A 70114-nucleotide genomic window follows, 5' to 3' on the forward strand; every position below is an offset into this window, starting at 1 on the left:
AAAATTTCAACAAAATTTGTAAAGGAGAACGCCTTTTAGAATATGGTTGCTTTTTTTAATGGTAGGTTATTATCTTTTTTTTTTTTAATATTGTCAATTTATCTCATTCTATTTTAATATTATAAAATAAAATTTATTAAAGAAAAATATAAAATAATACTTTCTCAACTATGTATGAAATGATCACATCGAACTATTAATTAAAGTTATCTTGATTAAAAATTTATTATCTACATCAAGTATTAATAATGAAACCTACAATGATTTTAGACATTTATAAATTGGTTCAATGTATACACGTGAATGTGGAAAAACTTCTCAATTTAATTTCGTAATCGGCATACTCGCAGATTGAGAGTGTTGTAGATTTTAACTCTCCAATCTTCCTTTTTCTTTATAATTTAGAAGAAAAAATCCGCCGGCCAGACACTTTATTTTTCATACATATGAAATAAAGATGTCTTAAGAAGTAGGTAAGTGACATTAAAGAAGAAGAAGAGCTGAAATGCAATGGATACAACCCAAAGAAACGTGGTTCAAGGCATGGGATTTGGGCGGTACAAGCGGTTGTACTTTTTGATTCATGAATATCCAATGAGGGGCCAATCAGATACACTAGATACTCACTCCTACCATGTGCATCATGTACCTCTCTTGCATTTTGCCTCTGCCCCTCATAATTTCGGACACCTTTTTGACCCAATCCATAAAACAAAAATCGGTTAATCCCCCCCTTTTTTTTTAATCTTTTTTTTAACAATGTAAATATTAGTGCATTTTAACAAGAATCAACGGTTAAGAATAGAGTTTGGAGAAAAATGAAATGCAAGAAGCTGTGAAAACTCAATTACTGCAAGTTTAGAAAATAGTAAAGTTAAAGAAAACGCCACACAAAAAGGACATGTAACACACTTAGACGACCCAGAACCAAAATGAAAATCAAACAATAAAGGGTTGGTGGAGGACCCAGTGCATAAGGATTGCTGTGGTTGATGTCCCCTAAAGCAGGATTGTTTGCCCCGAGCCAAGGGGCAAGAATAGTGCCAAAGAGAGATCTGTTTTTGTTGCAAGATTTTTGCTTATCCTATAAAAACATCACCCACATGTCTGTGCATGTGAGTTTGGACCCTCTCTGCTCTGCTTGTTCCCATGGTCAAATAACAGTCATCATTAAAGGGAATACTTTATTTCAATATGCCTTCAATCTCACATGCCTAAAAGCTACTCAATGATTAAACAAATGGGTTTTTATTTCTTTGGATGTGCGAGGAAGAAGGGGGCTATAGATATACTCAAACTGATTGAATCTAACGGATCGAGTGCGCTCCACAGCAGTTAGACTCAGCTGGATTTCTCTGAGTATATCTTTATTTATTGATGCTTGCAGTATAAATCGGCAATTTTAATGATTCCCCTGCACCCTTTTGCACTTCCAAAGCAAAAGAATTTGCACCCTTGTGCATATCCTTTTCTTTTTTCTTTTTTTAAAAAAAAAAGCTTGCTGCTATAATACTTTCACTTTCTTAGAGTTGTATTCTCTTATCAACTTGAAAATAAAGATATATCAACTTTTTGTTACAGGAAAAACTGATTTAAAACTCAATTCATAATGGTTAAAATATATAAATATGATAAAATCCGCTTAAAATTTAAACAAAGTTTACTTATTTATATCCTAATTTCACTATAAATTGATTTTTAAATAAAAATTGCACTTCATTATAATTTACTATATTTGAAAATCAGATATTTTAAACTCATATTAAAAGATAAAATATTCTTGATAAATATTATTTTATCTATGAAAATAAATAAATTTTTAATTTCATTTAAACAAAAATAGTATTCAACCATTCATCTCAACGTTAATAATTTTAAAAATTTTTTAATTATAAAAAGAATAAATAAATTTTAATTTCAAACTAATTAAAATCAACTGTATTAATATTTTGTTTCTATTTAGCTTTGTTAAGCACCAGTTTACAGCCGTTGACATCGTAATTCCAAAGGCACATAGATGCTAAGAACTATAGAGATCAAGAATCATTTTGAGGAACGCATCTTTCGTCACTATCGGGAGTAGAGGTGCTGGTGTTCGGTCATGTGGCGTGCTCAGCTTTAGAAGCTACTAGCATTCATTCTTACGACCCAAAAATTTCAGAACTTTTCCGGATAAAAGTAGGTTCAATAAGGCCCGCAGTTACAATATTAAGGACACGTGTAAGAACCTCAAGACATTTTTAATCCTTGATTTTTTCTTTTTTTAATAAATTGAAGGGACTAGAATTACCCGTTACTCGAGCCACAGAAACGGACACCACACATCGCTAGACATGGGCGCAAAAAAATCTTGAATTTGACAGGAATTCGACTGGTCCAATTTTGATTAGCTCGATCTCCTTTAAAAAAATTAAAACTGGAGATATATCCAGCCGAACTTGGATCGCAACCATGACTACTGATGGGGTAGTCGTGGCGAAAGGTTAAAATGATGCATCTGTGATTCTGTGGCTAGTATCTGCCTGTTGCAGAAAAGTCAGGATTTCAAAATCCGATTCCAACAGTCTAAACTCCCCTGGTGAAAATTTTTTATGCACCCAGATTTAAAAAGAACATCTGCACTGCATACAAAAAACTGAGATAGTAAGAGTTTCTTTTATTTTGACTAAGAACAATGGCGGGAGATGTGAGGCGTAGGCCCCAGCAAACTGAATGTTACTTCGAGGATTACCACATGCTGATAGAGATCTTCGCTAGCATAACTGGCTTCCTAATTACATCAAAGCAAGTGAATATGAGATGGGAAGAGAAGATTAATGGAAAAGAAAAATAATTCAAACCACAAGTGAATATGAGATGGAAAGAGAAGATTAATGGAAAAGAAAAATAATTCAAAGCACAAAGAATCGCTACAAATTCATATCAACATACCTATCTAAAATGTTAATTTTTCAGTTTCCGTAAAGGTTACAGTGGTTGTTGTAAATGCAAAAATCATAATTGTCAGAAGAAGAAAAACTAAAAAGGCAATTAACTGAAAAGGTGATAGACCTTTAATGGGACTTCAGGATTCAACAAACAAAGAGTGTAATTCCTCAAGAAAACTAGAAATTTTGTGTGCCTCAACAGCCATGACTAATCCCATTAACCTGTAATCGCTTACCTGCAAAAGCAATCAAATAAAAAAGACTAACATCCTACCGCAGCAACCATCAGTGGCATAAAGAACCTGGCAAACCATAATGAAACAGTAATCTATTATTTTGTCAATCTAAATGCGTGAACAAAATCATATTGGCATCTAAAAAGTAACTAAGGGAGATAGACAATGGGAGACGCATGTCCTTGGTTATGTGAAGGCTGTTTATATATACTGAAACGTAGTCGGAGTTCATGGATCTTGTGGTTTACCAGAAATATGATGTTAAAAGACACAAAAATGTTTATAAGTAGAAGACCCATTGATTTGCAATACCTTCATCTGATCACTGGCATTCAGTTTGAAATTAATTTCCAAATCCCCTACACTGCCTTCTAAATCACCAGCACAGCCACAGTAGTACAACAGCAATGTTACTTACCTCATGAGTTGTTACATCCTCCGAGTGCAGAGGAAAACAGAAGGACCACAGGCAGAGCTGAACATTAATTGGAAAACAATCAGTAAATTGCACAAGCAGAAGCAGCAGCTGCAGCATAATGCATTATACAGATAATATCAAAGGATTTCCACCTTGTGAAAAATTTCATCTTCAGGCTTAATATATATTATGAATTCCTCATTTTGACAGCTTTCCCCCTTTTCATAGTCTGCATTCTTGTGCTGCAGTTTCCAGACCACAGAGAGAGACCATTAATTTCGTGTTAGATCCTAAAGAAATGACTCATAAAGGGATGATGACCAGCAGTAGATTCTAGAATGGATATACCTTGTAAATTTTACTAACTATCAAATAAGACTTGAAGCACAAAGCCTTCCTGAGCTCCTCTGTCGGCTTCGACAATGAAACATGCAAATTTAGTAAGCAAATGAATTTCAATCTTGCAGGATGAAAAAATACACTTGTTATGCTCACCCATCCCATACAACATTCTCATCTAACCTCATCTTCTGCAGCCAATAAAACTTCATAGAAGAGAGCACTATAAAGAAGTGGAAGAAGTTGTAGTGGAAGATTTGTGACACGTTGAGAGACCAAAAGACCTACATCATGTGCTTGCTCTGTCCAGAGTAATCTCAGATCATCTATTACATTTCTGTCCTGACAAACTTCAATGAGAAACTCCCTGATCTCCATGATACATTTATGATCCTGCTAGGTGAAAACGCATTACCAGTAAATAAATCACAATTAGCATGGCTATCATTCACAGTAGAGGATTGACAAGAAAAGCAATTGTTATAACTAATAAGTAGAGTAGTAAGTGACCAAAGAGTAGCTTAGTTAGTTTAGATGGTAGTTTCCACAGTTAGTAATGGAGGGGAAATAAGTATTGCAGTTGCAACTATCTTAGAAGGAATAGTTACAGCTGTTAGAAGTAGTTACTAGCTAGTGCAAGTATAAAAATAGAATCAGTACCTGTAATCATTCAGTCCAAGAATCAATGCAAAGAATTATCTTTCTTTCTTCTCTAATTCTCTCTAAAACCTCTCCCCTTTCTATTTCTTCCCTCAACCTAGTCTATTTCTAACTCTTCTTTCTCGTCATTTCTCTGTTTCAGTAATCAGTGCAGGTCTGATACATAACAGCAATCCTCCACATGCCCTTGCAATATAGGGTAGTGAAAGTAGAAAAAGTTCTATAGGATTCAGCTTTAGGGATCCTGCATAGGTATATATTCTCCACATAAAATGTTCATGCGAAAAATTTCTTCATTGATTAATATACTGAAATGGTTATATTCTCATTCAGCTAGTTAGAAAACTGGCATGCCATGCACCAAAAAGATTTAGTTAGAAAACATACAGCTAGTCCTCGACAAAGTCTAGGATTTAAATATTTATTATAGAAAAGTTAAGTTAAAAGCAGAATCAGGGTGGAGAACCTTTCTGTTACTTAGAGGCAGATCAGACCCCTTGCTGGAACAACTTTTCAGATCAAAATTAGGTCCCATACTATATTCACCCTCAAAATTAGAGGAGATGAGGAACCATTAAAGCAACAGACTGCACCTTATACTTCCATCCCAACATTTCATAGTATAATTGCAGAAACTAGCCAGCACGACAATATCGAACTCACTAGAAAAAGAATATTAACAAACAAAAACTTGCCAAAAGAAAGAAAAAGAAAAGTGTGCTGCAAGTATAATGGCTTGCCTTATATCTCCCCAAGTTAAGGGCGGTAACAACAGAAAACAGTCCATCGTCTTCATCATCTTCTTTCTTAACAACAGTCCCCACTGTGCTCTGTCCCAATATCAAGTCTACAAAACCGCTCAAGTCCCACTGCTTATTATCAAGGTAATTTTGCAGCAACATCTTCACTCCATGAAAATCATCAGACTTAGGATCAAAGAAGACAAAATCAGCTCGGCTAGCACCCTACATAAACGTCAAATCTCATAAAATACAGACTAGTGACGTAAAGAAACTAGCTAAAACTTAAGCTAGTTTTTCCATGCCTTCCACCAATATGAATTGCTTACTTTGGACTCTTCTTCCTCAGAAGACTCGGACAGTTCACTCTTCTCTTCCAAGGATAGCTTAGCAAAGCTATCTCCTAGAAGAAACAATATCAAACTATATGAAGCAGAAAAGCAAATCCTATATTGATGAGAAGACAACATTAATATAATAATACCTGGTGCATCGGGGGAATATCTTTGCAGCTTCACGTCAAGCTTTTGATGCTTGGTCATGTAAGCAGTGGCAAGATTTGAGACAAATCGGATACAGGAGGAGAAAGTCACTGGCCGAACCATGGTTGATCGCCTTTGCATCCTTGTTCTGCGTGGCATCATTCGGATAAACAAAACCGCAATATTTACCGTCAATCAAGCTAACAGCACCAACAACAGAAAAAAAAATCACAAAATTCTCAGTTCTGTTCAAATTCCAGAAGCCAGAAACAAAAATAAACAAGAGATAATATCAAGAAACAGATGAAACAGTGATTACATACCGAAATTGAATGCGAGAAATCGAGGATCAAATAAACAACAAGAATCTATGAATGAATATGAATTGAAGGAGGAGGTGCGCGGGATAACATTGTATATTGTGTTGGGGTTTATCAGAGGTTCTCCGCCGGAGCTTCTATATTGGGCTCAATAAGATCTCATTTATATATGGTATATGGATTACGCATCTTACCATATAACAGCCCAATCAAATCCGGTTGACTGAGTAGCCGGTGGACCTGGACATGCCAATAGAGCTTGAAAAGGTATCATTTTAAATATTATTGAAAAAAATAGTTAAAAAATATTTTATTTTTTTAATATTGTTATGAATTATATTAAGAAATTTAGATCACCTTTTAATATATTATAACTAATTTTTTAAGCTAGTGTTTTTCTCATGCTAGATTTATTGAACGAAGACTTTGTTCGTTTGCGTCTTGTATTTAGAAAAATATTTGCCATGAAAATTATAGGTTAGGACGTATAGAAAAAAAATATTTTTCTTAAAATAATTTAATTTTTTTTATTATAAAAGTATTTCCGTTGATTAAATATAAAAAATATGAAAAATATTTTTTTAAAAAAATATTTTCAGAAAAATAAATTTAAGATAAAATTTTAAAAATTAATAAAAGCAATATAGTAACTTGTTTGATTAAACCAAATTATAGTTTAGCTTTTTTTGTTTTAACTTATGATAAGCTAATGAAATGTTTTAAACAAACAAATCAGTTAAGTTTTAGAGCTCACAGGTTAGTTTTGACCAGTATATATTAGACAAACACCTCATGAGAAGGTTATATTCATTAGGGAAGGCACATAGGTCTACAAGATACAACAAAAGGTTCAAAACTTTCAAACACCACAAATAAGAAGGGGTCTTCCAAACAAGAAAGGAAGCCCATGTTACAATAGAAACCCTAAGACCAATGCAAATCAATTTGATATGAAATCTTGGCCCGGTAAGCACCACTGATACGTGCCGCTTTCCATCTCTAGGACCTTAATTCCTCTTATTGAAGGAGGTTGAAACACAAACACTCTATTAACAATAATTTTAGCATAAAATGTATAGGAGATTGATCCAAGCAAACAACAAACAATTCAAAATATGCATGATCATCCGTGATGATAACAAAAGAGAAGCGTCCAATAAAATCATTTACACTTTAAAGAATTTGAGACCAAAGTGAGGCAAGGGAGCTATATGCCTCATAGAACAATTAAAAAAAAAGGACAGAAAAATTCTTTCTAAAAAGTTTTTAAAATGCGATTTATTTAGCTTTGTTAAGCTTTCACTTAACATGTTGAACTCAAACTATGCATATAAAAGAATAAGATTTATTTTAACATGGAAACTCATTATTTTTATTTTATTTAAAAATTGTATTTATTTTCCTTGTTCAATATTATTGTTCAAAATATCAATCTTAAAAATATAAAACATAAACTTATTTCAATTTTCAAATAATCAAAATTATATGTATATATAATTAATTACTTAATTAAGACACATATTTTACAATATTAAAACACCCAAAAAATAATACTAAGACCTCTCATTTTTTCAATGCCACGGTTGCCCCTGTCCTATTCAAGCAAGGGTGGCTCCTCTTCCCGTACTCAAAAGTGAGTTTGCTTCTTCCATTTCTGAATGAGAGTTGTATATAGTTATTTTGTTTTATAGCAAGTTATGCTTCTTTTAAGGGAGATTCTGTAATTCTGCCTTACTGGTTTGATGTTTGGTTATTTTTTTTCTCCTTCATATTCGATCTCAAAGTTTGAAGATTGTCAATAGTGACCAATGGTAGGTCCTGAGATCCCTTCACTTCACTCTTTATTGGTGTGTTTAGTTTTAGAGAGGTGTTTTCTGACCTAGCGAGAGAACTTGTTGGGATCGTGGAAGTTTTCCTCTTCCTTCGAATTGTTCATCCCTGTATTCTTGGTGATGTATGTATTCTATATAGCTCATAGTTTTTTATTGCTTTTTGAAAAATCTCTAGTTTAGATTCTATAGCGATTTTTAGATTTTGTATCTCTGAATCTTTATAGAATTTGAGATTTTACGTCTCGAATTTTTATTGAATTTTAGCCTCTAAAATTATTTTTATGTTTGATAAAAAAATTTTTAATTTATATTCACTCTTTCATCTTCAACCACGTCCAATATGGGATTTCAACATTAAAAAAATGAAGAGTAAAGACCAAATTCTCAATAAAAAGAGGAAAAATATTAAAGGCTTTTTTTTTTTTTTCTTATTATTGATATATACGTTTATCTAATTCAATATGGTGGGTATTGTTGCAAACAATCGCTAGTTTTGATATAATTTTAAATTTTAAATTTTAAATTTTTTTTGGTAAAATTAAAAAGTATAATTTTACTTCATAGTTTGAAAGACTTTAGATCAGATTATATATATTGAATTCAAGATATATTTTGAATTAGCCGTTTAGAGATGATTGTGAATTTGAATAGTATTTTTATTCAATATTTTTAGTTAGGAAACAGATAAATCATATATTTAAATTATTTAAAATATCAAGTTCAATTTTATTTAAAATTTTTAAATTATGATATTAAATTTAATTGGACCTACTCCGATCCGAGTCTATTGATTTTAACTGTATTTATTTCAATTTAATTCTTAGATCAATGTAGTTGGTGGGAGCTGAACAATCGAATAAAAACAAACAACTATGATGTGTGGTTTTTAGTTTTATTTTTTTCCTTTTTAAAAAATATATATATTATGAGATGTAATTTGATTTTTTTAAATTTGGATGATATCAAAACGATTTTTAGAATAATGAAACTTTTAATTTAAATTTTGATCAAAATTAATTTCCTAAAGTCTATCATTCACCTCTCTATTTTTTTTTTCTGTTAAGTTTCTTTCTGCCCTCATTTTTTTTCGTTTGCTATAGTTCATTTCGAAAATAAAATTTAATAAATTTTTACAAAATTATATATAATTTTATTTTATTTAAAAATAAAAATTTTATAAATTAATAAATAAATAAATTAAATTAAATTTTATAAAATTTTGAGTTTTAAATAAAGGGTTTGGGTGGCTATTTATGGCTGTTTTTCCCAATGATTAGCCTTCCATTTTTAGTTTGATGCCTTTTTAACATTTTAAACGTCCATAATTTTTGTTTTTATTTTTTTATTATTTCAAAATTATTATTTATAATATGTAAATTGCCCATTATAATTTTATTTTATTTTCAATAAATTTTTTAAAATATCTCTTATTATTTAATATATTTAAAATGACTATAATTAAAAAATTATATTTTTTAATATGTATAAAAAAATAGATAAAAATTATAAGATAGAGAGAATATTTATTTTAATTATGTATTTTTTTAATAATTTATTTTGATTTTCTATTATTTTCAATTAGATATTTGTTTGTAGGCTATGCTTTTGTTAATACATATTGAGTTTTTGTTTTATTTTTCTTTAACAATTAAGACAGAAGTGCAAAATAATATGATTCGTATGTTTCATCCCTTTAACAATTTGTTGTTTCATCAATTGTTTTATTTATTCAGCCCATACTCACAACACCTTTTTTTAATGATTTTAATATTACACTCAATAGGATAATGCTAAATAATGTGATATGTAAAATCTGAAACATGAGAAATACAACTAATGCATTTAAGAACGCAAACTGTAAATATTATACAAAGACCTAACAAAAAATACAAGAAATTAAGTGAATGAGTTTATTCATCGACTGAGAATTTTTGAAATGTAAACTTTATATATTTATGATGAATGAATATGAACAAATCTTTGCAAAGCTCTTCTAAATCAGTCTGATTATTTTGTTTTCTTATCTAGAATTTATAATGTTTTGGCTGTGGGGTTGTAGTTTCTTATTTGAGTGCTCGTGGTTGTGTTTTCTTTATTTAAAGGTTTGTCTTCTTTTTCTTTTAGTTTTGTTTTTTTGGCCATTATTCTCTATATTTATTCTTATCAAGATGACTTATTAGTGACTCATTTGTTTTTGTTATTTTGTCTTATTTTCTTTTAGTTTTTTAGATTTCAGTGCTGAAATCAACGAGAGATAATATTGAATCTGTAATTGACGAATTTCAATTTTAATTTTCTATAAAAAAGATTTACTCATGACATTAATAATTTGAAACTGCAATGTTATATCTGATAGTTATTGTTGTTATTTTTAGTTGGACTCTACAACGTCTTCTTCCTCTATTTGTTGTCGCGGGTTATCGATTTTCATTTTTAATTATTTTTTTATATATTTATTTATTTATACTGATTTAAAATTTTTATTTTCTATATTTAGCTTGATTATTTTCTCATTTTATTTTTAATTTTAACTTTATATTTTATCATCCGTTTAGTAATTAATGCATAATTGGAGATAAGCGTTTAGTAATTAATGCATAATTGAAGATAAGCGGTAGTATGGTTGTTTGTTTAGTTGTTTTAGCGGTTATTTTATTTAATTTATTTGATTGTTATTGATTTAGTTGGATTTATTTAGCATTTTGATTTAGTTTGGCTGACTTTAGTCTTATTTTTATTTTTATATCTTATTTAAATTTTGCTTTTAATGTTGGGTCTTTGATGATTTTGTGTACCCCTATGGGCATTGAGCCTCGGAGATGTGGTAAAAACAATTGTAAAATTTAATTAAAATTTTAATAATTTGTTCAATAAAATAAATATTTGATCACCGAGTAATAACATGATGATAAATTGCAAAAACCAAATTTAGCCATTGCAATGAATGATAACAAGAGCATTAATTTTTGTCATCCCCACATCACACCCATGTCAACAAACTTATGGCAATCCCGTAATTCCGCACCCAACCTGAGGTCAAAATTGAACTAACTCAACTTCTTAAAAATCTTCTCCAGGCCTAAGGTTTCTTTCCTTCTCCCATCTCTCCCTCCCTCTCTCTCGTTCTATATCTATCCTCGGAAGTGAGAGAGAGAGAACTAAAATCTAAATCAAAATACCAAAAACGCAGAGGAAAAATGGAGTCTTTTGAATCCAACTTGATCAGCGAAGATCACCAAATTAACAACACTCAAATCGCCAATAACCCAGATCACGGCTGGCAAAAGGTCACCTACCCCAAGCGCCAACGGAAGCAGAAGCCCGCTGATTCTGCCTCCGCGAATGCCGGTAAAGTCAATGGAACCGCCATCCCCAACGACAAGCCTAATGTCTTCCGCTCCTTGGAGCAGCAATCTGAGGAGCGCCGCCGCCGCATCATCGAGTCTCAGAGAGCTGCAATTGCCGCCGTTGAGGCTCCGGTGAGATCAAAGCACCGATCTGACGATGAGGACGAAGATGATGATGATAGTGATGATGCTGCGGGTTCCAAAGGAAATGAGAAGATGGAAGAGAAGAAGGTGAAGCAGAAGAAGCCGAAGAAACCGAAGGTGACTGTGGCAGAAGCTGCCGCGAAGATTGATTCGTCTGATCTCGCCGCTTTTCTTGCTGATATATCGGTCAGTAATATGATTTAATTTTTGCATGTGATGTGGTGAATTGGGAGGATTGACAATTGATCTTGTGATGGATTCTTATTTATTTAGGCATCGTATGAGGGTCAGCAGGAGATACAGCTAATGAGGTTTGCGGATTATTTTGGGAGAGCGTTTTCTGCCGTGGGTTCAGCTCAGTTTCCATGGGTGAAGATGCTTAGGGAGAATACGGTGGCGAAAATGACCGATGTAAGTTAGAGAGATTTTTTGCTTTGATTGTTTGTCCATTTTCTTTTCAATTTCGAAGCAATGAGATGAGAATTTGTGACATTGATATGAATCACGACAAGAAATTTGAAAGCTTTTATTTTGATTGCAGTGAAACTGTGAAGCTTTTATTGTCTATATACATTATCTTTATTCTTACCTGTAGCAATGATGTTGAACTTTTTCTCATCAAATATGTGCTTATGCCTTATCTGTGCTGTAATGGATCTGGTCTTTTTTCTTTTGGCCTGTGTCTTTTGGAAACAAAAGAACAATGTTCTTTGCCTGCTGGCATTTGCTTTTGGTTCTTGTATAATTTCATATCCTCCTGTGAAGCTTCTGATGAGTTTCTTCTTGGACGCATATCCTGTTTAGCTGATAGGCATGTCTTAAGAATTTCACATCTCTAATGAATTTTGCATCCTTGTGTTCCTTGTTTGCTCAGTTGGTTTAATAACATATTTGATTTACGTGCTAATATATAATTGATTAGTGAGATGATGATATTTTGGTAATCACTGATTATGAATTCTATTACATTGCCTTTGCTTAAGCATCCTGTTGGTTCATATGGTATGCTACAATTTTGAGATAGGTTACATGTTATGGTCAATGTTACGTTGTTACTTCTGTTCTTTCAACATCATGCTATATGTGATTGGTTGTTAAATGTTAATGCAAAATCAAAAAGTTTTACTTGGCATTTGGACTTGTTGCACTTTTTACCTTTTGCTGTTGCAATTTCAGAGTAACTAATTGCTAGTTTATTTTCCAACAGATTCCCCTGTCTCACATCTCTGATGCTGTTTATAAAACATCAGCTGAGTGGATTAACCAACGCTCTATTGAGGCACTTGGTTCCTTCGTATTGTGGTCTTTGGATAGCATCCTTGCAGATTTAGTAAGCCAGCAAGCTGGTTCAAAATCTGCTAAAAAGGTTGTGCAACATGCATCATCAAAATCCCAGGTACTTTGTTGAGAAAATAACACTACTTTTACCTCTTAAGGAAAAAAAAATTAGCATCATAAAAGCTTAATCGTCGTTATTTGTTGGGATTTAGACCGAGTTGTTTCTGTTGAGTGTGGGTGTCTATGTGTGTACTGTGTTCGTTTTGTACTTGTTGAATGGCTTTGATGAAATGGTGTTTGAATCTTTAATCAGTAATTTGATTTCACTTCGTAGTCTGCTTCTAATTATTGCTTCAAACATTCTGGATTGGGATTCCTGCTCCTAGAAGATTGATGGTTGCACCAATTAGATTTTAGGAGAACATCCTCCTAAATGAAAATAAATTTAATATTATGTAAAACTAGGGGGTATACTTCAACACTATCATGTTGATTCTTGACAAAATAAGCCTTCAGTTTCTTCAGCGACAATGATATTAGCTGCACTGCTTAAAGTAGTTAAACAATGGTTGCAATTGTTCTTAAGCATGTGAAAAAGTGAAATTGAACTTTTTGAGTTATGCTTGGCAGTAACCAGTGTAAAAGGAGAACTAACAAATAAACAACTTGATCAATTGGGGGACAATTTTGTTTGCTCTCCTGTATTGACAAAAAGGAGAACTAACAAAATTGTGATTGGTGTTAGAGTATTTCTGGAAAACGAAGGCTTATGATTAGATTCACAGGATTCATTGTTAAGACTTGTGATATCATCACTTTGACAAAGCAAATGGATTTGCTTTTACACTAGATACTTGTTTTTCTATAATTTAATTCAGCTTATTTGCATGTCTGTTGTACAGATTTTTATTTTAATATATCATATATTTTAATGTAAACATTTATTTCCTTCATATGGATACTAGATTAATGAAGACAAATACTTGGTATACTGTTGATGCTTTGGTAAAATGACAGGTTGCTATCTTTGTGGTCCTAGCAATGGTGTTGCGACGCAAGCCTGATGCTCTAGTTCATGTATTGCCAACGTTGAGGGAGAGTTCAAAGTATCAAGGACAAGACAAGCTTCCTGTTGTTGCATGGATGATAGCCCAGGTAAACAAATGATAATGTAAAGTTATCACCTTGCAAATCAACTCTTTTTGTGCACTTCTTTTTTAAAAAATATTTATGCTTTAAATATGAAAATTATGTTTATAGGTATCCCAAGGAGATTTGGCTGTGGGGTTATACTCATGGGCACATAACCTCTTGCCTATAGTGAGCGGCAAAAGTTCTAATCCACAATCCAGGGATATAATTTTGCAGCTAGTAGAAAAGTATGCCAGCTTTGTATTTTACTTTTCTTTTCCTCCTTTGTTTCTTTGCTTTTCAATTTTTCAAAATGTGAATTTTGTACTTTGTTTGCAGAATTTTGTCTTCCCAGAAGGCTCGTACAATTTTAGTGAGTGGTGCTGTTAGGAAGGGGGAGCGCTTGGTTCCACCTTTTGCACTTGAGATACTATTGCGAGTAACCTTCCCTGCATCTTCAGCTAGAGTAAAGGTGGTCAATGTTTTGGTTTAAAATTAGCTGTGCTCGGAGATACTGTAGATTCATTGGTCTTACTTCTTTTGCATGTGATTTTTTGTGCAGGCTACTGAGAGGTTTGAGGCAGTATATCCTACCTTAAGAGCAGTGGCTTTGGCTGGTTCCACTGGAAGCAAAGCAATGAAACAAGTATCATTGCAGATACTAAGTTTTGCTATTAAAGCTGCTGGAGAAAGTATAGGACTTAATTGTTTCAGTTATGTGTTTTTTTCCTGGAGCTATTTATGTATGGAAATTGATATTGAGGGTGGTTTCAATTGTTTTGAACAGGCAACCCAGAGTTATCCAAGGAAGCAGCTGGTATTTGTATCTGGTGTTTGACCCAAAATGCTGAATGCTACAAGCACTGGGTGAGCTGTTTCTAGCTCTTATTATGAATTTTTAATTTGTAGAACGTGGTTATTTTCACTTTTATTTGTCTATTTTTTTATGTTTTATGTCGCTTTTATGTGAATTTATTGACTCTCTCGTAATCTGGAGCAACAGGACAAGGTTTACCAGGAGAATCCAGAAGCTAGCATTGCAATTCTTAAAAAACTTTATGATGATTGGAAAGAGGTCTCTGTGAAACTGGCTCCTCTTGACCCTCTGAGGGAAACTCTGAAGAATTTTAGGCAGAAGGTAGACACTTAATTCTTTTTGGCATTTTTCATATTATTCGATGGCCATAATCAAGATTCAAGTCCCCATGTAAAAGTGGTCAACTCACCATAACAGTTGCTTGCTAAACAGAATGGTTAATCCTGTAAAGTTGATCAGTTAATTTTTATTTGAGGTGTGATAATTTTCTAATTCTGATTTTATTTTTGCCTATAGAATGAGAAAGCATTGGCTGAAGGAGAAGATTCTGCTCACCAAGCATTCTTCAGGGATGCTGACAAGTACTGCAAGTTGATATTGCGGAAGTTATCCCACGGTCATTGTTGTGCAAAAACTATGGCCTTTGCTGTAGTTGCATTGGCTGTTGGTGCTGCCTTCCTTGCCCCAAATATGGAGTCGTTGGATTGGGAGAAACTCGTTATGGATGTCAACTCCCAATTATCCCAATTCGCATCGCGAGTGGGAAGTACCTACTGATAATCATCTTGCCGTTGGTGCAAAGCATCAAGTTGTCTTTTAGGATACTAGTTTTTCTTCAATTTTATACTTCTGATTCTGACTAAGAAAAAAAGGAGAAACTTTCGGCATGATATTTAGAGTTTCACTTGGTGATTCACATACAGTACGAGGAACTTAGGCTGTTATATTATTGAGAAAAGTATGCAGTGTCCGGGAAAAAATAAGGAGGGAAAACTGTTTCATGGGGGTATTATTTATTTTTACTAAGAATATCAAAAAGAGTTTGATTTGAGCTTTCTGAGGTTATTTATGGTTTGGTATCTTTTTAAATAGATAATTAGCAGGCATCGATTTCTTTCATTTCTGATAATGCGTCTGGATAAAAGAACCCTAAAACGAATAACTGTCGAGCATTTTATTTTTAAATTACTGTTTGCTTGCCATTTCATGATAAACGATGAGTGCAAATACAAACATGTCTAACTGGGGAAGCAATCAAATTCCTCTAGCCTCTGATCATCCCACAAGAGGGTTTTACTACTACCAATGCAAAATTATCGATAGAATTAATGTCAACAGAAGATGCATCCACACAAATTTCCAGTTCTCTCATCATCTGAGACATGACTAGAGAAATGTAAGAGAAGAAATGATGCGGTTTGCAAGAATTCAGAATTCAAATCAAACAATTGTATGAAAATTTCACGAAAGATATATGATACAAGGGAGTTTTCCTAGGACTCCAAGGCCCTAAATCGTAAAAGAAGTGTCAGCAATTTTCAGTCATAATCCTCCGGCGTAGCATAAGGATACTTGCTATACGCATTTTTTATTTGTGACGGATTTTCAGGTGTAGACCATGGGTACTTCAAGGATGGATCTCTTGGAAATTTCCTGAAGTTCAGAAATGGTGCCCAAAGTAGTATCCTGCACAAGATGGATAATATTTCAATATTCTTTACACTGATGACTGAACGAATTAGCGATTCTTGAAAAGAGAGGCAAACTTACCCTGGAAAGAAAATGAAGATAAACATGAACTGCAAGTACATCTCAAAAAGCTTTCTCCTGTACCATCTCACCCTAAGCCAGTTCATGATTATTGGCTGTCAATACAATCATATAATCGCATTAGGTTCAGGATCAACAAAAGGAGATTTTTTACAATAGAAAGTGTAGGTATTTTAACTCACTGGCATAACGAGGAAATAGAAAAAGGCAACAATTGCCCATTGGATCAAAACCCATGTCAAATCCTCCTCATTATTCACTCCAGTCACTGCTAATGCTGGCTGCTCAACCTGATCAAATTATTCTTATAAAATTCAATCTCACGAACTGGGATTCATTTCCAAGACAAAGAGTATTAGGGGATTAAGGATAAATCAATTTCCATTTCTTACAGCGGCAAAAAGTGCACCAAGTTGAACTGCCAAGCTGAACTTCTTCTCATCATTGTAGTCTTCAGGCTTTCCACTGATGCATGCAACTTTCTGCTATAAACAAAATTTTAAAATTTTTCATGGAATTTTGTATTGCAAAGAAGGAAAAAGGGGGAAAAAGAAAACTGTTACCTTATCAAGCTTGGCTGATTGGATCGGTTTGTATTTAGATTGAATACAGAGAGGGGATTTTCTGCACTGAGGCTGAGGGAGACAAGGCAAAGCCTTGGTGATTTGGAAGCTGAAAGAGCAGCTCATGTTAGAGCTCTATACTTGTTTCCTAATCCTTTTTTATTTTAGTGCTCAGTTTCATCTTTCATGGCCACCCAAAGGAAGGGGACACAAACTCCAAATATATCTGTAGTGCATTCAGGGCCACAAAATGTAATATGATCCTCTTTCTTAGTTCCTTTGCCCATCAAAAAAAGAAAAATTAAAATTCTGAAAAATTGCTCCTAAGAGGATACGACATGTCGTCAACAAGTAATACGCGTATATACTGAGATATTTGATAAGATATTTTCACTTCACTGGTTCGCCATGGCTTGCTTATCCTGCCACTGCATGAGCAGAGCTTTGGTTTTTGCTTCTCTTTCCAGCAATATTGACGACTCTCCACTTCCGCAGTCCAACACCACACGTCCTCATAATGACAAAGACAAGGCTCCAATTCCCACTATTAAATCAAAAACCAGAACCAAACGCCGCCATTCCAAACTCCAACAGCAGCTTGCTCTTATCCAGATGGAACGTGCCGTTGGCGCCGGCAGCTATCGCGATTCTGAACCCACGTTTGTTCTTCTTTCTCGCTCCATTTTCGTCATTCAAGTTGCAAATACCCATTAGTTCTTCGTATTGTGTTCATTCCATGGATGCTTTCAAAGATTTTGTATAATATTATGCGATTATGCTTTTGATTGTTTTGTGGGTTCTTATTACTTTCCCTTTAATGATAATTAGGGGCTCGGACCAGAGAACAAAGGACTCTATTTTGACGGGTCTGTCGCCGAATTCTGGTGATGCATTGGAGGGACCGGTGGAGAAGCAGCTACGAGAAACAGGAGAGTGGATTGTCGATACAACGGAGGGACAATTTCGTTCTTCTGGTACTACTCTTATTTCTTTCCCTCCTGTTTGTGGTTCTTTGAATAGATAGATAACGATTTTTTTTTTCTCCTGTTTTTATTTGTGCACAAATTGAATCTTGTTTACAGTCCATTTTACTGGGTGCTCCAAAAATTTTCGCTTCCATGCATTCCATCTAAGAAAGTCTTTCTATTATAACTTTCCTTTTTGCTAGAAACAGCCGGCAAATTAGGTGTAGAAAATCCAGTGTTGTAATTTCAAATCATAATTACAGTATGCTGAGAAACAATGGTATATTTTGGTCCTCACTTCCTTGCAGAACTTATTACAGAATTGGTAATTTGGTATGGAAGCCAAGGCTCTCCTTCTACTTCTAGAGTCTAGATTGTTATTGAATCAAAATTGGACTTCTAATTAGAGACTTTAGGATGACATTACCAGCAAGTTTCAATGTTGTATTTCTGATGTGTAACTTCATCTATTGTTTGGTAGTTTTTGCCACTTTATCATAGCTTTTTTGAGGTATTAGATTGGCCTAATTTTGGGTTTTTTTGTCCTTTTACAGGTAAAAGAATTTTGATGTTTTTCTTTCAGTGGGTTCTGCCGATTTACATTTTCATGTTCCTAGTGACTTCAGGAATTGTGAAGCTACCCTTCAGCACACCCCAACTTGATGATCTTCTCATGTGAAAATATTAAATATCTGTTGAAATCTAAAATCAGATTATAGTTGCTTCCTCCCAGATGATGCTAGTGAACTAGAACAGCCCATTTACCTTATAAGCATCATCCTCTGTGTTTAATCAATTTGAAATGCAAGAACAGCAGAGCACATAGCATCTCAGGAAAATGGGAGCATCAACCACCAAAATTCTGTACCAGAATGACATTGTAAGTTTAGATAATTGAGCTAAGCATTTAATGTTATACAGCTTAATAGTATATCTGTATGGATACCACATTTACATGTCTATGCTGCAAATAAACAAGAGATTATGCCTTCTCCTGCTTATGCTACTTCCTGCTGTCTCCTTCACATTCTCATCTTGCTGCTGGTACAAAATTACAGACTGAGACCTTGTAGTTCCAAACCATTCAATTTTTTTAGTGGAAACTATAATCTTTAGCCTTGAGTGTAATGCAAATCTTTGGCCATTCTTAGGTGGGAGGCAAACATAACTATACTTTTCAGCATATTTAACTTGGAAAATAATTACAAAAAAGAAAAGAGAAGTTTAAGAGCACATCATAAAATAGCGATCTGATTGCTGGTTTAGAGCAGTTACGTGTAGTTCTCCTTTTGTAACTCTTTATGTGTTGGTGGAATCATTTTCTTCGATCAATCATTTGTTTTTGGAGTAAAAGGAGACTTTCTCCATGTTAAAAGCTATAATGAAGAAATGGAAATGATGTTCATTTGCTTTTATTTTTTCTTGTTCCCCCTTTACTTCCAATCTTTCTTTGAATTATGGTTGATGGCTTTTATGTCTGGATATTAAAATATTAAGAGTAAACTACTACATAGTCCCTATAATTTAGTAAAACTTACACATGGGTCCTTGTATTTTTAAAAGTTATCTAAGTCTTTGTAATTCCAATTATTTACAAACACATTATAATAATAATCTATTATTCATTTCAAAAAAAAAAAAAACGATTATTATAATGATAAGAAAAATGACGCACCAAAAATGGAGGGCTACCGAATGCCAACCAAGTCGACAGGTGGAAAAACCGCCACCAGGAGAAAAGCACGTCATAGTTGGATTCAAAATTTTTTAAATATAAAAAACTTCCAAAATTTTATTTTATTTTTAGCCAGATTACAAGTTAATCCTTTAGATTTGCTAAAAAATAACATATTAATAATTTTATTTTTAATTTTAAACAAGTAAGTCATTCCCTTAATATCTCTTTCCACTCATCCATATACTTTACCGTCCTCTCTTTCCATCCGTTCATCCCATGTATTGACAATGGCAAACAAAACTCAAATTTATTTTACACAATGTGCTTAACATTGCATATATAATTCATAAATTTCAAAATTTCTCAAATTAATTGACAAACTACCAATTAGGATTGCTTTCCACAAAATAATTCTCTTCGTAAATCCCATCAAAATTGTAGAATACACCACTATATTCACAAGCATTGGCATTTGAAACACTTCTTCTGAGGGAATTTTGAGAGGCTCCATCACAACCTACAACATTGTACTGCAGCAAGAAACATCCCACCACTTCTTATCTAGAAATCAAAATCTTATTTAAATTTAGCTACTATAATTTTACATGTACCGCCGTTTATATTAAAAAAATCCCATAATAAAATTTTTTAATTTAAATTTAAATATAAAACTGAAATTATTTACGAAGTTAGAGAAATTTCGAATTGGAAGCCATTAGAGTCAATTGTAAGAGAAATTTATATCTAATTTGGACTAAAATAGTCTATTAGTATAATAAAAATGAGGGATGTAATTGTTTTAAATTGAAAACAAGGGGATTGATATGTGATTTGATATGAGGACTAAATTGTAAATGAACATTTACTTTTTTGTCAAAAAAAACCGAACTAGAGCATCTGTAGGCTCCCGTCTCTTCCCGTTTTGATCAATTCCACACACAGATTCTCTCCTCGCAAGAAACAAATTCCGGGAAGAAGGCCAGAGAGAGAGAGGAGGCGTGATCATATCACGTAGATTCAGAGAGAGAGAATCACGATGATAATCTTTTTTTAGCCTCAGAAAGAGAAGCCGATCTGATCGCTCTTTATAAAGAATAAAACTCTGCGACAATTAATATAAAGAAATGGGAACGCTTCAGACTTGGAGAAAAGCCTATGGCGCTCTCAAAGACACCACCAAAGTCGGACTAGCTCATGTCAATAGCGATTATGCGGTATTCCCCCCCCCCCCCCACACCCCCAACCATTTATAGATATTCATATGTCTTCCCCCTTTCTTCCCTTTTTCATGGATTTAAGATTTTTGGGTTCTATTTTTAGGAATTGGATGTCGCCATAGTCAAAGCTACCAACCACGTTGAGTGTCCACCCAAAGAGAGGCACCTTAGAAGTGAGATTATTTCTTTATTTATTTTTTTTTTTTGCCTTCTTAAATTTGATGGGCAGATCCAATTTTATGTTATTCTTTGATTGGGGATGTATGTGTTGTGTTCTTAGAGAATTTTTTATTGCCTGTTGCAGAAATCTTGGTTGCCACGTCAGCCATTCGGCCTCGTGCTGATGTTGCTTATTGCATTCATGCTCTTTCCCGCCGATTGGCCAAGACCCATAATTGGACGGTACTTGTTTAATCGATTCTCACTTTTAGATTTTGGCCTTGAATTTGGGTAATTTTAGTGGCATGTATTACTTTACCTTCTCTTTATTTTTGGTGCATTTTTGTTGAATTGATTTCTGCTGCTTTTGCTGATGTTCGAAATTGGTTTCTTGTTGATTATGTTGATTTACTGAGTGTTCTTTGGATGGAGCGAATAGTAAAGCAAAGTAAAGTGAACTAAAGTTGGCCTGAAAGGATGAAGTTTTGAACTTGCTTAAAAAACTTTTCTCCCAACGGAAGTATTATTTTAAAAACTCTTAATAACCTTAAAAACTTTGTCAGAAGCAGTTATGTATGCTAAGATCATGTACACTTGGTGGAGTGGTGTGTGAAGTCTTCAGTGTGCTTTGCTATATGAATGCTTTCTTTATGATTCAAATGCTTCAGTGATATTATAAGCTTTTACAGTAATATACTGGAGCTGAATCTTAAAATTATTAAATAAATTTTATACGTTGCTTAGATGTTCATTTGCGCTGACACATAACACCTTGGATACTGTAATTTAGAGAACACGATTAGAACTTAGAAGTAGGATTGCTATCATGACAGAAAGCTTATGCTATTATTTAAAAGTTTAATCTGTATTAGGCTTTATTGGCATTTGAAGCTCTGTTTCACTAACCTTCCAAGTTCGGTTTTGTTTACAATTTTGCAGTTTTTCCTTTACTTCCTTCATCTTTTATTCTATTTCTGGTGGATGGTTCTATAGGCTTCATGGCTAATGTTTGTATATTTTCAAGTTTTAAGTGCTACTGAATCCTATTTGATTAAATCTCCACATTTTCCAATATATTTTTGTCTAATGTTAGTGTAAAGTATTTTAATTTCATCCAAACATTAAGTTCTTATTGCTTGGAATTTTCTTATTCCCATAGCAAAAATGATCATTATTCAATTTTTTAAAATTGCCCTTAAGTGTTTCATTGAGGCTTGCACCTGAGTCTCTTTTACCTCTAACGCTTCTTGCCAATAGTTATCAAATCAACCTAGGTTATAACTTAGATATATATACAAGCATGAAATTGTGCTTATATAAAAATTGATGCTGCCTCTTTTCAAGTTAACATGTGTGGTAACCAGTAACCACTCCTTGCTTGGTATGCATGCTTTTGTGGCTGTTCTAACATTTCTAGCTCACATGATTAGATAAAAGCTTTTGAGCAAAATGTAATAGGCAGAATTGCTAAGATTTTGATGATAAGAAAAGCTTAATCTTGAAACCTTGTTCTCTCTTTCTGTCTCTCTCTCTCTACACAGACACACGCAAAAAAAAATTGTCATTGCATCAAAGCTGTATTATTTATACCTGCTTTTTGTTTAACAGGTTGCATTGAAAACATTGATTGTCATCCATAGATTATTAAGAGAGGGTGATCCTACTTTCAGAGAAGAACTACTTAATTTCTCACAGAGGGGACGCATTCTCCAACTTTCCAATTTCAAGGATGATTCAAGCCCTATTGGTAGGTTTATGCTTCTTTTCCTTTGTGTTAAACTTCTTTATTAGCTTCTGGTCTCCATAATCCGGATTTGAACCTGAGCATATTATTTTGGCCCTTTCAAGAAAAAAAAAGTTTGTTGAAAGAATTTTAATGCTTTATTTTATTATTTCATCGTTCTCCTGCCTTCACTTTTAGCTTGGGATTGCTCTGCCTGGGTACGTACATATGCTCTATTTTTGGAGGAGCGGCTTGAATGCTTTAGAATTCTGAAGTATGACATTGAAGCTGAGCGTATTCCAAGACCTGCCCAAGGGCAGGATAAGGTACTTGCCTTAATTCATAATTTTACACCTCTAAATAATCATTGGTTTAGCTCTTTGATATATATATATATATATTTTTTTTTCTTACTCTCTCCTTCTCCCTCCCTCTCTAGTTAAGAAAAACGTGGATGACTTGTTGAAATGATTTAATGGTTCTGGAGGTGAAGCCCTTTCTTTGACACTTTTCTTTGAAAAAATAAAATATACAAAAGGGGTACTGTACTGTTGATTTATGGTATTTATTAGTTTTTCCATCTTATATTTCCCACTTTTTGCCTGAGATCAAGTGTCAAGTGCTTGGTATGTAATTGTGGTAGTTGCTTTTCTGGAGCATATATCTTTTGCCCTTGCAAGAGTAAAACTAATTGCGAATTCGCCCACCTTCTTAACATGAGTTTTATTCATTACATTTGCTCTCTTAGGGATGCAATTTGCGAACAACTGACATGATCTTCAGAATGAGACAAAATTGGAATTAAAATGCGCTAATATAATGATTGTATTGATTACTCTGATGATCCTTAACAATAATGTATTATGTGACAAAATCCAGGAATTAAGATTATGCCTAAGATTCTTAAAATACAAGAAAGCACAGCATTGCAGAACTCATTGTGTAACTTGAACCATTATGACATAGATTAACCCAAGAGCTGTGCCACCTTTGTAGGTAGTGCACATTATGCGGCTGAAGGATCACACAATTTTTGTTCATTGCATATCTACTCTTCCTGATTAAAAAATTTCTTTTTGGGGTTAATTGTACTTTAGTTTGGTGATCTTAGTTAAGCTGTTTTTGAGATACTAAGACTTCCTTTTTTCCGAATTTTTATTGTATTTATTTTATATGAAAGGAAATATTTGTAAGGTCCTTATAAGACTAAATTATAGAAAATTTATGAGAGGAGTAGGTCTTATATAATTATTTGGAGTAAAGCTTGATTTGTTTTTGGTAGTACATCTTCATCCTTTTGCAAAAAAACTTTTGACTATTGGATATGTCTCCTTTTATTTCTGTCAAAATAATGATCCAGACATCTTCAGTTTTGTAATTTGATGAGATGTGGGAACAGTCTATCTGATGTATGAAAACTTGTGAATTCTTTTCTGTTCGTTGTCTGGAATATATTTTGGAATGTTATCTTTTAGTCCCATCTCATTTTGAGACACAAGGTGTTAAAGCTATATTGTTTTTTCTTAATTTGGATATCGTCTACTTTGGTATTTAGGCTGTAAAAGACTTTTTCTGCCTTGCTTTGTTTTATGGTATGGTATCCCTTTAAGCAGGGCTACAGCAGAACCAGGGAATTGGATAGTGAAGAACTGTTGGAACAGTTGCCTGCATTGCAGCAGCTGTTGTATCGTCTTGTTGGTTGCAGGGTATCTTTTTTGAAACTCATGGATGTTTGTTCCTTTTCATTGTTTTCTACGTTGTTTTATCATATTGCTTTAGTATAGGGAAAATAAAATGGTGTTGAATTTGTCTTTACAGCCAGAAGGTGCAGCTGTTGCCAATTATGTTATACAGTACGCTCTGGCTCTGGTATGTTGCTATCGCTAATGTAATTCCTGTCTTGAAAAATTCCAACTTCTACTATTGACTTTTCCATGTTTTTACTTCTGTGCGTAAATTTTCTTTGTTTGAGGGGAGTCAGGTGTGAAATTCCACATAAATTTAAAATATCAAGTATCATAGTAATGTGTTTCTCCATTATAAGTCTTAATATCAAGTTAGTTGGGTTGCCTATATTATGATGATATTTTTCCTTAGACCTTTATTAAGCAAATGGAGTAGGTTGTGGGTTTGGGTAAACAAACTAATTGGTTTATTCAAAAGAAAGAAGAAATAGGTGAAGCCTGAATTTTTTTCCTGTTTATGTATTATAAATAATTTGATGAACATGCAATTTTCAGGTGTTGAAAGAGAGCTTTAAAATATACTGTGCTATTAATGATGGAATTATCAATCTTGTGGATAAGGTATTTATTTTTATTTTTAAATCATATGATGCAAGAGTTGCCTTGTTTTAAGGGATGCTACTTTTACTCTTTGTATTGATGTTAAAACTTTCGTATGTTTTCAGTTCTTTGAGATGCCAAGACATGAAGCTTTCACTGCCCTTGATGTCTACAAACGAGCTGGCCAGCAGGTCATGTTGTGAAATGAATTTTCTTACATCAGCATCTGCTTAAATGTTATTGGTTAACATCTTTATCTGTTAGGATGTTCTTTGTATTGTAGCAGATAATATTATGAAACTGAGGTCTCAGCAATTGGAATCATATTGAGGGTCTTTTTTTTCCTGCAGGCTATTAGTCTTTCCGATTTCTATGACGTCTGCAAAGGATTGGAACTTGCTAGGAACTTCCAATTTCCTGTTCTGAGAGAAGTATTTGCTGCTATGACATGGAATTGTTTTAATATTCTTATTTTGGCAGTCGGTTTAATTGGTATCATTGTTTTTCATTTGCAGCCTCCGCAATCCTTTCTTTCTACCATGGAAGAGTATATAAGAGAGGCACCTAGAGTTGTCTCTGTTCCAAGTGAGCCACTGGTCAGTACAATTGTTTTCAACCATGCAATCACATAGTTGTTGCCTTGTGAAGATATGTTGTCGGTGCTCCTTTATATATATAGGTTCTCAACAAGAGAGGAGCAGTTAGATCCCTCGACTCTGTAGATAGTTGGATGGATCTGCATTAGATCCCATTTAAATCACTCCATGTATTCTAAAGACAGAATATTTGGTTTAATAATTCAAAAGGCAGGGCCTTTGGCTGTTAGTGAGCCGATGGTAAATTGTCATGACTAGTTGAGCTTCCATACAGGATAATGTTATGGTAATTTCAGTAGAATTAAGATGGATACATCATCATTAACACACACCAGTAATGATGTTGTATCCTTCATGCAGAAAGGGATCCTTGTTATCTTATATGTTGTTTTTGCTCTGATTTTTATATCCTTGTCACTAACATCAATTAATTTATTTTGCCTTGTGAATAAATATTACTTTTTAGGACTGATATGTGCCCTTTTAAACAGCTCCAATTAACGTACAGACCAGAAGAGGGTCCTGATGAATCTGAAGACGCCAAATTACCAAGTGATGAACCTGAGCCAGTGCCTTCAGATGAAGTTGCTGTCTCCAGCATTGACAATGCTTCTCCAGCTCCTCCCAGACCTCCTCAGAACAACATGGACACTGGAGACTTGCTGGTAATCTTATTAAGTTTTGAATTGGCTTAAATTGTCTGATGGATCCTGTGAACTTACCCTTTTCCTTTTTTCTTCTGTTTCTTCTCTCCTACACCTTTTTGGTTTCAGGGATTGAGTTATGAAGCACCTGATGCATCAGACATTGAAGAAAGAAATGCTTTGGCTCTGGCTATAGTTCCAACTGAACAAGGTAACCTTGTTGTTTCTATTTTGTTTTCTGATCTTTATCATTTGTGTTACATCTATGGAATTTTTTTCTCCCCATTTTAACCTGGCAGATGCGACATGTTGTTTTGCAGATGCTGCACCAACATTTAATTCTGGGGCTGGTCAAGCAAAAGATTTTGACCCTACTGGATGGGAACTTGCCCTGGTTAGCACTCCGAGCAGTGACATCTCTGCAGCTAACGAGCGGCAGTTGGTAGTTCTTAATGACTTCTATATCCTTCTTTTACAACTCATCAGTGATAGTATCATTTTGACATGTTTAATATGCCACGTTTAGATTTGTAATTGTCTAATCCTGTTTGTTGGTAATAAATGTTAGGCTGGTGGATTGGACTCGCTCACTTTGAACAGTTTGTATGACGAAGCAGCATATAGAGCTGCACAGCGGCCTGTTTATGGGGCACCAGCTCCAAATCCATTTGAGGTACAAGATCCATTCGCCATGTCAAACAGCATTGCTCCTCCTTCTGCGGTTCAGATGGCAGCAATGGGTCAACAGCCTCCCAATCCGTTTGGTCCATTCCAACCTACCTATCCACAGCCAATGCAGCAGCAACATTTGATGATGAGCCCTGCAAATCCTTTTGGTGATACTGGGTTGGGGACATTTCCTGTGAATCCTGTTACTCATCCTACCAATCCATTTGGAGGCTCAGGCATTTTGTAATTACATGCTTAAACATTTAAGAAGTCATTAGCTGATGAAGTTGGTTTTTGCGCAATGGAAATGAGTAAAGCAGCATGGGATAGTTGTTGACCTACTAGATTTGATGGTTTGCGGCATGAATCGTGTTTGTTTTGGTTGTAAAAAATAGCAAATAGTGTATCATGGACAACTAGATACGGATGATAATAATAGCGAGTGATTTTTGAAAGTTGCTTACAATGCATTGAATTTTTGGGAATTGGATACCTAATGCTTCATTGAAATTATGCACAATTTGGTGTGGCATGGCTGTGCTGACCAATAAGGAAGAAGAACTTCCAAGCCATGAAATGGAGCACATGCCTGATGTGAAATTGCTTTATGATGTAATTTTCGGGCCCTACCGCCAACTAACTTCGAACGCCCAACTCCAATGTTAAGTTGGTCTATGATCTAAATTCGGGCAAATCACAGTTCAAAATCATTATCTTGCTATACAGGTAATATAATTGGCAAGATTGCATGCCTTTGAGCATACAACTAGGCTTGTTCATCCCCCATCTTCATCTTTTTGGGGCAACTTTGCTCATGAGTTGTCGCTTTACATTATGCACGTATTTATATGATTAGTCTAACATGATAAGAATGAGACTCTCATTTCTTATCAACAATGGATTGCTTCTAATGGAAAGCATTCTGATTATTTACTCTAAATGCAAAGAGGCAATCCACCCTTAAAATTATGTAACCAGTGGAGGGGGAAAGCTCGAAGCTTTCTACGCAGTGTGAAAAGCTTAGCCCCCAGAAGCAATGGCGGATTCCTAGGGAAGGGGGAGCCCGCCCTCAATTAATTTTATAAGTGGACCTTATTAAGACAAATAAAAATGGGATATTTTCTCAGTGGCACAGAGGTAGTGGGGCAAGCAAAAAGCAAAAGTAGAGCAAGGGAAGAAGAATAAAGCAAAAGAAATGGGAGAAGGGAATGGCAAAAGGCAAATGTCCCACCTCTTCAATGTCTCTCAAAACACCATCATTACAAAGATAATGGAGTTGATTCATTTCTTTAATTAATTTCTTCAACTTCTTAATGGCATCTATTAATATTTTTTTTAATTGAAAATAAGATCGTTACCTTTAGGAGAATTGCAAGTACATATTACTGGCATGAATAACTCTACACGAGAAGATATATGAATTATATTGTGAACTAAAAAACTTTTAAATTATTGGGTGATTTAGAGATTCATCCTGATGACAGATTCACAATTGCTTCTCATTACATTGTATTAATCTCCATAATGACAGATTCACAGCTGCTTCTCATTACATTAATTCTCCTTTTTATTTTTTTCTTTTATCTTTCTAAGAATCATAGGATTCTTGATTTTGGAAAAGAAAAATATTTTCAATACTATTCCTTTTGTTGCTGAAAGAGGGATAATTGTATAAACCTATGCTTTTCTTTGGTGGAAGAAACTGGAAAAAGGAAATGTATTGTTTCAGAGAAAAGAGATGAATAGATTAGGTGCCAGATAAAAAGCCTTATAGAACGGAAAACCACAAAGCAGGCTGAGCTTTGCTTTCCACGGCCATGGGTGAAATTATTAGCTTAGATGTTAATTGTCATGTGTTGGTCCCCAAATTCAGACGCTACCATTTCCTGTGTGATAGTCATCATTAATCATTGTCCTAACAAAATTTATGTCAATAATTTTTTACTTTATTTATTTTTATTGTCTAACAAAAATTGTTCAGTAACTGATCCGAGAAGAGAAATTACAGATGAGAGAGTCATTCACTTCTCAGATTGACAACCCAGAACCTCAACCAAGCCAGAAACAATGCCCCTTGAGCCCCTCAAGTCAAACCACAACTCAACCTTCAAGAAGCTTCCAAAGGAGAAGAGGTAGAAGCATCTAGTTAAAAAACCCAATAAGCCTTCGATCCGTTTGGCATTTCTATTAGAACCAAATAGTATTTGAAAATATTACAAAATAATTTAAAACATTTTTAATATAATTTAATCATAACAATACTAAAATAATAAAATAGATTTTCCAAACTGATTTTTAAGTGGCTTGGCTTGCATGATTTTGGAAAATGGCATTTCTTTCAAGCTACCAGAGGAGGTCGGTGATTTTAGCTTGGTCTTGTCAGTGATTCGCAGATAGTGGTTATCGGCGATAGCGAGAACGAACTTCTTCATCGACTAGGCAGTTTTTAGAGTGCATGTAATTTTGCAGTTTAAAAAAAATTAATTCGCTGAAAAATATGTGATGTTTGCGTCATTTTACATTTAATTTAAATATTTAAATTTTAAATGAATTATCCTAACATTATATATAATTTTAATTAATTTTTAAAATTAAAATATAAAAATTTTAAAAATATATTATATGTAATATTTTATTATTTTTTAAGAGCAAAATGCATATTTATATACTCTTACTTTAATATTTTTACATATTAAACATTTTAAACCTAACTTTAAAAGAATATATACTAACTTTAAAATCATGACATTGACAAATTTAAAATTATACATTTAGCTATAAATTTAAAAAATTAGTTTTGAAAATAACTTTAAAATTACGAATTTAATAAAATTATATTTAAAAGTAATTTTTTATAAATTTAAGTATTTATCGTGTTTATAGTCAAGAGTATTAAAATATAAATATATATATATATATATTTAATATTTTTTAAATATAAATTAATTCAAAATATAAAAAAATATTTTCACTTAATTTTAATTAATTAATTTTTAAAATTAAAACAAATAATTTAATTATTAAATATATCATATGATATTCAATAGATGAATTTTATTTATAATACTAATTATGAAGATTTTATTGAGATTATAGGAAGAAATTGAGATTATAAGAAGAAAATTGCTTCTATTTTCTTACTTCTTGTGTAGTAAGTTACAGAGTTTATATAGTACATAATATGAACAATTAGACCTTTGATTGTGCCCTTAATTATGTCCTAGAATCGTGCCATGCTAAACATGGTAAGATTTGATCACTGATTGATTTACAATCATGGCAGAGGATTCTTTCCAACACTGATTGATTTACAATCATAGCAGAGGATTCTTTCCAACACTCCCCCTTAAGTTGGTTCATGTGGATCTAGCATACCCAACTTGCCCAAAACCTCATGGAATATTCGTCCAGCTACTACTTTGGTTAGGATGTCCGCCCATTGATCCTTTGATTGAACAAACGGTAAAGATATCAGACCACTGTCCAACTTTTCTTTGATGAAATATTGGTCTATTTCAACATGTTTTGTTCGATCATGTTGAACTGGATTTTCAGAAATGCTTATTGCCGCCTTGTTGTCACAACGGAGTTCAGCTGCATCCTTTTGTATCCATTCTGAGCAAATGTTTTTCTGTAGGTTGACCAACTTGTAATACCCGGCTAGACCCCGGTATCGGAATTCCTACGTTCCGGCGGATTTTCCGTTGGAAGTCGGGATTCGAGGATGTCGGAGCTTGCCCTAAGGGTATAAGAAAGGTTTTTAAGATGTGTTTAAGTGTTTTTATCATGTTTGCATGTTTTGAGTTAAGAAAATTGAGTTTTGAAATGAAAAGGCCAAGGGGACAAAAGCCAGGTTCGGCCGCCGAAGGTGAAGTTCGGCCGCCGAAAGTTGCATGGTTTCGCATGCACGTTAGGCCGCCGAAGGAAGAGTCGGTTGGCCACTACAAAAGCCCCTTTGCCCGAGACTTGAGTGTTAAACACTCTGTTTTTGGGTCAAAGGTAGGTTCAAGCTCTCCTTGGTGTGATTTCTCATGTTTTCCTCAAATCTTGCATGTTTTAACTTGAATTGAGCTTTGTTTTAGAGATTTGAGCAAAAGGAAGCAAAGTTGAGCACTTGGAGAGTTTGATTGAGTTTTCTCCTATCTCCAAGCTTGGATCATCAATCCTCTAGTTCTTCAAGAGGTAAGCATGGATCCTCACCTCCCCTTATGTTTAAAGTATGTTTTTAGAAGTTTTAAGAGAGTTTTATGGTATGTTTTGGGGTATAAGCATGAGTTTGAGCATATGTTGATCATATGAGTTTCTATGAGTTTTGTTGTTGTTTTTGAGGCTTGAGCTAGTTTTTAGGCCTCTCTATGCATGAGTTATGTTCTTTGTGAGTTGAGAAGTGTTGGTATGCATGTTATGGGTGTTTGATAGGAGTGTGGAGGCTGAGAGCATGAGTTGTGCTCGGATTCTGCCTTTCTGGAGAATCCAGGTTCGGCCGCCGAACCCCTTGTGGAGGCAGTTTCGGCTGCCAAACCTTGCCCCCGAAAGCTAGGCTTTTGGGTGAGAAAGGGGCTTTCGGCCGCCGAAAGAAGGAGTTCGGCCGCCGAAAGTGCATGAGTTTCGTCTCTGGACGAGACTTTCGGCCACCGAAGGTGCCGCCGAACATGCATGAGTTTCGTCTCTGGAGGGAGGTTTCGGCCGCCGAACCAGCCGCCGAAAGTGCCCAGTCTAGCCTTCTTTTGCCCATTTTTCCATGCATGCCTATGATGTTTTAAGGGGGTTTAGGGGAGATATTAAGAGTTATGTTTAAGTAAGTTTGGTCCTCATTTGAGTCCACCTGTGTAGGTACAGACCCGAGAGACCAAGGAGGCCCACAGAGTTAGAGTTACACAAAGACTGCTCAGCAGTTGACAGAGGTGAGTGGAACAGAACTTTATTTTAAAAGTTAAGAACTGTTTTAGCATAATTCATGCATCATTAATGCCATGTTTATGTAGGATGCTTTGCATTAGTATTCACCAAGTTGATGCATTGCATTATTACTTGTATATGTGGATTGGACCGAGGCGATCTCAATAGCCCATAAGTCTGTCATTATTGTATGTCCTGTGTGAGCTCCTTTGGGGCCGGGCATTTACCTTGGATGAGTCCTGTGAGAGCCCTTATAGGGTCGGGCACCATGAGTAGTTAGTGAAAGACCTGTGTGAGCTCCTTTGGGGGCCGGGCACTGACAGAGGGAGTTTTGGGATCATGTCCAATCCGAGATGTGAAATGTTTGTGCAGTGATGCATCATATGATAGCATGTTTTAAATGTGATGTTTTTATAGATTCTGCTCACTGGGCTTTAGCAGCTCATCCCTCTCCCTAACCCCATTTTTCAGGGCCTCAGAGAAGAGAAAGAGAAAGAGAAAGCAAGGGTAAAGGCATATGTAATAGTATAGAATAGTGGACATGATAATGATGTACAGTACAGTGTTTATGTAATGTATAGAAATGATGTAATAACCAGTTATGTATTGAGTTATAGAATTGTGCTTGGCCCTAGTGTATGTTTATCCCTTTGCACATGATCATTTTATGATTGAGATAATGTTGTTATGATGCGCTAGGCTTGGTGCATGGTAGTCTTTCTATCTCTGTAGTGACTGTATGGTACCATAGCAGGTATCACTCTTCGAGTGCATACAGACAGAGCATGCATAGTCCAGGCTTAGTTGATGAGAAAAGTTTCAAGAAAAGAAAAGATAGTCAAGCAAAGAAAATAAAAAAAAGAAGAGTAAGTAACAGTTTTAAGCTTAAGTATGATCATGTATGGGTTTTATCAGGTACACAGAGTTGACAGTAGGCTTACTACGGGTCCCGGCGGCCTTAAGCCGATCTGGATCCTAGTGCCGGTGATGGTCCGGTAAGCGGGCTGTTACAGATTGGTATCAGAGCATAGGGCCTCTAGAGTACGGTGTGCTGAGCGAAGATGCTCAGGGATTAGAGATATCTCACATCGGAAAGAGGTTGTTTTAGAGGGCAAGCACAATAGGAAGATCATGTCCACTAGGATAGGATGTTGAGTCCTGTCTTGATGTGTAATGCCATGATTTTATGCATGTGCATTTAATGATATGCTATGATATGCTATGCTATGCTATGATATGCTATGCTATGAGTTGAGGGTTCATGTTGTTCCATGGATCCTATGATGCTAAAGTTCATGTTATGTTTCAGAAGCTAAGATGAGAGGAACCCGTCGATCAACTAGATTGACTGGAGCTCCGCCCGAGAATGAGGGTATGGAAGGGCGTCCCCCTGCTTTGCCAAGAGCTATGGCCCAAAGGGCAGGCAGAGAAAGATCATCAAGGGACCCTAGAAGGTCTTTTGATGAAAGCAGGAGGGAGACAGAACAGAGAAGAAGATCTAGTGATACAAGGGAAGAGATGGAAGTGGATCCCAGAAGGGATGGAGGGTTAGGTGTTGGCATGACAGAGGAGGATGTGGGATCATCACAGGGAGGCGGTCAGGCCTCGGGGTATGGTTATCCACCCCACTATCAGCCCTACCCACAGGGCCCAGGATATTCGATGGGAGGTACATCGGATTATCCTAGTTTTCACCCATATCCCACATATATGCCTTATCCACCGTATTACCCCCCATATCCACCATATCCCATGTATCCACCCTCACCTTTTTACCCCAGTCCAGCATACTCTACACCAGAAAGTTCTGCACCTCCTCCACCACCACCAGTGGTACAACCAGAAGCCCCAGTTATCCAAACACCTCAACCTGGCCCATCTGTGAGGAGCAAGGTAAAGATGACTGATTACCTAAAGTTAGATGCTCCTAAGTATCAATCAGGAGATGATCCGTTTGAGTACATTAAAGCAGTCAAGATGATAGCAGATGAGCTAGGGGCAGATGATACCAGAGCCATTCAGATGGCAGGGTTCACTTTAAAATGTAAGAAGGCGAAGGAATGGTTTGGCGTCTATGTGGACCCTAGGTTGGATAACATGTCTTGGGAGGAGTTTGCTAATGAGTTTGCCGGATGGGCATTCCCAGATAGTTCGAAAGAGCTAAAGATGATAGAGTTTGAGCAGCTCAAGCAGACAGAGGATATGAGTATTGATGAGTTTACTGACAGGTTTCTGGAGTTGCTGCGGTATGCAGGACAGGCCTATGATACGGAACAGAAAAAGGCTAGGAGGTATGCTATGAAACTGCATTCCAGATATTCCTCTTTGATCCATGCAGCCGAGAGGGAGAGTTTCCACACCGTGGTGGATTTAGCACGGAGGATGGAGGCTAGTGCCATTATACAGGGTACAGTGAAACAGCAGCCGGCACAGTCTTCTGGTTCTAAGACCCCAGGTAGGGGTAAGTCAGATCCCTCTTCACAGGGTGCAGCAACGTCCAGTGGTAAGAAGTGGAGTAGTTCCACTCAGAAGTCGAGGAAGAATAAGTTCTGGAATAAGATTAAAGCAGGTCTGGGCTTAGGCAGTGGCATGAGTTCAGGCTCAGAGGTTCCAGTGTGTGGTCGGTGCGGTAAAGCGCACAGAGGAGTTTGTTGCTTTGGGATTACAGGATGTTACAGGTGCGGCCAGGAGGGACACATGGCTCGTGAGTGCCCTCAGGCAGCTTTCACGGCACCATCCCAGCAGACAGCTCCAGCTAGCATGCCACAGCCACCAGTTTCAGTTATGACACAGGGCAGAGGCAGAGGAAGAGGGTCAGCCTCTTCATCTGCGGGTCCCCGAGGTGGAGGTCCGTCAGCTCCGGCGCGGATTTTCACGATGACACAGCAGGAGGCAAACACTTCTAACACCGTGGTGTCAGGTAATCTCCTCATTGGGTGTTCTGAGGTGTATGCTTTGTTAGACCCTGGTGCTTCACATGCCTTTGTTGCTCCCAGAGCCATAGAGAGAGTGGGTTTGATGACGTCTGGGTTAGAGTGTCCCCTATGGGTCAGTGGCCCTAAGTGTGATCCATCGTTGGCAGAGACAGTCTGTCGACATAGTCCAGTGTTTATAGATGGTAGATGCCTTCCAGCTGACCTTGTGGTTCTAGAGTTGACAGATTTTGACGTCATTCTAGGGATGGATTGGCTATCTGCATATGGTGCTACCTTGGACTGTAGAGACAAGGTAGTTAAGTTCAGAGATGAGGATGGATCTGAGTTTGTCTTCAGAGGAGACAGGAGGGGCACGCCTAGAGGTCTGATATCAGCCTTACAGGCTCGTAGGTTGCTCAGGAGGGGATGTCAGGGGTATCTAGCTCATGTGAGAGAGCTAGACAGTCAGGTTAGGGACCCCAGTTCAGTGCCCGTAGTCAGAGAATTCCCAGATGTGTTTCCAGATGAGCTTCCAGGACTACCACCTGATAGGGAAATAGAGTTCGAGATCGAGTTAGTGCCTGGTACCAGACCGATCTCTATTCCTCCCTACAGGATGGCGCCAGCAGAGCTAAAAGAGTTGAAAGAGCAGCTACAGGAGTTGGTAGATAAGGGTTTCATCCGTCCAAGTACCTCACCCTGGGGTGCTCCAGTGTTGTTTGTCAAGAAAAAGGATGGATCCCTTAGACTTTGTATCGACTACAGGCAGTTGAACAAAGTCACTACCAAGAATAAGTATCCTCTACCCAGGATCGATGATCTATTCGACCAGCTAGCAGGAGCAGGTTGTTTTTCTAAGATAGATCTGGGATCGGGCTATCATCAGCTGAGAATCAGGGAAGAGGATGTACCTAAGACAGCTTTCAGGACCAGATATGGGCATTATGAGTTCTTAGTGATGCCGTTCGGGTTGACTAACGCCCCTGCAGCATTCATGGATCTCATGAACCGAGTTTTCAGAGAGTACCTGGATCACTTTGTTATTGTCTTCATAGATGATATCTTGGTGTATTCCAGGAATGCAGAGGAGCATGCCCATCATCTGAGGATAGTCCTGCAGACCTTGAGAGAGCATGGTTTATATGCCAAGTTCTCCAAGTGTGAGTTCTGGCTAAGGAGCATTTCATTCTTGGGGCATGTAGTGTCAGATCAAGGTATAGCAGTGGACCCCAAGAAGATAGAAGCTGTAGCCAATTGGCCTAGACCCACCACAGTGACAGAGGTCAAGAGTTTTTTGGGTTTGGCAGGCTACTACAGGAGGTTCGTTCAGGACTTCTCTAAGATAGCGGCTCCTATGACCAGATTAACCAGAAAGAACCAGAGATTCACATGGTCTGACCCATGTGAAGAGAGCTTTGAAGAGTTAAAGAGAAGATTAACTTCAGCACCGGTGTTAGCTCTGCCTACGAGTGATGAAGACTTCACAGTGTTCTGTGATGCGTCCCGAGTGGGATTAGGTTGTGTGTTAATGCAGAATGACAGAGTAATAGCTTATGCTTCTAGACAGCTGAAGAAGCACGAGCTGAACTATCCAACACACGATCTTGAGATGGCAGCTGTTATCTTTGCACTCAAGATGTGGAGGCATTACCTCTATGGGGTGAAATGTGAGATCTTTACAGATCATAAGAGCCTACAGCACATCCTGAGTCAGAGAGAGTTAAACTTGAGGCAGAGACGGTGGGTGGAATTGCTTAGTGATTATGATTGCAGAATCCAGTATCATCCGGGAAAGGTAAATGTTGTAGCCGACGCCTTGAGCCGGAAATCATTAGGCAGTTTATCCCACATTACAGCAGAAAGGAGGCCGGTGGTGAAGGACTTCTACAGATTAGTTGAGGAAGGGCTACAGTTAGAGTTAACTGGTACAGGTGCTTTGATTGCACAGATGAAAGTTACACCCGTGTTTCTGGAGCAGGTGGCTCAGAAACAACATGAGGATCCAGAGTTGATCAAGATTGCCAGGACTGTTCAGTCAGGCAAGAGCGAAGAGTTCAGATTCGATGACCAAGGGATTCTCCGCTACGGGCATAGACTATGTGTACCAGACGATATTAGTTTGAAAGGAGACATTATGAGAGAAGCTCATAATGCGAGATATAGCATTCACCCTGGAGCCACCAAGATGTATCAAGATCTGAAGAGAGTGTATTGGTGGCCAGCAATGAAGAGAGAAGTGGCACAGTTTGTGTCAGCCTGCGAGATATGTCAAAGGGTGAAGCTAGAGCATCAGAAGCCGGCTGGAATGCTTAACCCACTGCCGATTCCAGAATGGAAATGGGAGAACATAGCCATGGATTTTGTAGTGGGGTTACCGGCGACGTCCAACAGACTAGACTCCATATGGGTGATTGTGGATAGACTGACTAAATCTGCTCACTTCATTCCTGTCAGGAGTGGCTACTCTGTGGACAAGCTAGCGCAGGTATATGTTGAGGAAGTTGTGAGGTTACATGGGGCTCCTGTTTCTATAGTGTCTGACAGAGGACCCCAGTTTACCTCCAGGTTTTGGCGAAGTCTGCAAGAGGCTATGGGCACAAGATTAGACTTCAGCACTGCTTTCCATCCACAGACTGACGGACAGTCAGAGAGGACCATCCAGACCATAGAAGATATGCTTCGAATGTGTGTGCTAGATTTTGGCGGATCTTGGAGGCAGCATCTACCCTTAGTGGAGTTTGCCTACAACAATAGTCATCATGCTAGCATAGGGATGGCCCCATATGAAGCTCTGTATGGGAGGAAGTGCAGGTCACCAGTGTGTTGGGAAGAGGTTGGAGAAAGGTCCCTAGCAGGGCCTGAGTTAGTCGAGATCACGAATAGGGTGGTGCCCATCATCAGAGAGAGGCTCAAGACTGCTGTTAGTCGGCAGAAGAGCTATGCAGACGTTCACAGAAAGCACATAGAGTTTGAGGAGGGGGATCTGGTCTTGTTGAAGGTGTCTCCAATGAAAGGGGTGGTTCGTTTTGGGAGGAAAGGTAAGCTGGCTCCGCGGTACATTGGACCTTGTGAGATTTTGCAGAAGGTCGGAAATGTGTCGTATAAGCTTGATTTGCCTATGTCTATGGAAAGAATCCATCCAGTCTTCCATGTTTCGATGCTAAGGAAGTTTGTGTCAGATCCGAATAAGGTTCTCAGCGAACCAGATGTGGAGATCCTAGGTGATCTCACGTATGTAGAACAACCAGTGCGGATCATTGACACCCAGATCAGAAAGCTAAGGAACAAGGAGATCCCGATGGTGAAAGTCCTCTGGAACCACCATAACATAGAAGAGTGCACCTGGGAGACACGGGAGTCTATGCTCCAACAGTACCCCCATCTCTTTTGAGGTGAGTGTTAGCTTCTTTTGTTCTTTATGTGCTTTATGTTATGTTTTTACTCTGTTTTGAGTTAGAGAGGAACATTCGGGGACGAATGTTCTTAAGGGGGGAGAATGTAATACCCGGCTAGACCCCGGTATCGGAATTCCTACGTTCCGGCGGATTTTCCGTTGGAAGTCGGGATTCGAGGATGTCGGAGCTTGCCCTAAGGGTATAAGAAAGGTTTTTAAGATGTGTTTAAGTGTTTTTATCATGTTTGCATGTTTTGAGTTAAGAAAATTGAGTTTTGAAATGAAAAGGCCAAGGGGACAAAAGCCAGGTTCGGCCGCCGAAGGTGAAGTTCGGCCGCCGAAAGTTGCATGGTTTCGCATGCACGTTAGGCCGCCGAAGGAAGAGTCGGTTGGCCACTACAAAAGCCCCTTTGCCCGAGACTTGAGTGTTAAACACTCTGTTTTTGGGTCAAAGGTAGGTTCAAGCTCTCCTTGGTGTGATTTCTCATGTTTTCCTCAAATCTTGCATGTTTTAACTTGAATTGAGCTTTGTTTTAGAGATTTGAGCAAAAGGAAGCAAAGTTGAGCACTTGGAGAGTTTGATTGAGTTTTCTCCTATCTCCAAGCTTGGATCATCAATCCTCTAGTTCTTCAAGAGGTAAGCATGGATCCTCACCTCCCCTTATGTTTAAAGTATGTTTTTAGAAGTTTTAAGAGAGTTTTATGGCATGTTTTGGGGTATAAGCATGAGTTTGAGCATATGTTGATCATATGAGTTTCTATGAGTTTTGTTGTTGTTTTTGAGGCTTGAGCTAGTTTTTAGGCCTCTCTATGCATGAGTTATGTTCTTTGTGAGTTGAGAAGTGTTGGTATGCATGTTATGGGTGTTTGATAGGAGTGTGGAGGCTGAGAGCATGAGTTGTGCTCGGATTCTGCCTTTCTGGAGAATCCAGGTTCGGCCGCCGAAGCAAGGTTCGGCCGCCGAAGCAAGGTTCGGCCGCCGAACCCCTTGTGGAGGCAATTTCGGCTGCCAAACCTTGCCCCCGAAAGCTAGGCTTTTGGGTGAGAAAGGGGCTTTCGGCCGCCGAAAGAAGGAGTTCGGCCGCCGAAAGTGCATGAGTTTCGTCTCTGGACGAGACTTTCGGCCGCCGAAGGTGCCGCCGAACATGCATGAGTTTCGTCTCTGGAGGGAGGTTTCGGCCGCCGAACCAGCCGCCGAAAGTGCCCAGTCCAGCCTTCTTTTGCCCATTTTTCCATGCATGCCTATGATGTTTTAAGGGGGTTTAGGGGAGATATTAAGAGTTATGTTTAAGTAAGTTTGGTCCTCATTTGAGTCCACCTGTGTAGGTACGGACCCGAGAGACCAAGGAGGCCCACAGAGTTAGAGTTACACAAAGACTGCTCAGCAGTTGACAGAGGTGAGTGGAACAGAACTTTATTTTAAAAGTTAAGAACTGTTTTAGCATAATTCATGCATCATTAATGCCATGTTTATGTAGGATGCTTTGCATTAGTATTCACCAAGTTGATGCATTGCATTATTACTTGTATATGTGGATTGGACCGAGGCGATCTCAATAGCCCATAAGTCTGTCATTATTGTATGTCCTGTGTGAGCTCCTTTGGGGCCGGGCATTTACCTTGGATGAGTCCTGTGAGAGCCCTTATAGGGTCGGGCACCATGAGTAGTTAGTGAAAGACCTGTGTGAGCTCCTTTGGGGGCCGGGCACTGACAGAGGGAGTTTTGGGATCATGTCCAATCCGAGATGTGAAATGTTTGTGCAGTGATGCATCATATGATAGCATGTTTTAAATGTGATGTTTTTATAGATTCTGCTCACTGGGCTTTAGCAGCTCATCCCTCTCCCTAACCCCATTTTTCAGGGCCTCAGAGAAGAGAAAGAGAAAGAGAAAGCAAGGGTAAAGGCATATGTAATAGTATAGAATAGTGGACATGATAATGATGTACAGTACAGTGTTTATGTAATGTATAGAAATGATGTAATAACCAGTTATGTATTGAGTTATAGAATTGTGCTTGGCCCTAGTGTATGTTTATCCCTTTGCACATGATCATTTTATGATTGAGATAATGTTGTTATGATGCGCTAGGCTTGGTGCATGGTAGTCTTTCTATCTCTGTAGTGACTGTATGGTACCATAGCAGGTATCACTCTTCGAGTGCATACAGACAGAGCATGCATAGTCCAGGCTTAGTTGATGAGAAAAGTTTCAAGAAAAGAAAAGATAGTCAAGCAAAGAAAATAAAAAAAAGAAGAGTAAGTAACAGTTTTAAGCTTAAGTATGATCATGTATGGGTTTTATCAGGTACACAGAGTTGACAGTAGGCTTACTACGGGTCCCGGCGGCCTTAAGCCGATCTGGATCCTAGTGCCGGTGATGGTCCGGTAAGCGGGCTGTTACACAACTGAGGTGATAGTCTTTCTCCTCTGGTAACGTTTGCCACAGGGTATCTGGACCTGGCTGCCTCGAATTCTGGATCATATCTCCTGGGTGGAATTCCTCTATTATTTCGAGGGGGTAGGACATATTGGCCTGTTTCAGGAACCTCAAAGGAAATGGGTTCAGTGGTAAGGTTATTAGAACTAGGGGAAAGTTCAGATTCACATACCTCAGTTGTGTGTTCCTCAAGATATTCTACGGTGTCAGGTTCTGGTTGTGACGTTGAGACCGAGGACTGTACTAGATGGTCAGTGTCTCCCAGTTCTGGTGTAGACTCAGGAAGAGAAGAATGATCAAGTTCTGGCTCCCCCTGACTAAGCCAATTTGGCAGTGGTGGTGATTGTGCCGTTGTCTCCCCCTCACTGCTAGTTGGCGAAGGAAAAAAATATTCCTCTTCCAGAAAAGTGCAGTCCATGGTAGTGAAGAGTCGTTTAGAGATTGGGTCAAAACACCGATAGCCCTTTTTATGGACACCATAACCAAAGAAAACACACTTAAGAGCACATGGATCAAGTTTAGTGCAGTGTGTTTTAGGAATGTGAACATAAACTGTGCAGCCAAAGATTTTAGGTGGAAGGTTGAGATGGGAAGGGATGGTGTGATGAGAGGACAAGGTATGCAAGGGAGATTGGAAATTAAGGACGCGAGACGGAAGTCGATTGATGAGGTAAATGGATGTGGCAACTGCTTCAAACCAAAACTTAGGAGGAACTTGGGCTTCATACAATAAGGCTCGGGCAGTCTCAAGGATATGTCGATTTTTCCTTTCAGCAACCCCATTTTGCTGTGGTGTATAAGGACAAGTAGTTTGGTGAAGGATCCCATTATCCCGGAAAAAGGTTTGGAGATGGTTATTTAAAAATTCCCCCCCATTGTCAGATCGGAGGACTTGAATGGTCCTGTGAAATTGGGTTTTAATCATGCGGAAAAAATCACAGAATTTCTCAGCCACTTCACCTTTTTGTTTTAACAGGTAAACCCAAGTAACACGAGTGCAATCATCAATAAAAGTCACAAAGTATCTATAATCAGGGGAGACAGATTCCGGGGCAGGCCCCCATACATCAGAGTGTATTATTGAGAAGGGAGTATCAGATTTATTTGTGGATATATGATAAGTACTCTTATGACTCTTAGCAAGCACGCATGAAGTACAAACTGGAATGTCAATGGATTTAAACTCAGGAAACAAAGTACGAAGATAATCACTTGAGGGATGGCCGTAGCGCTGGTGCCAGAGCCATAACTGTCGGGTTGAGGACCCTTGAGCTAAATGAGCTGACCCAGTACTTGAGACCTCCTCCACATAGTACAGTCCATCTTTCTCAGTACCACGACCCAGTACCGTGCCCGTATGAATATCCTGCAAAACACAAAAATGAGGATACATAAGTACTCTGCAATTTAACTGTTTGGTGATCTGACTGACAGAGAGTAATTTGCAAGATAAGGAAGGTACATAGAGGCTATTGGAGACATTTAAAATGGGGTTTATAGAAACGGTACCACCACCGATGACCGGGAAGGAGCCACCGGTAGCGTTTAGAATATTGGATTTTGAGGGTGAGGCTGACACAACAAAATCTGAAGAATCATTAGTCATAGTGTCTGTGGCTCCTGAATCAAATACCCACCCACTAGCATTTTGTACCTTGTGAGCATGACCGATAGAGTTAAGGGCTAACGATTCAGACTTATCTAAAACATCCGGGACCAGTGATTTAATTTTACAAGAATTAAAACAAGCAGGGGCACATTTAGATTTATTTAAAGAGACAGGGGTAGAAAGGTCATTGTCCCTCCTTTCTAACCCTAAAATACCTCCTTCTCGATCATAAGGGACACCCGTGCCTCCTCCTTTCTTGGCTCCTTGTAGCGCCGCTGCAACCCCTGAGCCCTGTCCGTTGCCCGAGTTTTCCTCCGTTTGTCCGATCAGGTTATTGTCGCAGGCAGCCTTTTTGGTGCCGCTGGTAGTGACCGTGGTTGTATTCCCTGCGCCTTGTCCCTTTCCTTTCTTCTTACGGATATTGTTTTCCTCCCACCACTCCGGATACCCTATGATCTTAAATCATCCGTCCCGGGTATGTCGAGATCCGCCGCAATGGGTGCATTTTAAGCCTGATTTATCATCCCGGAGTGATGACTTGTCTGTATCTGACCGGTTTTTAGCCAATAGACCGGCCCCCACGAGGTCGGAACCTGCTGTCGCTGGTGATGGAAGAGGAAGGTGGATGGCACGGCGCAACTTCTCACCTCGGAGCCGAGAGTAGGCGTTGTCCAAGGTCGGCAATGGCTCCTCGTTGAGAATTTCTCGACGGACTGGATCGAGGTCCGACTGTACTCCGGCCAAAAATAGGTACAGACGTTCCTCTTGGATTTCCCGGTTCCGGATAATGATATTGTTGTCTCCTTCGATTCTGGTCGGTTGTCTTTCATCGATCTCGGCCCAGATGGCCTGAAGATCGTTGTATAAATCTTCCAGATTGCTTCCTTGTTGTGTTAATTTGTATGCTTTAGACTGTAACTCGTAAATGATGAGTTTGTTGCTACCTGTATTGAATATGATCTTGAGGGCATCCTATAGTCCTTTGCTTGTCTTGTGCTGCAATAAATTTGGACGGAGCTTCTGCTCTACCGTCTGGATTAACCATCCTCGGACAATGCTGTCATTAGTTTGCCACAGGTAAATTGCGGGGTCTGTTTCTGTCGGAGGGGAGGGAGTCCCAGTCAGATGGTTTGATTTCCCTCGCCCTGTGATAAACATCTCCATCATCTTTGCCCAGACAACATAATTGGAATCATTCAATTTTATGTCGGACGGTGGCTGTGCTGAATCAAGATTGAATTGGTTTGCTGATTTCTGATTTCCATTTTGGCTATTCTGAATTAACTGGAATAGTTTTTGTGACAAGTCTGCTATTGGATCAATTATTGCCTGGGATTGGTCAGCCGGGCTGGGGTGGTCGGCCATTGTTGTTTCGGTGAGAGAAAGAAGTTGGGAAAGGTATCTGGTAGGTTGGTTTAGTGAGAGAAGGTTGGGAAAAATATCTGGTAACGGATGGTTGCAGGACGGCTATAATTCCAGGATCGGAACCTGCTCTGATACCATATTGAGATTATAGGAAGAAATTGAGATTATAGGAAGAAAACTGCTTCTATTTTCTTACCTCTTGTGTAGTAAGTTACAGAGTTTATATAGTACATAATATGAACAATTAGACCTTTGATTGTGCCCTTAATTATGTCCTAGAATCGTGTCATGCTAAACATGGTAAGATTTGATCACTGATTGATTTACAATCATAGCAGAGGATTCTTTCCAACAGATTTCATAATATATATCATACTTTATTTTGTATATATTATTATTTTGAATGTATTTTAAATGTATTTTTTAAAAAATATTATATGGATGGTATACTTAGTTAGAGCTCAGCCTATCAATGATATTCAATTTGGTTAAATAACATATCTATTACAAAAATATTTATAATTATTATTGTAATACAAAATTCATTTATTATTGAAAGCGTGAATTAAATATTTAATTGTTATGTTATTTATGATTAAATGAAAATTAATATTATTTTTACATATTAAATTAATTATATTTAAAAAATAAAATATTATAAGTGGTGTGCAATTTAAATTTTTACTTTTTAATTTTTAAAAATTAATTAAAATTACATTAAATATAAATATCAAAATAATTTATTCAAAATTTAAATATTTAAATTAAAAATGATATAAAAATAGAATAGTTTAACAAAAAAAATTACATAATTTATCTTTTTTTAATATAATTATATATGTCTCAATTCTATTCAAACTAAATTATTTCACTAAAAAATAAAAATATTTTTAATGAATATTTATTTTATATATAAATGAAAACTATACAAAAATTCAACTTCAAGAATATAATTTGTCTTTTATAGAGTAAGCTGTAGCTGTGTCGGTCGGTGTGGACTCGCCTTTAACCACCGCTGAGGTTGTACGTGGGATTAATTTAGATGAGTCAAATTCTGGCATCTTCCATGGGGCCATATCAGCTCACTTCCATTGTTATTATTATTATTATTATTATGATAATATCGTCATCACAATAATAATAAAATACTTTTCGCGTTCTAACAAATACAAATGATTTTTTAAATGAAACATTAACATAATAAATAAAAATTATTATAAAAAAATAACCTCTCTCTTTTAAAAATTTGTATAAAAAACTGCACCAAATTAAATATTTTGTCATTCTTCAAATTGGAAACTTGGAGTGCAGATTTCACAAAATTTTATACCGTAAATCTATTAAAATCCATGTAAAATAATAATAATAATAATAATAATAATTTCTTAGAGCATTTATCCTGCCATCAAAATCCAAGTCAGCTTTTGATTAATAAAATTTTTCATAGAAAAAAGATTAAATAATTATATTTTAAAATAATAAAAAATATTTTAATTAACATTAAAAATTATAAAAAAAATAATTAGTTAATTTTACTAATAACTTCCTAATAATTTTCCTTCTCTAAACTGTGGAAATCATAGGCAAGCAAAGGTGAAAAAAAAAATTATTGATTTTAACAACATATAAAATAAAACAAGTCCTAATTTGTCACCTACATTTTATAAACTATAAACAAACTCTTTGATCACGAGTCTTTATTTATATATTTATTTATTTCTAGCATCAAAATCACATGCAGCTTCTAAAGTCTAGCTTATATATGTATCTTAAAAATAATGCATCCTTGATGAATTCTTCATCTTTTAAAATTGATATGTGAAGAGTTAAATTTTAAATAAATCCGATTTACTATGAACGCAAACATTTAATTTTTATAATATAAATTGAGTTTAAACTTTTTTTTTTCAAAGGGTATTATGAAGGAAACAGTAGACATGTTTACATAGATTAGGACAGTTCAACCATCAACAATGCCTTATCTCCAGTACTGGATGTTAGAATATCAGAAAAAAAACAGTAAAAATCGAGAGCAACACAACTGAATAGCAGAAAAGATTACTCTTTCTTCACATATATAAAATTCTAAAATACACAGCAATATATAGAGGAAAAAAAAAACTTAGTGAAAATCTGTTGTAACAGATTTGCTCAATATCTGTACTAACAGCAATTACTCCTACAAAATAGGTACTAACTATTAACCAAGCAATAATAAAATAAATAAAACGAAATTAAAAAAACAAGTTTAACTGCTACAATCACCCCCTTAAACTTGTTTAGCACCAATTCTATCTCTCAGCTCATTGAACCTCTACCGTGCTAACGATTTTGTTAACAAATCAGCAACCTGTTCTTCACTCTTTACATATTCAAGCTGTATATCTCCACATTGAACACAATCACGAATAAAATGAATTCTTGTGTCAATATGCTTACTTCTTTCGTGAAAGACCGAATTATTGGCTAGTGATATGGCTGATTTGTTGTCAACCTTCAACACTGGTTTGACTTTATCATCACCTCTCAATTTTGCAATTATTTTTTTGAGCCATAACCCTTGACAAGCTCCACCTGTTGCCGCTATATACTCAGCTTCACAAGAAGATAACGCAACTATTCTTTGCTTGTGAGAGACCCATGTGATTGGGCTTTCTCCAATAAAGAATATAATCCCTGAAGTACTCTTCCTGTCATCCGTATCTCCTGCAAGATCACTATCACTGAAGCTTACAAGTTCTTCTTTTTCTTGATTCTTTTTGTAGACAATTCTCATTCCAATAGTGCCTCTCACATACCTCAATATCTGTTTCACAGCATTCATATGTGTCACCGTTGGTATGTCCATGTATCTGCTGACAACACCAACGGAGTACGCAAGATCTGGACGTGTGTTTACCAAGTACCTCAAGCTGCCGATAATTCTTCTATACTCAATGGCATCAACAAACGGTTCACCATCTTGTCTTTTTAGTTTACACTTCGGCTCTATTGGAATACGGCTGCTGTTGCAATTAAGCATCCCAGTTTTTTCAAGAATCTTGCTTGCATAACCTGCTTGACAAAGAGATATACAATCTGGAGTTTGTTTTACCTCAATCCCAAGATAATAACTCAGCAGCTCCAAGTCACTCATCTCGAACATCCTCATCATTTCTTGTTTAAAACTTTCAATATTTTTTCCATTTGAGCCGGTGAGAATTAAGTCGTCGACATAAACTCCCACAACAGTAACATCATCCCCTTCCTTCTTCATATAAAGAGCATGCTCAAAAGGACACCTTTGAAAACCAAACACTACAAGATTTGACAAAATCACCAACGGAAAATTCCGTTGGTAAGCTTTGATGATCCGTTAGTGGAATTTTTCAGTAACGGATCTGTGACGGATTTATTCCATCAGGAAAATCCTCATTGGTAAATTATTCACTAACGGAAATTTGTATCCGTTAGTGACACCAACGGATCACCAATGGAAAATTCCGTTGGTGACACCAACGGAATTTTCCGTTGGTAACACTAACGGATTTTTGGTTAGTAATCCGTTAGTGAATAAAAATGGACACCAACGGATATTCTGTTGGTAATCCGTTGGTAAATTATAAATTGCAAATATACACCAGTAGTGCACCCTGTACCTGTACCCCCCGTACCTGTACCCTGTACATTCATATACATCCATCATCATACTGGACAATAATAATACTATAAACGTACAAAACCAAAATATTCATTAAAATATATTTAAAACTTAAAGAATTTGTACTATAATTATAATTTGAAATAATAATTATCAACTGATCATAACAAAAGATACATACTAAACTAAACTAGCTAGCTCATCATCTGTATCATCATCACTGTCTGTATGATGATCAGCAATGACAGGTGCATCATCATGCCGCTGCTGTGGAGACGGAGCTGGAGGTGCCCTAGGAGCAGATGGCTGAGTGGATGTCCCAATACTCTGTTGTGCCATCATCCTATGCATAAACGTCTGCAACTCGTCCAGCACTGTGGTAATTCGACCATTTTCTGTCTCTAGCCGATCAATTTTATTCTGCATCATGTTCATTGCTTCAATTGTAGAAGGATCCACTGGGGGTGCATACGTGTATGAAGCATAAGAATGAGATGGCTCATGAAAATATGCTGAAGCCTGGGACCCTAACCCATAAACTCGACTCTTTTTTTGCTCGCCAACTGCTTCGTAGTACAACTGGGCCTCATTAATGGGCGTCGGCTCATTGCTTCCCTCCTGTTGCTGTGTTGTAGCCTCCTTTAGTTGGACATATTTATCCTGCATTATAAATTTAAAGTCACGTATAAGTAAAACAATTTAAGTAAATGAAATTTGTTAATAACTACATTTAATATCAACTTACATGAATAGCTTTTGACCTCGCATCAACAAACTCCTCCGTCCCCTTTCTCTTATGTGTGGCCTCAAAAAGCTCATGAGGAAGTGGCTCTCTGCCAAATCTTTCTCTCTGTTACCAATTGTAAGAAGTGTAGCATTTATCATCGAATCGAAACAAAATATTTATAAGAAGATAAATATAAAATAAAAATTTTTACTAATACCATCCTCCGCTGGTGGGTATACTGTGAAACTGAACCGCATGCGTGCTTGGAAATACCAAATCCTGACCCTCCAGCCTCACTGCGCCTATTGGCAGCAAACTTGTCACACTTCTCTTTGTATTCAGAAGTGTTCCAAGTTTCCTGCCACTTACTCAAAATGGAATCTGGTGTAGCAAGATTCTTTGTTTTCCCTTTCCTGATTTCCCACATTAATCCCTTGTATCTGTCAGCTGCCTTTTTCTGCCATGCAATTTTGACCAAGCTGTCAATTGCTTGGTCCCATATGAAGTATTTCTGCACAAAGATTCAAGTATATGAGTAGTTAGTAATTACTCATTTCATAATATAGGTGAAAATGCTAAAAGAAGTACACATCACCTTGAATTCCTGCCAATAAAACTCCTTGGTGTCATGTGGCACTGTCTTCCAACAGTGCCCTTCCGCGACCAATCTTTCTTTTATTATCAGAGTAATCCTGCGACTGCACATCTCCGACGGATGTAAACTACATGAAAAAACATTAGTTAGTATAGGGTAACATTGAAATTTATCGTAATTAAGAAATAATTAACTATTACTTGTTATTAATGAGTGAAATGGTCTGTCGGAATGACTGTGTGCCGCCTACAGCAGTGGTTGATCCTGCTGATGCTGGAGCAGATGATGGAGTAGATGCTGATCCAGATCTTGTCCCTCTATCTGATGCAGTACCAGAAGTGGATGCAGGTTGAGGAGAATGTAAATGTGATACAGCAGGTGTAATACCCGGTTAGACTCCAGTATCGACATTCCTACCGTCCGGTGGGATCTCGGATGTCGGAGACCTCTAGAGGGGTAAAATCATGTTTTCATAAAATGTTTTAATGTGTTTTATGATTTTAAGTAAGAAAGAAATTGAAATTTGAATGAAAAAGACCAATGAGGCATTTCCAGGTTCGGCCGCCGAACCTCAAGTTCGGTCGCCGAACATGGGATAGTTTAAGGGGGCAAGTTAGGCTTCTGAAAGTGGCTTAGGTTCGGCGGCCAAACTCCATGTTCGGCAGCCGAACTTGCATGAGTTTTGGAGACACTTTAGGCTGCCGAAGGTGGTCTGGCCAGCCCCTACATAAGGGCTCCATGGCCGAAACAGGCGAGTTTTCTCCCCATTTTCGGCCAACGGTGAGTCCATGCTCTCCCATGGTTGATTTTTGATGTCTTTCCTCAAATCTTTCAAGTTTTAACTAGTCTTATCTTGGTTTGAAGGTATTTGAGCAAAAAGAGTGAAGTTGGTAACTTGGAGACCCCAGGAGCTCGATCTCCTCCATCTCCGAGTTGGATCGCCTCTCCTCTCGATCTTCAAGAGGTAAGGGTAGATCCTTAGCTCATTTCATATTTTAAACAAGTTTTATGAAAATTTATGGGGTAGAAATGCATGTTAGGTTAATATTGAGTTTTTGGGTTAATGTTGAGTTTTTGGGCAATGTATGTTGTATATGCATGTTTGATGTGTTGTAGTTGGGGTTTAGGATAGTTTGAGGCCCCTATGAGCTTATGGAAGTATGTATGCATGTTGTGGAAGTATTGGTTTTGAGTTGAATGGTTTGGGAGGCTAAATGTGCATTGTGGAGGCTGAGTTCTGCCCTTTGGAAGAACTCAGGTTCGGCAGCCGAACCTGCCTGTGGAGGCAGGCCTTTGGCTGCCGAACCCTGCCCCCGAAAGTGGACTTTCGGCTCTGGAAGGGAGTTTCGGCCGCCGAAGATGCCGCCGAACATGCATGAGTTTCGTTTCTGGAAGGAACCTTCGGCCGCCGAAGGTGCATGACTTTCGTCTCTGGAGGGACTTTCGGTCGCTGAACCTGCCGCTGAAAGTGCCCTATTCAGCCTTCCTTTGCATGATTTCTATGATTGTTTTAAGGTGTTTTAGGGGGTTTTTGGGGAGTATTTTAGAGTCATGTTCATGTATGTTTGGTCCCTCATTTGAGTCCACCTGTGTAGGTTCGGACCCGAGGAACCGAGGACCCCAACAGTGAGACAGCTGCTTCAGTGTCTTGTTAGAGCTAGCCTGAGGTGAGTGGAATAACTCTTTATGTTTCAAAGTAAATAAATCAGATTTTGAGCATGTTCATGCATCACGAATGCCATGAGATAAATTAGGTTGTTTGCATTAGAATTCACGAATATGTTGCATTGCATAATATGATGATGATGTGGATGAGTATTGGATGATCTTTTAGTCCTCGTATGATATGACATGATGTGATATGGTATGGTATGGAAGTCCAGGTCGAGGCCCATTCTACGCCCCTGGCACTATGTTAAGAGAAAGACCAGGTCGAGGCCCATTCTATGCCCCTGGCATTATAGGAATGTTATGTTATGTATGTTATGTTAAGAGAAAGACCAGGACGAGGCCCATTCTACGCCCCTGGCACTATTGGATATGTAGAGGACTATTGGTGACAAAACCATCCTTGATTGTGATTTGTTTGTGATGTGATGCATTCCATGAGATCATGTGTTTTAAATTAAATGTTTTATTATTCTGCTCACTGGGCTCTAGTAGCTTACCCCATTTCCCTAATCCCCCAGGTATGCAGGTACGGGATAGGCCGGGAGGTCAAGAAGAGTAAAATTATGTTTCATGTAATAGTTAGCTGTGGACATGAGGATGATGTAATGTATAGTAATGTAATGTATAGTAATGTAATGTAATGATGAGTATTGAGGTTTAGAGATGTGCTTGACTCTAGTATATTAGTTAATCCCTTTGTACATGATCTATAAAATGTTTTATCACTGTTTATGTAAACCAAACTTATTATATGTATGTTACCCCATTGGAGCATTTGTGAGGACTCCAATGTGGGGTTGATGGTTATGCTTATGAGTTGTGCATGCACAGGTTGAGTTTGGTAAATGAATGAGAAAAGTTCAAAATTTTTATGTATATGTTGATCATGTATAGGATTAAACAGGTGTACAGGTTGTATGTTAGGCTTGCTACGGGTCCCAGCGGCCTTAAGCCGATCTAGATCCTAGCGCCGGTAGCAGTCCGATTTTTGAGTCGTTACAGCAGGTGGTGGAGCTGGAGTATGACGGTGCGGACAATGAGTGTGACGGTGAGGAGGTGGAAGGGGATGGGGAGGCAATGCATCGGTACATGGTGAAACTGGTGGACCTGGTCGATCCCTATGACATGGCTGTACACCAGATGCAAGTGGTACCCATATCTGAAGCTCTGTATCCCCAAGTCTCGTCGATGCCCGTAGTAACTGCGGCTCATGCTCTTGTCCGTCATCTGTATTCGCCTCCTCTTGGCTTGTACTAGAAGGAAGTCGAACCGGTCCTCTGGGCTGCTTAACCCTTCCACGTCCCCTCATCTGTGAACAAATTACAAATAATCAATGCAAAAAATAATACCATGTGTAGACATTAAATTAAAAACATACAAACGTAGTAATTTACTCACCGAGAAGTGATGGAAGTATACAACTCCAAACTAAATTACATTACAAATTAATTTCAAGTGCACCAGTAGGTGCAATTTCCAGTGCACCTGCACCAGCAGGTGCAATTTCAAGTGCACCTGCTGGTGCACTTGCTTGCACCTGCTGGTGCACTTGCCAAGTGCACCAGCAGCAAAACGCATCCATATCAAAGAGGTAGCCGATTTCTAGCAACATCAAGGCTTATCACCATTTTTTATTAAGCAGTATTTTCTTTTATTGAGTAAGCAGTATTAATTAAAAAAAAAGAGTAAGCAATATTTAAACAACAAAGACCCTTGTAAATCTAGCTCCAGGAACTGACCTCACAGAGAGCACTAATTAGTTCCCAAGGAGCAAAGACAGCCTGAAGCACCACTCCGTCAGGAAATTGGATACGTGTAAGGGTTCTTCTGTATCTCTTCTTGGCAGCTTTTGCCTGCTTCTCTTTGTAAGACTTTGGAATTAAAAGCTGGGATTCCGCAATTTTTTTCTTCCTTGCATCAGCTTCTCTTTTCAGCAGACGGGCTATAAAATGAATCTGGCAGCTCAATTTTTGCTGCTACACTCTCAGGAACAGAGAAGAAGGCCCGGATCTGGCAAAACCAATGAATGGATTAGAATGTCATATGCTGATACAAGGACTTCATGAAAAATATATGAGCACAAAATATTACATAAATAAGTAAAGAAGCACTAGTGATAAACATAATCAATTAAATCAGAATGGTAAATTATTTATTGTTTCTAAATTACATCAAAACCAAGTCCTATGTCCATCAAACTAAAATCTATTTAGCCCAATTTTCCATCAATTGTCTGTGATAAGATCAAAATACCCTTACTATAACTAACATGTATGTTTTTCAACTTTTTAAACATTCAATGTTTTAATATCTGCATTTTGATTTTATCAAATTGAAAAAAAAAATACTATTTTCAAATATAGATAGAGAGTCTTTTAGTTCGATAGAGTCAAAATACAAGAATATTAAGAACTAAACTATCGAATTTTGAAAACTTAAGGACATGTGTGCTAATTTTGACATAACTAGAGTCTAAAAGGAGTAATTTATCCTAAATGAAATTATTAGGCGGCAAGCCATCTTGTTTTTTTCCATTAATTTCTATAATATTTTCTAACGCATGAAACTTTATGATACAAGGAAGAAAATAACAGAAACACATATGAGAAACTCATTTCGATGCTCTTAAATGAAAGTCGTAAGGGGCAGCTTGTTCAAGATAGGAAAAGTCCAAACAACCCGGCATTTCAAGATAAATTAAAAAACATATGAAATCTTTGACCTAAGCTGAACAAAGAGCAGTCCAGTAAATTAGACAGCTTGTACTCTAGTTGAAAATTACAAGAAAACTAACAGACTTAAAGAATGAAAGGAGAATGACATCAAATAAATATATATCGTGTTAAAAATGGTAAATGAAGAGATGGATAGGGTACCTGTGGACACTGTCCGTCGAGAAGGGAAAGACTGGTGAGAGAGACGGGCTCAGTCGTGGACAGTGATGCCGATAAAGGGCACACTTGTCGATGGTAGACGGCGGCGGACCGTTGATGGCGGCGGACGAAGGATGCCGGCGGCAGTGAACGACCGAGAGGTTGGACGCAAGCTCAGATTTCAGAGTGATTTTGATTTTCCAAGCACACGATTTAGGGATTTCATTTACGATTGTGTATTTAGCTCCACAATTCACTAACGGATTATTAGTAGTCATTTATTTAATCTAAAGGTTTTTTCACTAACGGATTATTAGTAGTCCGTTAGTGAAAAAACCTTTAGATTAAATAAATAATAAATTCACTTACGGATTTCTAACGGGGAAAAGGTCCGTTAATATTTTACTAACGGAATTCTGACGGATGGTTTCATCCGTTAGTAGACAATACGGTTACAATATTCCGTTAGAGTTAACCGTTAGTATTACTAACGGACTTATATCCATTGGTGAATCCGTTAGTATCACTAACGAACTTCAATCCGTTGGTGAAGTCCGTTAGTGATAATTTGATTTCTTATAGTGAAATGACTTTAAGCTATGATCTAACTTGGTGTTCCAGGCCCTGGGTGCCTGTTTTAAACCATATAATGCCTTGTGTAACCGTAGCACTTTCTGTGGATTTGTTTTGTCAACAAAACCATCTGGTTGACTAACATATACCTCTTCTTCTAACTCTCCGTTTAAGAACGCAGTCTTCACATCCAGATGGTGAACTCTCCACTGTTTTTGAGCTGCATAAGCAAGAATAGTTCTAATAGTTTCTATTCTAGCTACAGGAGCAAAGACTTCCTTATAATCAATGCCATATTTCTGTACATAGCTCTTTGCCACCAAACGGGCTTTGTGTTTAATAATCTTGCCGTTTGGATCTTTCTTCAATTTGAAGACCCACTTGAGTCCCACTGCTCTTTGGTTCTTCGGCAAATCAGAGAGTTCCCAGGTTCCATTCTTTTGAATTGAATCAACTTCAGACTCCATCGCACGTCTCCAGTTTTCGTCACCAACTGCTTCTTCATATCGTGTTGGTTCCTCCATTGATAAGAAACACAACCCGACTTCTTCATCAACTTCTCTGGTCTCATTATAAATTTCTTGCAATGATCGAAATTTTCGTGGTGGAGTTGAACTGGAATTTGAATCTGTACCTGTAGTATTCGAAGAAGATGACTGAATTAGAGGGTAATTAATTTCTGAATTTGGTATACCTGAGGAAGAGGATGGCGTAGATAGAGTGCGAAGCGCATCCACTGCTTCGGATATACCATCACCCCCCAATTCTTTTACTTTACTGAAAATGTTTCAGTACAATCAGACTCCTCTTTTTGCTTGCTGTTCTGCCATAGCCAGCTTGCTCCTTCTTCAAAAACTACATCTCTGCTTATGAGAACTTTCCCCTTACTAGGATCAAACACCCTGTACGCCTTTGAACCTTCTTCGTAACCTAGCAAAACTCCCTTTAAGCTCCTGTCTTCAAGCTTCGTTTGATGAGATGACATGACCTTGATATGAACAAGACATCCAAATACACGCAGATGTTGTATATTTGGTATCTTATCATACCAAGCTTGGTAGGGTGTCATTCCTTCAACACTCTTGGTTGGGCACCTGTTTAATAAAGACACAGAGGTTTTTACTGCCTCACCCCACAAATTTGCTAGCACATTTTTGCTTTTCATAATGCTTCATTTCATCCCCATAACAATTTGATTTCTTCTTTCTACGACTCCGTTCTGCTGTGGGGAATATGGCGCTGTCAATTGCCTTTTAATTCCTTCTTCATCAAAAAATTTTTTGAATTCAGCTGAGAGAAACTCTCCCCCTCGATCTGTTCTGAAACACTTCAGTTTCTTTTCAGTCTCAATTTCAGCTGTCTTCTTAAATTTCTTAAATGCTTCGAAAGCCTCATGTTTGCTTTTCAATAAGAAAACTCACATGTATCATGAATAATCGTCAACTAGAAGCAAAAAAAATTTATTACCTCCTAGAGCTGTTGGTGTAATAGGGCCGCAGAGATCTCCATACACCAATTCAAGTTTTTCTTTTGCTCTAAACTTCGCAGCATGTGGAAAGGCTTTTCGATGTTGTTTCCCCACAGTACAACCATCACAGACTTAATTTGGGAACGAGATGTCTGGTAAACCTTGTACCATTTTCTCTTTGGACAGCTTTTTCAATGCTTGAAAATTTAAGTGACCATATCTCGAGTGCCATAGCCAACTCGACTCTGTTATGCTTGTCATCAAGCATACTTTTTCGGCAATCTGTAGATATACAATAAACAATCTGTTTTGTTGTCTTCTCACCTTGATTATGAGTCTATTTGAGTTATCATAGACCCTCAAGACTCCACTTTCAATGAGTATTCGACCTCCACTTTCATCAATTTGGCCAAGGCTAATAATATTACTCTTCAATTTTGGTATATAATATACATTGGTTAGGGTCAGATGTTCACCATTTTTGCATTGAAACATAACTGACCCAATCCCTTGTATATCAATTACAGAACCATCACCAAACTTAACCTTGCCACAAATAGAATAATCAATTTCAACAAAACAGTGTTTATCACCTGTCATAGGATTGGTAGCTCCAGTGTCGAGGTACCAACCTACTCCTTTCATGAGACACCCACTCGTGGCAGCAACATATGCTTCTCCTTGAACCCCATTCAATTCGACAGCTTCAATCATCATCAAAGAGGGTTCTTCAAAGTAAATCTGACCATTCAGCTCACAAGTTTCAATCATCAACAGGGACTCTTCTCCATCATCTCTCTCGGTCAGATTTGCTTGCTCCTCTCTCTCCTTCGATGAGCATTCTGATGCGAAGTGTCCCATTTTTCCACAATTGTAATATTTGATTTTTGATTTGTCGAATTTCTTCTTTTGCGATTTCGACTCATCAACACCGCCTCGGCTTGACTCACCACAATGTCTTCCTCTGCCACGACAGCGTCCTCCGCGTCCTCTGCCTCTACCACCTCTTGTATCAGCAGTCTTGTTCTTTTTAGCTTCCTCCCTAGCTTTCCACTCAGCTCTTGTAAGAAGAACTGTTTCATCAGATCTCCCACCACAGCTAAGCAATCTTTCTTCATGAGCTTTGAGTGAACCTATCACCTCCTCAACTGATTTGGTGGTTAGGTCACTGAATTCTTCAATTGTGGCTGCGATCTGTAGAAACTTTGGTGAAACTGATCTCAACAGTTTCTTCACCACTTTTACTTCCTCCACAGTGTTGCCAAGGCTTCTCAGCTTATTGACAATAATCGTGAGTTTCCCTGAGAAATCATCAACATTCTCAGAGTCGCTCATTCTCAACGCCTCGAACTCACTCCACAATGACTAAGTTCTCACTTCTTTAACCTTGTCTGCCCCTAGGTTCATTGTTCTCAGCATACTCCATGCTTCCTTTGCGGTCTTCTTCGCACCCAATTGAAGCAAGGTATCTTCCCCTATACCTTGGTAAATGGCAGCCAATGCCATTTTGTCTCTGCGACTATCAATTGGGCCAGGTGACTCAACTGCGTCCCACACTGCTTGAGCCATCATAAAGACCTCCATCTTTGTAGCCCATGCTGCGTAATTACTCTTTGTCAGCTAGGATATTTTAACGAAACTGAACTTTCTTTCTCAGGGAACAAGGTACCTCTAGCTGTAGTAGAACTCTCTTCATTTGAGACTTCCTCACTTTCTTTTAACTCTCTCTCTTTATGTTCTCTCTCTCTCAACATTCTAGCTCTCTCAATTTCAAGATGAGACATCTTAAAGCTCTGATACCAAGTGTTAGAATATCAGAAAAAAAACAGTAGAAATCGAGAGCAACACAACTGAACAGCAGAAAAGATTACTCTTTCTTCACATATATAAAACTCTAAAATACACAGCAATATATAGAGGGAAAAAAAAACTTAACGGAAATCTATTGTAACAGATTTGCTCAATATCTGCACTAACAGCAATTACTCCTACAAAATAGGTACTAACTATTGACCAAACAATAATAAAATAAATAAAACAAAATTAAAAAAACAAGTTTAACTACTACACTGGAAATAAGAATTCTAATTTTGAAGCTATAAGCCCTACCTCTCTATAATTGACCAAAAAAAAAATGATGCTTTTCTTGTGGCCATAAATGCAATTTACATAACCCTTTTCAATGCTTAATCCAAAATTAAAACCCACACTACCAATTATTGTACTCCCAGATTCTATGTTTGTCTAAGGGGCAGTAGCTCTTCCTCTTACAAGGTTTCAATCTAAAATAATGTTGGAGTTAAAGGATTATTGCTATAGTTTGTTTATTGTAATAGCAGTTATATATGGTAAAAAGAAAGGGTCAGCATTGGAAATGAAGAAAATAGGATCCTTTCAGTTCAATTATAGGAGATAGATAGATAGATTAAGCAACATGGGAATGGTATCTTGTGAATGAGGACCCTCACTATTAATTTCCTATTTCCTATTTGTTTATTTATTTGCTTAACGTGGTGTCCCCGCTTCTTGGGTTCACAGAATTTGAAGAATCAGGCACATAATCTTGGACCTTGGAAATTATTGGTGGGCCAATTATATGTCAATATTCAATTTGAGTCTGCAATGACTTTTTTTTTTTTAATAAACATGAGGGTTTTTTTAAAAAAAAAAATAATAATAATAATTGGGTTGTTTTAGTTAAAATTGTAATGTGACTCTTATGGGAATCAGATCATTTTATGGTCAAAAATTGAAAGTTAAAAAAGATGTAAAAGAGAAAGACTGGTTGATCAAGCCTTTAAACAAAGTTTAGCTTTAAAGTCCATCAAAAAAAAGTTAATTTCTCCTTTAATTTTATTCTATAACAATTTAGATTTCGATTTAATTAAAGTTTAGCCACATAAATTTTTTTAAATCATAAAACTAAAATTTCTTTGAATATTTTGGATACAGCCGGCATAACCACAAAATTTTCAATTTGGTAATCAACGAACAAAAAGCAGGGGCCATGAAGGGAGGGGGAACACAATCATCATTAACTGTTAATTGATTTAACTTAAGATTAGGATCTACAGAGTTAATAAAGCAATTGCTGATAATTATGAAAATTTTAGAAAACTTAAAAGGAAAGGATGGCTATGGGGTGGGTGAGTGGACGGTGCAGCCCCTGCCCACCCTAACGCAACTCAACCAAATCAGCACAAAATTCTTTAATATCGCAAGTTCACAGTGATTCTCTCACTTTGTCAAAGGCCATTTCTGAACTTGAGGATTCAATTTCTTGCAAAATCTGCAAACTATTTTTAACATCAAATTTATTATTTAAGGGTAAACAAGTGAAATTTACTAGTTATAAAAATGTTTTGCACATTTATCTTTTTAAAATTACTTTATTCGATTATAACTAAATAATCAAATTTTTTAACTTTTTAATTACTTTTAATATATTAATTAAACTAGCTAAAGCATTATTTTTTTATTTATTAATATATTAATTATTATTTTATTAGTAATATATAATCATTTCTGTTAACAATTAACTATATTTACTATTTTATAAATAATAAATTGTCATAAATTTATATATTTTTTATTATTTGATTAACTACTTAATAATATGAATTATATTATTGTAAGTTTGCATTTATCTTTTAAATTGGTAAGAGAAATGGTTGTTGTTATAAATAAGGTTTAGTGTCCAACATTTATAATGTTTTATTTTAATGTTAAAACAACAACAAAAAAAAATGTTTATAATGTTTGAAGTCTCTAATCTATGCATGTGGGTGCAATCAATCAATCTTCTTTTCATTCTTTGTTTTTTCTTAATTTATTTCTTCTTTTAAAGAAAAAAAGAGACTACTATAACATAAATGCTACCTAATCTCTCTATGTCTATTATTGCCATCATAATGCAAACTTTGTTTTGAAAAAAATAAAAATACCTATATAGATGATAATCACCGAACTCTAAGATATTGGAGTTATCATAATTTAAATGAAAAGAAATCAGATCGAATTAAACATTGGTTTAATAAACAATAAAATAAATAAGTCTTATTACCGGATTAGAGTCTATTTCTATGAATTGAGTAGAACTCGAATAGACAATCTAATCTAAATACTTTTTGATATAAAAATAAATTTTGTGATACTTAACATCATATTTAAATAACGCCACCCTCTAATAATAAAGATACGAATATAAAACTATCTACATAAATATAATGAAGAAGTAAGGAGGTAGGAGGGTGATTACACGCCTGAAAAAGATAAGAAAAAGTGAGAATAAAAACAAGAAAGGAAAAATAAAAATCAAATTTACTAAAATTTATTTAGATTTAAATTTATTTTTGAATTTCAGATATTAGATGAAAATTTATCTAAATTTTTTAAAAATAAAAAATAAAAAAATGCAAATGAAATACTTATATTATATTTATAGTTGTTTCTTTTAACAGCAGAGCAAGGAATTATAAAAATGGGAAGGAATAAAAACAAACTGCAGAGTACAGATTTTCATTAGAAAAAACAGAAAGCCTCATGTTCAGGAAATAGACTTGCATCATGAATTGGAGCATCTCCCTTTCCTAATGGGCCCCACATTTTGCTTTAACAGTGGTCCACCCACTCAATTGGCATGGTTGGTGGGCCACTTCATTTTTTTACCCAAACACAAAACCAGACTTTTTTGGAAAATTCGCGATGTAATTAGCCCTTTAATTTTGGAAAAATCCTTTAATTTTTATAAAAAAAACCTTCAAAATTTTAAAAATATTTTATGCTATTGTAATTTTTTAAAATTTTAATATAAATATTTTCGTCTCCAAATTCTTTATTAAAAAAAATTTCATGGTAAATTTTACCGTATTAAAATCTTAGTTTGATATTATTAATTAGAATTTATCAGTAAAAAGAATGTAATTCTATTTCTAATCTGTTGAATCTTAATAAATTACCTAATTCAATGAAGAAAATGATAAATGATAATTAAAAAAAAAAATGTATACTGTAATTTCCCAAATCATTCTTTAATTTTCTTTGACTCAATCCCACATATGGTTCTTGCCCTTCTCCTCTAATATGTTCTCATTTGGATGTGAATCCTATTCAAATTGCTGTTCAGGTCCAATAAATAAAACCACTTCTCCATCTACTTCTATTCTTCCATACGCTCCATCTTCTCATCTGTTAGAACTCCTTCCAAGTTTCTGATTCTCTCTCTCTCTCTCTCATTCAGTACAGTTACTATCTTCTCTGGTTTATCTTGTGTTTTGGGATTTTCCAAACTCTATATTTTCTCCTCTATTTCTTTGTACATATCAAGGAACAAGAAATAGAGCAACCATCCATGGCTGCCAACAAGTTTGCAACCATGCTGCACAGAAACACCAACAAGATTACCCTTATTTTAGTTTATGCAATGCTTGAATGGGTTCTGATCGTTCTCCTCCTCCTAAATTCTCTATTTTCTTATTTGATCATCAAGTTCGCTGACTACTTTGGCCTTAAAAGGCCCTGTCTGTGGTGTTCTAGGCTTGATCATTTCTTTGAGCCCGCAAAGTTCCAGAATTCTTATAGATCTCTTGTTTGTGAAGATCATGCCGTAGAAATTTCCAAACTTGGGTACTGCTCAAATCATCGAAAACTAGCTGAATGGCAAGATATGTGTGAGGATTGCTCGTCCTCTCCGCAAGCTGAATTCTCCAATAAGTTCGCGTTTTTTCCATGGATGGAGAAACTGAGAGTGTTTCAAGATTGTGGTGGTGATAAGGTGAGTGAAAATGTTGAGGTGATTTCCAAGTGTGCTTGTTGTGGTGTTAGCTTGGAAACAAAATTATCTTGTGCAGATGATTATCTGATGAAGCCTTCTTGGAAGGACTCAGAAGATACCCAGAAAGGGAATTTTATTTTGGAAGCAGAAGCTTATGATAAAATTGATGAAGAAGATCATTCTAATAGAAAAAGATCAGGTTTTGTGTGTGATCGCTGTGGGGGAGAACAGGGGATTGATAAAAACAGGGGAGTGGAGGACAGAAACTGTGAGGAGAAAACAGAGGAAACTTTTTCATGCTTTGTATCTAGCTTCGATTGCAAGGAAATGGTAGCTGATGTAAGTGATAAAGACCAAATTTTAATAGAAAAAGAGCAAGTATCCGTCCAGAAGGATGATTTGAATGTGCCAGCGGAGAATCCCTCTTGTGATCAGGCAACGATGGTTCAAGTTGGTTTCAGAGAAGATATTTCCAATGAAATTCAACCTCAGCATCTAGAATTCTACATTGATCGAGATGCTTGCCACTTGATTCCAATTGAATTGATGGATTCCAATCCCGTGGAGAAGCAAATGTCGGACAGGAATGAGAAGAGAGAGGAGGAAATTTTCGGTAATGAAGATTTTGTTTTGGAGTTCGATAAGCACGTTGGGACACAATATGAATTACTGATTGAAGACAGGATCGATTTGCATTTGAAGGTGCCGTTGCTTCCTATCCAAGAGAGCGAGGAGGAAACTATGGTTGCTGAGCTTGAGTCAAGGGAGGAAACTGTGGTTGCTGAGCTTGAGTCAAGGGAGGAAACTGCGGCTGCTGAGCTGGAGTCAAGGGAATTCATAGAGAATGAGAATTCGTCAGGAGCGCAAGCTGATTGTGAACTGTTGAAGCAGGATTTTGAACAGGTTGCCATTTCTCCACCGTCGCAAACCCCTGCAAGCAATGGCGATGATGTTCAAGAAGAATCAGAAACTCCAGAAGAGGAAATAGAATCAGGTGAAAATCGGGGTACTGGTTCGATTTAAATAAATCTATCTTTTCTACAATTCTCCATCTTGTATTTTCTCTAATATTAAGGAATTTTGCGGTTGTGTAGAGTCTGAAGAAGCACCTCCGATGCAAAGTGATGAGATTGAAGCAGATATATCCATAGGGACAGAGATTCCTGATCATGAACCAATTGAAGATTTTCAAAGTGAAGAAGTTCCTGCTTCCTGTCTGTCCATAGCAGAAGATCCTTCAACCACCGATGCCAATTTCCATGCCTATAATGAACATGGTGAGTCCTAACTTCTTATATTACCATAATAAATGTTAAAATTAATGTAAAATTCGAAGTGATATGCTGAATAATTCATTTGTTTCAGGTTCTAAGCAAGGTGAAGGCGAAGCAGTAGAATTTAGGACCATAACAGTTGAGACGAGTGAGCCACTGATAAACAGTCATTTGTCATTGTGTTCAGAGAGGAATGACATTGAGGAAGACAAGATTCCTGATACACCAACTTCTGTAGATAGCCTTCATCATTTACACAAGAAGCTTCTATTTCTAGAAAGAAGAGAATCCAACACAGAGGAGTCTTTGGATGGAAGTGTCATCAGTGACATTGAAACAGGTGATGGAGTTTTGACTGTCGAGAAGTTGAAATCTGCTTTGAGGGCTGAAAGGAAGGCTTTAAGTGCTGTATATGCAGAACTAGAAGAAGAAAGAAGTGCTTCTGCAGTGGCTGCCAACCAGACAATGGCAATGATAAACAGGCTTCAAGAAGAGAAGGCTGCAATGCAGATGGAAGCTTTGCAGTATCAAAGAATGATGGAAGAGCAATCGGAGTACGACCAGGAAGCTTTACAGCTTTTGAATGAATTTATGGTAAAGAAGGAGAAAGAGAGAGCAGAGCTAGAAAAAGAGCTCGAAATATATCGGAAGAAGGTGCAAGATTACGAGGCAAAAGAGAAGTTGATGATGTTGAAAAGAAGGAAAGAAAGTAGCACAAGAAGTGGAACTTCCTCTGCATCTTCTAGTAATGCTGAGGATAGTGATGGACTATCTGTTGACTTGAATCATGAAGGGAAAGAAGAAGATGGTTTCGATAATCATAACAAAACTAGCGACCAGAACACCCCGGTTGATGCAGTTCTATATTTGGAAGAATCATTGGCTAATTTTGAGGAGGAGAGGCTATCCATTCTAGATCAACTTAAGGTTTTGGAGGAGAAGCTTTTTACACTCAGTGACGAAGACGAGCAACTCTTCGAAGACATAAAACCAATTGAACATTTATACAAAGAAAATGGAAATGGCTACAATGAGAATTTGGACCATAGCAGTGAAGCAAATGGAGTTGCCAATGGTAATCACAAGGAAATGAATGGAAAATATCATCATCAAGAAAGAAAAGCCTTCAGTGCAAAGGCAAAGAGACTTCTTCCACTTTTCGATGCCACTGATGAAGAAACTGAAAATGGGATGCAAAATGGGCATGCAGAAGAAGTTGATTCTGTTGCATTGGAGAAATCAATCAACAAATTTGAAGTAGAAAGCAAGAAGCTTGCAATTGAGGAGGAGGTGGATCATGTCTATGAAAGATTACAAGCATTGGAGGCAGATAGAGAGTTTCTCAAGCATAGTATAACCTCCTTAAAAAAAGGAGACAGAGGGATAGAGCTTCTGCAAGAGATTTTACACCATCTTCGTGATCTAAGAAGTGTAGAACTCCGTGCAAGGAACATGGAGGATAGTTCTCTACAGTGACACTGTGCTCAACAATGTCAAAGAAGACATCAGGTAATTTCTTGTATTTTCAGTTTCTAGTATGTTATTCTATCCCAGAGTTTAAACTAACTGAAAATAAACAAAGCATTAATTGATTTAATTTGTGTTTGGTTTATGCAGATTGCATTGTGTAAGCTGATTAAAACTGACGCAAGTTGTAGATGGAAGAGCACTGATTTTCTTGTTCAAGTGATAAACAAGACCAATTGCAATGCCAAATTTTTCAGCAAAAATTCATATGGGAAGTCCCTTGATGGAGAGGGAGGCTTCTGCTATGGTCTGTTTGGAGGTCATGGTGGACTGCAAGATTTTTCTTTTAAATTTTGTGTTTTTTTCGTTTTTTGGTCCAAGTAAGCCCAAATTTTTGGAGGGTTGAGGTTGAGTCAGCTTGCCATCATCTTTTTGAGGGAAAGGAAGATGGTGAGAGTATGCTTGTGTAGGGTAGTGATGAAGCCAAGCTGTCATTTGTATGTTGTGAGGAATGGCCTGGCTTGCAAAGCTGGAGAGCCCAATGAAGATTCCATCGCCAGCCTGCCAGGTAAATAGCAGCATTAGTTTCTGTAGACAGATAGGATTAGGATACTCTTTTTGTCCTTTTTATTTTTTTTTTCAACACACATATGAGGAAGAAAATAAGGGTAAGTAGCCTTTCATTTTCTTTCTCATCTTTGCATCATTTCATCAATGGGGTTGAGTTAATTGTATACTACATGCATCCATTTGTAAAGTACATTTGAAAAAAAAAAAAAACAAAAAAGTGAGTGTTTGTTTATTCTGCTATGGAGTTGCTTTGTACATACGTATTCTTTGTTGTGAAGACTGTCATCAATGGCATAGCTGGTTAAATGTACAAAAATTATTAAAAAAATGAAGAAAACAGATAAATCAGAATAAGAAGGAAGATTGCTTTCTGATTTGTTGTTGCTTTAAGCATAAAACAACTCTTGTTGGTAGGTAGACGCCAACCAACTTAGCAGGTTACCAATTACTAAAAAACAAAAAAAAGCTTGCAAATTATATCAACTGGGAAGAAATGAACACACAGCAGAGGAAGAGTATCTATCACATGCAAGGCCATCATCACTGTTTTAACGTCGAATTTAAGAGAGATTAATAATGTATGATCATTATATAGTAGCTGCAGCTGTCCTTAGCTGCCGTTGCTGTTAAATTAGTACCCTTTAGAAACTCCCACAGCCTTGATAATGAGTGAGACATGTGCTGAGCTTTGCATGACAAAAATAGAAGAAACCACATGTACATATACAAATTTATATTCCATGATGATGTAAACAAAATTATTACCTGGAAATTATATATGTAAGATACATTTTTGTAATGGACTAATCATCTAGCTTGCTCATTAGATTAGACATGCATTTTTTCACGTGTAAAACCATGTGAAGGCAGCCTGTCTTTTGAAAACCCATTTTCTCCTTCGCTTTTTGATAGAAAATGCAGCTGCTATAATTACTTGGACGAATGGTTTAACAACTTTCGGCTGTGCTTAAACACATTAATTAATGAGAATTAAATTCATTAATTATAATTAGATGCTTTTGTGTTTATTTTATTGATGGGTATACAGACTTTTTGTTAATTTTTATGAGTTTATGAAGTTTAATCATGAACATGCTTGGAAAATAATTTTGAATAATAAAAAATAATTCTTTAGTTAAAACTGAATAATCAATTGAATAAATTGAATGGTATATATGGGTTTTGCATGTATTAGTATTTGTTTTTTTTTTTATAAATAATTGGAGAAATGAAAATTCATTTATTAGATGAATTATATATTTTTATCCCACTGGATCAAGCTAAACTACATATTTATATTGATTTTTAGTAAAGTCTTATTAAGATCTTCAAGTTTTCATCGAAGTTCAATTAAGTTCACTTTAATGTTTTTGCTAAATAAGACCTTGAATTTTATTTTTCAAGTTGAAGCAAGTCCTTAACAAATAAAATATTTTTTAATAATAAAATTATATATATATAATTATTTACTATTTTAAAATAAAACAAAAATTGAAATAAAAATTCAATAAAAATACATAATTTTAATACTTAAAAATACACATTATTATAAAAAAATAATAACTATACTGAAAGCACAGTTTAAAGTTTTATTTGGATAAAAATGTCAAATTGAGGGACTTCTTTGAATGTTCTCCTTTATAAAATTAGACTCCTTCTTTCCTTTATATATATATAAGTTAATATACTTAATTTATCCTCAAATTTTTATCTTTATAATTTTATTTATTCATAAATATTTAATTTTTTATTATAATATTCCATTTATCCTATAATTTTTGTTTACATTTTTTTTTTATTATTCTTGTTTATTTTATTTTTTAAATTATAATAACGTATAAATTGAGTATTATAATTTTATTTTATTTTATTTTTAAAATATTTTTTATATTTAATAAAATTTAATATATTTAAAATGGTATAACTAAAAATTAATAAAAAAATTATATTTTTTAATATGTGAAAAGTGAAGTGGACATAAGAGGAAGATAATATTTTTAATAAAAATTAAAAAATTAAAAATATAACTTATAAAACATAAGATATTTTAATTGATTTTTAACAAAAGAAACAAAATAATTAATTTTGACAAAAAAATAGTATACAATTTAATAACTATTTACTCATTTAATAATTAAATTCTTGTGAAAACGATTCATCACTCAATTACTTAAACGAATTCATGCACTTGAAAATTTCTTATCACCCATCATCATAACCTTTCTTTTAGAGAAAGAAAATGAGAAGTAATTTAGGCCACAATTCTTACAATGTCAAATAATGAGAATATAATGTCACCTTTTCTAATTCTACTCTTTTCTGGGGATCAATTTGGATATTTCCTGTTCTTGGAACTTTGTGTTTATATGAGTTTAACCATTCAAAACGCAAAGATTTTTCTCATTTTGGGCTTCCGAAGCGGTAAGAGGAGCCTTTTTCAAGTTTCAATGACTAATAAATATGTTATCTTATTAATTATATTTTAAAATTTATATAAAATAAATTAACTAATTATACATTTATTTCATAATTTTATTTAAAAGTCAATTAACTTATATTAAAATAAGTAAGTTTGAAGAAGTCTTCTGTAATAGAAAAACATTTAATTTTTTTTATTATATCACCAAAAATTAAAATGATTGGGACATGATTTATATATAATAATTTAACAGATATGTATTGTAAGTAAAATATATTTTATAATTTTTTAAATTAAATTACATCATTTAAAATGCAGTGTATATTTTAAAAATTAAAACTAATAATATAGTATCAAAAATTAATTATGTATTCATAAATAATAAATAATGACCTACTGTTTCAACTTTTTAAATAATGCTAAATTTCTTAAGAGAAGACAGTGACGGATGTGTAACCATCATTGAAGTCCGAGTCCGACAACCAAAACCTGTGTGCTTGGAAACTAAGCCGCCTTAATAGATCTTCGTATTATAATTGAGCTTCCCTTCCTCCTTTGAAAAATAACTTATAATTTTGCAATTGATTTTTTATAATTTTTATTATAGAAATTTCTCTTTCAACCTTTGCAGTATTATCAACCCTAAGTCTGAAGAATTTTCATTAAGTAAAATATTTATTTATTAGTGTACATATACTTTGATATGAAAGCTTAATTTATTCAAAACTAAAAATTGTATTTTTAATGCAAGTTATCAAGTGATAATTGAGATTATTATTATGAGATTTGATGAGATAAATATTAAGCAATTAATTATAAATATAAATACTGTAAAATCAAAACAGTATTGAAAATTTAAAAGTTAAAATTCTATTAAAAATAAATATTTTTAAGGAATCCATAATTTGAGAAAGAGAAGAGAGATGAAAGAAGAGAAGAAAAGATATGGTTGCGGCTTTTTGACTTTTTAAGGTTTTATTATATGTTTATTTAAAAAATTAAAACAATATTAGATTAAATTTATAGTGAAATTAAAATATAAATAAATAAATTTTATTTAATTTTTATATGAAATTATTGAACTGAATCAAAACCAGTTTTTTATCAAAATTGTCATGTGTATAAGGTTTGACATGGTCATAGTTTAATGCCTAAGTTTGATAGCAACATCATCCTAACTATGCAAAAAAGCTTCCCAAGCCAGCTCATATTTTCCTCAGAAAGATTCTATATAAGTCTTGCATTACTAAATTAATTAAAAATAAGAAGAAGTTATCTCCAATTATAATCTATTTAAAGGTTTTCAATGAGTTGCTGATTTCAAAAATTTCAGCTACTTGAATTTCAATAAATAAAATAGGGATTTGGAAATAGTCAAAAGAGAAGAAGAAGGAGAAGAAGGGGAGGAGATTAGAAATTGAATTAGTAGCCAGCGGTGAGTGTTTATCTTACAAACTCAAATAAAGAAAAAAATAATCGTGAATATCAATTCAAAAAAAAAAAAACAATTTCAACAAGTATTATTTTATTTTTGTTATATATATATATATTGATTAAAAAAAAAAACAATTTCAACAAGTATTATTTTATTTTTGTTATATATATATATATATATATATATATATATATTGATATGAGAATTAATGATTTGACATTTAAAAGAGGTAGCATTTTAGTATGAACGTATAAGATTAGTTTAAATGGATCATGTCCTTCTTTTATTCTTTTTTTTTTTATTCTCTAATATCATATAATCGTTATTTTGCTACAGTATCATCTATCAGTATCATATAAAACCGTACATATGAGCGTATTTGCTTGTTTACTATTATCAGACAACCATTTGATTTTCTTAAGGCGCTCATGCTGATAGAATTGTAGTATAACTAGATCTGCTCCCTTTGTGATATTCAACTATACACTTCCACGTTCCACATCGACGGAAGTGTAAAAAATCAAATTGTATATAATAATTAATCGTGAAAAGTGAGTCCAAAAATTATTTGGATCAGTTTGGGACGAACTATTTTTTATTGATATCAAAATCAGCATAAGTCAGACAAATTGTACTGGACCTACGAGAAAAGGGTTACCCATGCGAGACGAGGTGGAACCGCCCAAGATACTAGCGAATCACAATATCTAAGAGTCCGGTCCTAATTTAGCATATTCGATTAAGTTGCGACGAGAATATTATAAATTTAGTAGGAAAAAGTGTAATATTCAACTATGCGCTTTCACATTCCAAATCGGCGAAGGTGTGAAAAATCGAATTATATATAATAACTGGACACAAAACTATTAAATAATTTGATTTAATCATTTGGACTCCAATCAGTTTGATCTGCTTCAATCATAAATGATTTTATTTATTTTAATGTATTACTTCATTTTTAAAACTCAATTTTAATATGTTTCAAAATAAATTATTCCAATTTGATACGATTAATTTTCAATTTATTGGACCATTTCTTCATTCACTCCCTTCTACATTCTTTACAATGAAAATAATAAATGATTATTTATTGATGAAATTATTTTAATTTAATAATTTTTATTTATCAAATTCTACAAAATCTTCATTATTTAATTTAATTATCTCAATTAATTTAGATTTTCATAAAGTCATCTTTATGCGCTTACAAAGTAAAATTTATAAATTAAGAGTTAATTATTAACATGCTTAATATCATTGATAATTAATTTTAGTTAAATTTTAAAAGAAAATAATTGAATGTTTGATAATAAGAAGCTAATGAGAATTCTATAATGCTAGATTTTTCAAAGCTATTATTCAGTTACATAATTAAATATTATGTCTCTCTTAGCTTTATTTTATTTATAAAAATTAAAATTTTAAATTGATCTATTTATTTTAACACTTTGAAAATTAATTTTTTTTTATAATCGATTATTATGGTACCGAAATCATATCGAAATTGGAGTAAATTCTCAGTGGAAGTAATTGGAGAGATGAACCATCGATTCACCGGCCCCTACGTATGCCACAAACTAGACATTTATTTGATAGGATGGATGGTGGTCAACTCTTGGCTTCTCTCTCTCTTACTTAGCTCACGGTCTCTCTGGGCCCTTTTAATAAGGCATGCTCATCATTTTTCTACATGTCGTCCTCATTTTGTACTTATAATGAGCTTTTTTTCCTTATTTCTATATGAGGGTTAAAGAAATCATTTTAATATATTTTTTAAAATTAAAAAATTAATTAATGAATTTTTTTTATATTATAGAGATTAAGTATTAATTAAAAATAATAATATTCCATTATGATGAAAGGTTCTGAACTCAAGTACAGTAAGACTACAGAAAAGGGCAGAATAAGAACCCTAAACTAGAGTTTATGGAAGGTTGATCGCCACCGCATGGGCTAACGCCGGTCGGAGGAGGCTTGAAGGTCGTCGAACAATAAATCAAGACAAAGAGACGCACAAAGCAACCAAGATCTATCAATCCTTCTATATTCAAAATTTAGTAGCCTGGAG

At 35.9% G+C, this 70114-nt stretch overlaps 6 protein-coding genes and 1 long non-coding RNA gene across 11 annotated transcripts; 4 read left to right on the forward strand and 3 right to left on the reverse strand.

The window, feature by feature from the left end:
• Nucleotides 1-2470: 2470 nt before the first annotated feature.
• Nucleotides 2471-6266, reverse strand: LOC110601416 (protein BCCIP homolog). Of its 4 annotated transcripts, none has more exons than XR_002485829.2 (10): nucleotides 6126-6248; nucleotides 5805-6002; nucleotides 5650-5723; nucleotides 5321-5545; nucleotides 4104-4313; nucleotides 3930-3995; nucleotides 3734-3823; nucleotides 3476-3638; nucleotides 3052-3163; nucleotides 2471-2770 (listed from the first exon to the last, which is right to left on the reverse strand). XR_002485829.2 is itself a non-coding variant. In XM_021738537.2 (10 exons), exons 2-9 carry the CDS (start codon nucleotides 5962-5964, stop codon nucleotides 3065-3067), a joined length of 981 nt encoding a protein of 326 aa, XP_021594229.1. In that variant the 5' UTR covers nucleotides 5965-6002; nucleotides 6126-6248; the 3' UTR covers nucleotides 2471-2770; nucleotides 3052-3064. The 4 variants fall into 4 exon arrangements, 1 of the variants encoding a protein (XP_021594229.1); XR_006348696.1 differs by having other exon boundaries at nucleotides 2471-2621; nucleotides 2732-2770; nucleotides 3052-3638; XM_021738537.2 differs by having other exon boundaries at nucleotides 3582-3638.
• A 4772-nt stretch (nucleotides 6267-11038) lies between these two features.
• LOC110601319 lies at nucleotides 11039-15725 on the forward strand. Its single transcript, XM_021738412.2, has 10 exons — nucleotides 11039-11631; nucleotides 11719-11856; nucleotides 12653-12841; nucleotides 13741-13878; nucleotides 13984-14102; nucleotides 14194-14326; nucleotides 14417-14546; nucleotides 14642-14721; nucleotides 14858-14992; nucleotides 15188-15725. The coding sequence occupies exons 1-10, from the start codon at nucleotides 11152-11154 to the stop codon at nucleotides 15446-15448; spliced, it is 1803 nt and encodes a 600-aa protein (XP_021594104.1). The 5' UTR covers nucleotides 11039-11151; the 3' UTR covers nucleotides 15449-15725.
• Nucleotides 15726-15977: 252 nt separating this feature from the next.
• Nucleotides 15978-17241, reverse strand: LOC110601320 (NAD(P)H-quinone oxidoreductase subunit L, chloroplastic). 2 transcript variants are annotated; one of them, XM_021738413.2, is made up of 5 exons: nucleotides 17005-17241; nucleotides 16834-16926; nucleotides 16624-16731; nucleotides 16442-16536; nucleotides 15978-16357 (listed from the first exon to the last, which is right to left on the reverse strand). In XM_021738413.2, the coding sequence occupies exons 1-5, from the start codon at nucleotides 17128-17130 to the stop codon at nucleotides 16210-16212; spliced, it is 570 nt and encodes a 189-aa protein (XP_021594105.1). In that variant the 5' UTR covers nucleotides 17131-17241; the 3' UTR covers nucleotides 15978-16209. The 2 variants fall into 2 exon arrangements, with proteins under 2 accessions (XP_021594105.1, XP_021594106.1); XM_021738414.2 differs by having other exon boundaries at nucleotides 16834-16923; nucleotides 17005-17231.
• Nucleotides 17242-17271: 30 nt separating this feature from the next.
• On the forward strand, nucleotides 17272-18975 carry LOC110601321 (probable NAD(P)H dehydrogenase subunit CRR3, chloroplastic). Its single transcript, XM_021738415.2, has 3 exons — nucleotides 17272-17663; nucleotides 17833-17978; nucleotides 18524-18975. Exons 1-3 carry the CDS (start codon nucleotides 17413-17415, stop codon nucleotides 18646-18648), a joined length of 522 nt encoding a protein of 173 aa, XP_021594107.1. The 5' UTR covers nucleotides 17272-17412; the 3' UTR covers nucleotides 18649-18975.
• A 1565-nt stretch (nucleotides 18976-20540) lies between these two features.
• Nucleotides 20541-27395, forward strand: LOC110601938 (putative clathrin assembly protein At2g01600). Its single transcript, XM_021739350.2, has 15 exons — nucleotides 20541-20861; nucleotides 20968-21037; nucleotides 21169-21266; nucleotides 22632-22770; nucleotides 22945-23072; nucleotides 24360-24452; nucleotides 24565-24615; nucleotides 24987-25052; nucleotides 25157-25222; nucleotides 25382-25462; nucleotides 25547-25627; nucleotides 26119-26292; nucleotides 26401-26482; nucleotides 26592-26713; nucleotides 26840-27395. Exons 1-15 carry the CDS (start codon nucleotides 20772-20774, stop codon nucleotides 27185-27187), a joined length of 1689 nt encoding a protein of 562 aa, XP_021595042.1. The 5' UTR covers nucleotides 20541-20771; the 3' UTR covers nucleotides 27188-27395.
• Nucleotides 27396-48365: 20970 nt separating this feature from the next.
• LOC110600746 lies at nucleotides 48366-48807 on the reverse strand. Its single transcript, XR_002485719.2, has 3 exons — nucleotides 48724-48807; nucleotides 48524-48650; nucleotides 48366-48439 (listed from the first exon to the last, which is right to left on the reverse strand). It is a non-coding gene; the product is annotated as an uncharacterized LOC110600746 (long non-coding RNA).
• An 11370-nt stretch (nucleotides 48808-60177) lies between these two features.
• On the forward strand, nucleotides 60178-64265 carry LOC110601860 (myosin-binding protein 2). Its single transcript, XM_021739223.2, has 4 exons — nucleotides 60178-61875; nucleotides 61976-62158; nucleotides 62247-63664; nucleotides 63773-64265. The coding sequence occupies exons 1-3, from the start codon at nucleotides 60459-60461 to the stop codon at nucleotides 63629-63631; spliced, it is 2985 nt and encodes a 994-aa protein (XP_021594915.1). The 5' UTR covers nucleotides 60178-60458; the 3' UTR covers nucleotides 63632-63664; nucleotides 63773-64265.
• The last annotated feature ends 5849 nt before the right edge of the window (nucleotides 64266-70114 follow it).

Source organism: Manihot esculenta, chromosome 15, assembly GCF_001659605.2.
Source record: "Manihot esculenta cultivar AM560-2 chromosome 15, M.esculenta_v8, whole genome shotgun sequence".
NCBI classification, from domain to species: Eukaryota; Viridiplantae; Streptophyta; class Magnoliopsida; order Malpighiales; family Euphorbiaceae; genus Manihot; species Manihot esculenta.

Coding starts and splice junctions, on each gene's coding strand:
- LOC110601938 (XM_021739350.2), top strand. CDS start 20,772: ATGGGAACGCTTCAGACTTGGAGAAAAGCCTATGGCGCTCTCAAAGAC. Junction 23,073..24,359: donor CTGCCCAAGGGCAGGATAAG/GTACTTGCCTTA, acceptor CCCTTTAAGCAG/GGCTACAGCAGAACCAGGGA. Junction 24,453..24,564: donor ATCGTCTTGTTGGTTGCAGG/GTATCTTTTTTG, acceptor TTGTCTTTACAG/CCAGAAGGTGCAGCTGTTGC.
- LOC110601320 (XM_021738413.2), bottom strand. CDS start 17,130: ATGAGCTGCTCTTTCAGCTTCCAAATCACCAAGGCTTTGCCTTGTCTC. Junction 16,732..16,833: donor TTGGTGCACTTTTTGCCGCT/GTAAGAAATGGA, acceptor TAATTTGATCAG/GTTGAGCAGCCAGCATTAGC. Junction 16,358..16,441: donor ATCTTCATTTTCTTTCCAGG/GTAAGTTTGCCT, acceptor CATCTTGTGCAG/GATACTACTTTGGGCACCAT.
- LOC110601860 (XM_021739223.2), top strand. CDS start 60,459: ATGGCTGCCAACAAGTTTGCAACCATGCTGCACAGAAACACCAACAAG. Junction 61,876..61,975: donor AGAAGAGGAAATAGAATCAG/GTGAAAATCGGG, acceptor GCGGTTGTGTAG/AGTCTGAAGAAGCACCTCCG. Junction 62,159..62,246: donor CCATGCCTATAATGAACATG/GTGAGTCCTAAC, acceptor CATTTGTTTCAG/GTTCTAAGCAAGGTGAAGGC.
- LOC110601319 (XM_021738412.2), top strand. CDS start 11,152: ATGGAGTCTTTTGAATCCAACTTGATCAGCGAAGATCACCAAATTAAC. Junction 13,879..13,983: donor TTGCATGGATGATAGCCCAG/GTAAACAAATGA, acceptor TTATGTTTATAG/GTATCCCAAGGAGATTTGGC. Junction 14,547..14,641: donor TATTAAAGCTGCTGGAGAAA/GTATAGGACTTA, acceptor TGTTTTGAACAG/GCAACCCAGAGTTATCCAAG.
- LOC110601416 (XM_021738537.2), bottom strand. CDS start 5,964: ATGATGCCACGCAGAACAAGGATGCAAAGGCGATCAACCATGGTTCGG. Junction 4,314..5,320: donor TTAACTTGGGGAGATATAAG/GCAAGCCATTAT, acceptor TTCACCTAGCAG/GATCATAAATGTATCATGGA. Junction 3,824..3,929: donor TAGTTAGTAAAATTTACAAG/GTATATCCATTC, acceptor TGGAAACTGCAG/CACAAGAATGCAGACTATGA.
- LOC110601321 (XM_021738415.2), top strand. CDS start 17,413: ATGGCTTGCTTATCCTGCCACTGCATGAGCAGAGCTTTGGTTTTTGCT. Junction 17,664..17,832: donor TATCGCGATTCTGAACCCAC/GTTTGTTCTTCT, acceptor AATGATAATTAG/GGGCTCGGACCAGAGAACAA. Junction 17,979..18,523: donor GGGACAATTTCGTTCTTCTG/GTACTACTCTTA, acceptor GTCCTTTTACAG/GTAAAAGAATTTTGATGTTT.